The sequence below is a fragment of the Hemitrygon akajei genome, unplaced genomic scaffold (genome assembly GCF_048418815.1).
Source record: "Hemitrygon akajei unplaced genomic scaffold, sHemAka1.3 Scf000059, whole genome shotgun sequence".
Taxonomy (NCBI): Eukaryota; Metazoa; Chordata; class Chondrichthyes; order Myliobatiformes; family Dasyatidae; genus Hemitrygon; species Hemitrygon akajei.
This window is the reverse complement of record NW_027331945.1, coordinates 5,263,797-5,335,885: the sequence shown is the minus strand read 5'-3', so window position 1 is coordinate 5,335,885 and position 72,089 is coordinate 5,263,797. Positions and strand designations below refer to the sequence as shown.

General features: G+C 42.9%; 1 non-coding gene and 1 pseudogene across 1 annotated transcript; both read right to left on the bottom strand.

The window, feature by feature from the left end:
• Positions 1–36,573: 36,573 nt before the first annotated feature.
• LOC140721660 (kelch repeat and BTB domain-containing protein 4-like) lies at positions 36,574–39,926 on the bottom strand (annotated as a pseudogene).
• A 21,940-nt stretch (positions 39,927–61,866) lies between these two features.
• trnal-caa (transfer RNA leucine (anticodon CAA)) lies at positions 61,867–61,981 on the bottom strand. Its single transcript has 2 exons — positions 61,944–61,981; positions 61,867–61,901 (listed from the first exon to the last, which is right to left on the bottom strand). It is a non-coding gene; the product is annotated as a tRNA-Leu (tRNA).
• Positions 61,982–72,089: the final 10,108 nt, after the last annotated feature.

The window sequence follows — 72,089 nt, the reverse complement described above, 5'->3', positions numbered from 1 at the left end:
AAACCTCGCGTGAGTAAATGGAGTCTGGGTCTGTGTAGGATACCGATTTAGTATACAATGTACATTGATCACCTCTGTTTGAGTGTAACAGCTGTATTGGAAACTTGTATCTCGTGTTTGTGCTCAGTGTGGGACTGACTATCTCTTCTTTCTGAGAATGTGCAACCCATGGGCTATCAGCACCTCTCTGTTCTTTAACACACCTTGCCAGTTAGGGATCGGAAAGTATTGGTGAACTCCTTACAGATGAAGATCAAACATCAAAAGCGTGAACTCTGTGAACGTGGCTGCTCGGTGACAACACTCAGCCTTTGGCTTTAGAGCTCCACCACATGAGTGGAAAATGCCCAAGGTAACGCCCGCGAATTTTGATGCGCTTATCTTCAATGAGGCCAATATTTACATCAGAGTCAATGTTGCAGAATTCAAGTGTTCGTTCAAGTGACTGTAACGAAGGGAGCTAGTCAGGGGCATAATCGTATCTCTGGAGACCGGTCCTCTGTATAAATCGGAGCCGTTTGGAAAGGATCAGCTCAGAGTGTCAGCCGGAGCTGTAGAGTCAGGAGAAACAGCGGTCACACATTCTCACTGAAATGGTGTATCCAGTCATCTGGCGGATAGAGGACGTCTACTATCCTTTTATTTCAGCCTTTGGAATTCCCGGTAAACAGCACTGTCAGCTTTAATTCCAATATTGTGATTATTTCTGTCGCTGGTTTCCACTGTCACAGGTCCTGTCCTAATATTCCAATATTCAGGAATTGAATGTAAATACAAGGATTGTGCATTGTGGCATCTGGATCTAAAGACCGCTGCAGAAATGTCGCGATTCCCCCAACACCTGTGGAACGCAACGGGTCAGGCAGTGATCTCCCAGCTGCCTGTGTTCAACGATGTGATGATCGGGTCTTGAAGCAAGTGAACTGTATTTGGAAATATTGTTCCACATAGATAATAACAATTCATTCTCTACGTTTGTATGCGAGTGGTTGTCTGAGTTAGGTGTAACTAAACCATCGGCTGGTAGTAACACTTTTACAACTGTGCGCATTTGCATATTGCATCATGAACATCGCGGATCTTTAATAAATCTGTACGATATGACTGAATGTGAAACAATTGATGGACAACACAATGGAGTCATTGCTGAGAAATTAACGCCATCACGTGTTGTTTCATAGCTATCAGTACTGTGAGATGTTTTCCTTCTTGTCTACATCTGACACTGCTACAAACATGGGACTACGACACCGAGCTCAGGCTGGACGTAGAGTTCCACTCCCCGGCTTCCCTGTGATGGATTCTGTGGGGGGCGCCATGTCTGTCTGTGCGGTTGTGTCAGACTGCGCTGTATCTGATAGTATGTCGATGCTCTGTTATTAAGTTACTGAAGATGCAAATAGGAGAATAGGAAACACACACGGTGAACTCTAGAATCACGAAGCCCGAAGCAGCTTGTGTGGAAAGAGAAGCTAGTTAACACTCGTGTCAGGGACCTCACTGAAAACAGTTCTGAGGAAAGAATCGTCAACTGGTTTTCCACATTTTCCTTTTTGCCTGGAGGGGTGTTTCCAGCATTTTCTGTTTTTGTTTCTTCCTTCGGCTGTTCTGTCGTTGGCAAGAGGGTCATGGAAGTTGATTATTGTCTAATAGAAAAAAATCCCGCCATTAGAGTTATTCATTTCATCCACACGAGAAGCGAAAGGCGCCGGTATAAACTGTTCCATTCAGTATTTACTCTGAGGAGGTAGTTACCCAGTTTCAGATTTCCCCTGCCACTTCACATTTCGGTCATCAGTTATGAATCTGTATTCAGATCATATTGATCTAATTTTACTGCATAAACTCCTTCTCTGTCTCCGTCAGCTCTGGAAATTCGCTGCACCCTCCCACCGGTAAAGGCAACAATAACCTGAAAACATGAAAGGATCCGCTCAAACTGCTGCATTGCTCTTTGTTCAGTATATTCCCTACATGCTGTTCCCTGTCTCTCTTCCAGCGAACTTGGTGGCGATTCTGATCCTGTCCCGGGGAAGGTGCGGTCTCTCCAAATGTGTCACTCGCTACCTGGTGGGAATGGCAGCGGCCGATCTCCTGGTTGTTATCTCCGATCCGCTGCTGAGGTGGACTGCTCGGATTTATTTTCCCCGATCATTCCTGGACATCACTCCCGTCTGCAGACTCAATATGTGGTTGGTTTTTGCCAGCACTGCGACGTCTGTCTGGCTGACTGTCGCTTTCACCGTCGATCGATTTGTGGCTATTTGCTGTGAGAAGCTGAAAACAAAATATTGCACCGAGAGAACGGCGGCCGTGGTTATCGGGACAGTGAGTGTGCTGGCCTGTTTGGAGAATGTCCCCTGGTACTTTGTATACGAGCCTAGAGCAATAATTGACGGTGTTCCCTGGTTTTGTGGTCGTACATTGAGCTACAAACACTCTCCCTCATGGAAAGCATTTGAGATGTTTCACCGCATTTTAACGCCCTGTGCCCCATTCTTTCTGATTTTGCTGTTCAATATTCTGACTGTCAGGCGGATTCTAGCGGCCAGTCGATCCCGCAAGGGGCTCCGGGGACAAAAGAGTGGAGAGAATGACAAGGACCGGGAGATGGAGAACCGACGCAAATCCATAATTTTGCTCTTCGGCATAACCGGTAGTTTCATAATGTTGTGGGTAACACAGCTGGTATTTTATATCTATCGACGGGTTTCAATGAGATTTGTTTTTTCTGTCACAGATCCCAGTTACATAACAGAAAACACAGCGGGAATGTTGCAGGTTCTCAGTTCCTGCACCAACACGTGTATCTATGCCCTGACTCAGAACAAATTCCGAAAGGAACTCAAAAATGCAGTGAAGTACCCATTGGGTTGGATTTTGAAACTCATGAAATGTTAGAAATAAATTATGTAAAATATTACAATTCAGCTGTCTTCCTGCTCCCTGTTCCCTACACCTACTTGTGGGTAAATGTGAACAATGTGATAAGCAGAGTTACAAAACAAACACAAGAAAATCTGCAGGTGCTCGAAATACAAAACGACACACACAAAGTCAGATCTGGGCCAGAAACGTCGTCTGTCTTCTCTTTTCAATAGCTGCTGCGTGGGGTGATGAATTTCTCCGCCATTTTGAGGGAGTTGCCTTCGATTTACGAAACAACTGTTTACTGCTGTCCCCGATAGCATCACTGGGCTTAGCTTCCCAGAGAAATCCCCGTTGTTCCTCACCTTGCTTTCCGATTACATTGAAGCTTGAGCTGAATCTGTGTGTACCTGCCGATCTGTGGGAGAGATTGGGGAAGGGGGCAAAGGGAATATTGGACCAGGAGCTAGTATAGACTCAATCGGTTAAACGCTCCCCTTCCTACAATGATCCTGTGCCCAATAATGGTAACAATTTCCCTCCAAATCTCCAGCAGACCTATAATTCACCCAGGTCATTTTGCGTAATAACGGCACATTTCTTTAAAGGCACTCGTGCTGTTTTCTCAGCATAATGAGCTGCCAGAGGACAGTAACTCCCAGTGAGGGCACAGAACAATACAAAACTCTAGAACAACGCCAGGGTTTATTAAAGCACAACCCTGATGGCGCAGGGCTGGGCAATACCAGTATTGCACTATAACACTGACATAAAAACATCGTCAGCACTGTATAGTTAGGTCACAGGCCTTTATAATATCAAACACCATTCTGTAGGGACACATACGTATATTTACAACAGCTGTCTCCTGAATAAGGTCAGAGGTCATTGCAATAGGTGGCACCATGCTGTAAGTAAATTTGATTTTGCAACAGCTTGTCACGTACTGCAAGCCTACAGATCGTTAGAACAGATGGCAAGGTGCTGTAATGATACAGATCTTTACAATTGCAGGTCGCATGCTGTAAGGAAATAGAATTTCACAACAACCTGCATAGACCTGCAGTTGTGTACAAAAAGACATGCATAGCCACGGGAATACACTGGGAAGGCAAAGACTCTTATTACACATCGACACCTAACTGCCTTGTGCTGAGTGATCAAAGACCTGAGCAATCAATGAGATGAACACAAATTTAACTGTAATGTAATACCCTGGATCATATAGTTTTTTTTTTACTGTGAAGCTATTTTGTATTTATTTTTGTGCAGTTCTCTACAAGTTTGTTTGGGTTACTCTTGGAGATAAGAGATAGGAGAATTGTGTGCCATCCAATCAGGATGCGGAATGGATTCTCTGGTGAGGAACACTAAATTTGGGCTTGGGGCTTTCGTTAAGACGATGGAGAGAGAAGAGGTCGTAGTACTCGACATGGATCGGGGTTGTGATTCGACAAACCCCTGACAGAGATCAAAGTAGGTTCGGCGACGGGGTAACCGTGAGTAGCAACTTGTGCACAACCGACTATTTCATTTAAATGGACCGTTTTCTTTCTTTTTTTTTGCTCTTTCTCTTCTAACTTTAAAACGGTGTACTGTGTTTATCTCACGGCAATAACTTGTAACAGGTTAAAAAAACACGCCGCACAAGAGGGGGCTTGGGGGTGGGTTTGTGCCGGAATCTCACGGATTTGGCGGGACCAGAGATTGTCTTTCCTAGACTTACGCAGTCAACGGAAGCAGAGTGTTTCATTGTGGGCGTATCGTTCGGTGCCGATGTTGTTGCATGCTGTGTGAGCATTGATCCAGTTTATTTCCGCCTGTGCCAGACTGTAGTGCGGTAAAGTGATCACGATACGCGGTTATGGATGCTACAGGGGTTCAGCGGTGGTGCGAATCCACGGGGTTACTGGTGATGAATTAATGAATTGTTCATCCGACACTTTAAGTACTGTTAAAGCCCTAAGAACAGTTACCATTGTGGAGCACGGGTTTGATAAAATGGCAGGCAAAACCTTTACTTTAGACCAGGCTACCGCTAACTTAACGGCAGTGGAAATGCGTGGGTGATCGTGGGCTGTCCATACTTGCCCGGAGGAGGGGAGTGTAGGAGGGTGGACCGAATTGCAAACCGTGTGTCCCGCAGCAGGGGGCGGACACTTCAAAGCCAAGTTGCTGACGTTTCAGCGGAGAGAGTGAACGGAGTGGTCCGATACAATGTCTAACGAGTCCCAGTGGAGAGAGTGAACGGAGTGGTCCGATATAATGTCTAACGAGTCCCAGCGAAGACTGGGACTTCTGAGTCGGTATCAGCCCTTACACCACTGGCGAATAAATGGACCAGTGCCCAAGACAAGGGTCTTAGCTATCGATAGCTGAGCAAGTTGTCCGGAGTGAAGACCACTCTCCGAGGGGAAAGAGCGGCATGAAACTTGGGCGAAAAGACTTATCAGCTGTTAGACGAGTGGCAGCGCTGTGAAAACGTAAGAAGACTGCGGCTGGAAGACGGTTTGAGAGGGCGGGCTGTTGATATAGTGAGAGCAATAAAGTCAGAGAACCCCCTCGCTACCTCTGCGGCCAGCAAGCAAGCGCTGTAAAGTGTGCTTGCCGGGACGGGAAACAAACAGAACATGTTTCAGGAGAAGAGAGATAAGCCGTAGTCTTTTTACGTTTAGAAGAGAAAGAAGAAGAAGAAAAAGTGACTTACTTGGATCCCGGAGAAGGACATCATCGTTTGCGCTCCCCTCCCTCGTATGTTGAACTGATCAGAGAAGTGCCGGCTGGTGTTGGAACAGATCACACAGCTGTGTCCGTTTCAAGTCGCGGACCAGACCCTTCCCAGTCCACAAGGTACTGGACCTTACCACCCACCCGGCGAGATGCCTGGAGGCGCCTGCGTCTTATAGAAAAGGGAACCATCTGTCAGGCGGGGAGGAGGGCATGGTGAGGTGACTGGGGCCAGGAGTGAGGTATCAAACGGCTTGAGCTGGGAAACGAGGAAGACTGGGTGGATCTTCAGTTATGTTCGTAGACGCAACCTATAGGACACTTTGTTGACAGCCTTACCCACTACAAACGGTCCCAAATAGCTCGGTGACAATTTCCGGATCTCGACTTTCAGGAGACAGTATCTTGACGTATGTCTCTGTCTGTAACAGACATTTTGCACATTGACTCATGTCCCACAGCTGGTTAACGGACAAATTATCCCGACCATTTACCCATGACATGGATCACGTGTGAAATTCGTCACAACATCCACGCTGTTAGCCCGACCAAGCGCGGTTTCAGCTCACATCCGTGGGTGAAGCTTAATAGGACGATGGCGCCTAACGGCGAATACTTTGTTTGCATTTTCGGGAAAAAAAGCTGTATTTCCATCTTTGATACCTCATTTTGTTTCCTTTTGAAGGTTATATTGAAGACTCTGATCTGGGTTGACACACTGACTTCGATTCTTGGCTTCGGCTTCGGCTTCGGCGGTGGATAGGTGAACTTTTCCTTGCATTTATTTTGAAGAATAGAGAGCACGTCGGTATTTTGCTCTGGGTGTCGATTTGGGAATCCTGGGAATTTTTCAGTCTCCCAGATGGCCACATCTGCGCTAAGTAACCCGAGATGTTGCTCCTGAGAGACGGTGTCAGGGATTTAGAGCTGCGGCTCGATGACCGGTTTATTAGGGAGAGTGTACAGGAGATAGAGAGAAGCTACAAGGAGTTAGTCACCCCGACGCTGCAGGAGTTAGATAACTGGGTGACTGTCAGGGAAGGGATGGGAAGAGCTCAGATGGTGGAGAGCAATCCTGTGGCCGCTCCTTCAGTAATCGTTATCTCGTTTTGGATATTGTTGAGGGGGTCACCTGACAGAAGACGACCAAGGCGATCGGGTCTCTGGCACGGAGCCGGTTTCGGTGGTTCAGAAGCGAACAGGCAGGAGGATCTGTCAGCCTGATTGAGATACCTGCACGGAGTGTTGCGTCCCAGATGCCAGGGTATGGGATGTCTTGGAGTGGGTGCAGAATATTCTGATGGGAGAGGATGAACAGCCAGAAGTCTTCGTACACGTTGGTACCAATGTCAATGTAGAGAAAAGATAGAAGGAAAAGAGAGAAGTCAGGCCGTTAGGTAGGAAGCTGAAAAGCAGGACTTCGAGTGTAATAATCTCGGGAACTCTGCCCGTGAAATCCATGAATAGCATGATTAGGTGAATTAATGTGTGGCTGACAGACTGCTGTAGGGGACAGGGCTTCAGGTTCCTGGATCATTGGGGCCTCTTCTGGGGGAGGTACGGCATGTCCAAAAATGACGGGTTACAACAGAACCTAAAGGAATCCAATATCCTAGCGGGCACGTTTAATAGACCTGTTCGGGAGTGTTTAAACTAATTTGTTAGGGGTTATAGGAGCCAGAGTGGTAGGGCTGAGGAAGGAGAAATCCGAAATAAATCAAAGATAGCATGCAACGGAGATTATAGAAATAAAAGGCAGGAGATGAAGCTTAGTTACATTCAGTGGCATGAGTTACAGGGCAATATGCAGTTAAAACAGAAAGCATCAAATACTGGACTTAAAGTGTTCCATTTGAATGCACACAGCATAGGGAATAAAATTGACGATCTTAAAATTCCGCTGCAGATTTGCAGCTATGACACTGTGGTCATCTCTGAAACTTGACTAAAGGATGGTTGCCATTGGGAGCAGAACGTCCAATGATATACGGTGTGACTCAGAGATTATTAGGCAGAGGGGGTGGTGTGGCTCTGTGTATAAGAAATTATATTAGATGATTGGAAAGAGATGACATAGGATTGGAAGGTGTATAGTCTCTCCGGTTTGAGTTAAGAAATGGAAAGCGTGAAGGACCCTAACGACAGTAGTATACAAGCCTCCAAGCCGCAGCCGCGATGTGGATTACAAATTACAGCAGGAGATAGAAAAGGCATGTCAGAAAGGCAATGTCATGATAATCGTTGGGAATTTTAAGATGATGGTGGATGGGAAATCTAGGTCAGTAATAGACATCAAGAGAGAATTTCTAGAATGTCTATGGGGCAGCTTTAATGGCATTTCAGTCTGATATGGGAGCATAGACTCCAGCAACAGTTTAACGTGCAATATTATTTCTTGCAAGCAAATACATAACGAATCTCACATCAACGTAGAGAAAAACTGAAAAGAAATAGCTTAATCACTACAGACATGTTAAATCCGATGAAATATGAAGTTGCACAAGAGCCAGAAAGGAACCGACCTAAAGACCACAACAGTACTATTCAATAAAATACTGAAATTGCAACCCACCGAAGCACTGATGAAAGTACAACTATCCCAACAGCAACAATACATATGAAGAACCTTCCCGGAATGGAGATGAAGCTTAGACGAAAGACAAAATCGTCCTCATATTTAACACTACATTCACATATTTAACACCCAGCAAAAGATCTTACATATATAAAAATAGTACATTGTAATTTGCCGAAATTATTAAACACTCTCAATAATATAATACCAAAACGTACAGGAAAACATGACACATTTGCAGAACGACACAGAGTAACATAATTGTCAGCATTAACGGCGGTGCAGAGACGCTAATTTATAGGAAATCAAAACGAGAGAATGAATTAAGAACACCGAAATGGCAGAAGAGACTAAGAAACAAAATTCAAACTTTAAGAAATGAAGTAGTACGCCTAATAAACTGCACAACACAATCATGCGAGGTTAATATTAAGCAAATATAACGTCCATAGAAGATTAGCACAAGAAGAGCATTTTGGAAATTGTAATATATTAAAGCCGGAACTTGTTCCATACGTAACTAGACTAAACAGAACATGAAATGCACCAGACAAAGAACACAGAGTTATCAGTTCAAAAACAATGACAAAGATTTAGGGAAGGTATTGAAACTAAATTCAATGCCCCAAAACTTTAAGATTATTAGCATAGCAACTAACCAAACACAGAGATAATAAAAATTTCGTCTAATATTGGGTTAAACAGGGTAAGGCAAAATGAAGAAGTAAACTGGATTAGGAAGGGTCAGAACGCGCACACAGGATTGAAGAAATCTGCATACCCGGTTACAATAGAAATCTTGAAATAAGTTATAAAATATACATAGAAGTGGAAAAGTATTGGACTAATAATATCCACAAATATTGATATAAAATATTCTTGCTTTCATCTGTACTTATTAACGCATGTCAAAAATTTTCTTAAGTATTCTGAAAAAGTGTTTACATTTCAATAGAGGGTAAAATATATTTCTTACCGAAAGGAGAAGCACAGATGTTGCATCAAAACATGGTCATATAACTTGTTTACAAACGACTGAATATATAAAATTGTAAGATCAGATCATTCGCAAATAAAGAACAACTGATAATAGATTCCATAATTGCAAATTAAGCCCGGCATTAATGCAAAATAAATCCGTGTTTGTACATTTACTACCAAGAAGACTTTGACTCTGTCCCACACTTACGGTTAACAGAAGTTCGTTATATATATATATATATATATATAAAGTATTCCCAATATTTATAAAATTCCTTCAACTTCTGTTGAAGTATTGGTGTATATATAGTCTCTGTAAATACTAACAAAAATATATTTAGCTATCAGAATGAACCGAGACATTTCTTTTCCATGACGATTGCACGTCAGACAGATCTTGTGCCAGAGAAATGTTTTGCCTTTCCAATTTTGATGGAAATTAGCACCCCTGTGCTAAGGAGAATCGTGGAGGTGATGCAAATAGACAGAGAATGGAGACAAAGATTGTGCGTAATCGGTGTCTTCTGTCTCAATTGCCAAACCCGTGATCCCCTCCATCATGGCAGCATTTTGGAGAAATCGTTCATCATTGAGTTCTACCGGACCCATCCGGATCGGCTAAGGAAGTCGGGGACCGGCCAAGGAGGGTGCTGGTGGTGGAGCTTCTATCAGGTCTGCACACGAAGAGATATCCTTGTCTCCAACTATATGTTACTCGTTCCATACACATGATCTGTAGCCTACTTAAACCCTGTTTTCAAGCACCATTATTGTGCACTCATTGAACCATTCGGCCTCAAACAGTAGTTCCTGGCTTTCACTCGACTTGCATAACGTTTACCTTGTTGCAAATGGCGTTTAATTTCCCTTGTCTCTTGCTTGGTGGATGCTGGTGTTATTCTGCCTTATATTTTTCGATCTGTTATGAAAGTTATCGTTCCCCGCTGAATCTCCTCCGCTGCTCTGATTTTGGCTCAGGCCTCCTCCTTATTACTATTTAATTATTTACGGTTTTATATTGCTATATTTCTACACTATTCTTGGTTGTTGCGACTGTAACGAAACCAAATTTCCCTCGATATCAATAAAATATGTCTGTCTGTCTGTCTCTGCATTTCCTGACAGATTGAACGGCAAGCGTGCTAAGTACAGAAGACGCCTCTCTGGTGATATTACAGCCACACTTGAAATGACGTTAATTATATGCCATTAAATGACATTGAATGTTTACGCTTGATTTGAACAGTAATTGAGCAAAATGTCTGTGGATATATTTTCCTTTTATGAGATACTTTTGAATTACACAAAACGTATCAGAACATGTATAAAATCGTATCATGGAAGATAGGATCAGATTCAGCATAGAAGGAAGAACGCAATATCTCGATTTTTTTCTGTTACGAGCATTAAAGGAAATAGGAAATATGTAAAAATCAGATTTTTTGTTCGCCTGTTTTTGTCTAAAATTTGGTAACGAGAATTGGGGGCGGGAAGACAAAGAGGCATTAGCATAAATGTGCTTTGGCTTGTTTAGCTTTCATCAAGTGGTTTCCCTCCAGTATTCAATGGGTCAGATCACTGAATGGCCGATAGGTATTCTTTACAATCTACCTTTCCCTGATTTACTTCGTGCTTGATGAGTAGATTGCATATCATCCTGATAAATGTGCACTTTTACGGTGCTTTATTTCATTGTAAGTACATACCGCTGTTGAATCAGAAAGGAAAAAGTAATGGATTTTAAAATATTTTCTTAACAGCAAAACCCATACATGATCCCACACCAAGGTGGTTAAAAAAAAGTTCCGGAGTATAGCACCTGATGCTAATCCCTCGGACGCAAAGCAGTAGGGTGAGAGGACACAATTTATCCCGATGCAGCAGTTCCGTTCTCCGAACTGACCTTGCATATATTGACGAGCAAAATTACCTCATTTGTAAACGTTGTGATTTTGCATAATTTGCCCTCCATGAAAGACCACAGAAATCCAACTGCCACAAGTGAACGAAATCGGAAACGAAGCTCAACTCATGCACAGAAATGCAGAAGCTATTAATTTTCCAGTTCTTAAAGTAAATAGTCTTCGTAAACGGATGTAGAAACGGCGGCCCAAACGGTTCGTACCATCTCAGCTATTCTCATATGCTCCGTTTTTGTCATTATCCCGTTAAAGCATTCCTATCTATGGACTGTACAATTACATTTTGAATGTTCTGAAAGTGTGTTCCTCAAACACATCCTCGGGCATCTCGTCCCATACACTTTATTCACTTTATTGTTCAAAAGTGGTCTCTCCACTTTATATTAATTCACTCTCGTCACCTGAAATCAATATCTATTAGTAAATGATTCTCACTGATAAGTCTGCAGAGCGAACAGTATTCTTAGTCTGGGTAGAGAGGGGCCTGGAGTAACAATGTCGTCATCATCATGGTCAGAAATGCCATTGTCAGTGTGTGTGTAGGAATTGTTCCGGAAAAGCAGCAGTTAAGATATTCTTCCAGACACGAAACCGCATTAGAGTTCGGTTGTAGAATATGAAGCTCTACACACTATTGCACAGAAAGTGAATCAGTGAAAACACTTTTCAATGCCCAGATCGGGACCATTACCTCTAGCCACTGAATACAAGTGGCACATGTTTATACAACTCCCGGTTCTGTTTCCACTGATTCGCAGAGGAGTCCAGATTTATAATATAACAGATAGGTTACAATAATGAAGGTAAGAGTCCTTCAATATAAATGTACAATATTCCGTTTAGGATATCTCTCCCATCTATTTTCATCGCACGCCTTCTAGAGCTTGTGCACACTCATCCAGTTGTGTTTCAGGTTTCTGGTCTTCCTACAGAGACCTCTTTATTGTGCTCCTTGTAAGTATTGTCTCATTCGAAAATAGCAACAAAAGCCGAGGTTAAATGTCTTTATGTCCACTGATGTTTCGGTCACTCGTTGGTACATTGTCCGTACAACTCTCTCCTCTGAATGATATGTTGCATGGAGATTCTGTCCACATCACATAGTTATCTCTTGTTGTGCAGGGTACTATCAATGCTATTAATGATTACACATTTGAGGTATTGATTTTGCGGTTCGTAATTTGTGTGTTAATATTTTATTTGCTGCAATGGAGTGGGAATTGTTCTGATATCCAGTTACAGTGTGACCTTTGAATGCAGGGCATCATCACTGATAATGTTATTGTGCTGAAGAGCATTATTTTAAGAGGGATATTGATATGGTATTTTGCTCATACATCTTGTTTTTCGCTATGTCCATCATGAGGTTGGGCAAGCAATGAAGTTGCCAGTATATTGGAAGATGGTTCTGAATAAGCAGTGACATTCTTTGTGTGAGAGTTCGTGAACCGAATGAGATGAGATAATTACATCGCAGTATTGGTGGAACTGGACAGACAGTGACATTATCAATGGCGTGTCAGAATTAGCACTGATAACTCCATGTGGTCTCTGATGTTCCTATAGTCTGTGACAGTCCTGTCCGTTGCAGTAATTGATCGTTCGAAAGGAGGGAACATAACCTCAATTTTGTCCACACAGCCCAGAAAGAGAATCAAATTATCTCTCTCGTAAATGTAATCCTTCTCAATCTATCTGTATATCTATCTAAATATGCATAAAACTATCTATTTATAAGCGCACATTGGCGATAAACTGCAAGCCTCTTTCTCTGAAAGAGATATAGTGGTGATTTCTATGGCGTCTTCCTCGGCTGCAGCGGTAGCTGCGACGTCTTCTGCGCCTTGTTTTGACTTCGTTCTCCGTGAAGCGTTGCTGCAGCGCCTTCCTGGGTGTTGGATCTTGTAGCTGATCTCATCCCCCGAGTCCGGAAACTAGATTCACATGCTGTGGTAGGCAAATCCCTAACTCATCGAGGTCCAAATTTGGCGGCTACCCTCACCTGATTAGGCCGCCTGTCGAAACGCCGTAACGGGGTTGCCACTGTCGGATGCAAACAGTTACTTGGAGCCATCGGTAAGAGCTGGGTGTCAGGAGGGAACGAAAAGCGGACGTGCTGTCTCCGGGTAGAGATACGACAAGCCCAGGACTAGAGCTGCAAAAAATATACTCTTTACAACATTTTAAAATGAAGGGTCTTGGAGATTTTATTTAGGCACGAAACTTGAGCTGTTAGAGAAATATTAATAATTAGTCACTTTCATAGCATGTACAACATGCACTAAATAAGTATCAAGTTTGATCGTTGGCAGAGCACAATGGCTCTCTGTTAACGACAGGGAGTTTTTAAGCTGGTAAAATGAAGTAAATGTGAATGTGTTCTTGAAGGTGGAAGGCCCCTGTTTCACTGAGCCGTTAATAGTTCAATGCTGGTTGTCGTTTATCATGTTTAGCATAATAAATGTTTACGATATTTATATGACCAGTACAAAACCAAAATTTTCAGGATGACAATTACCGTAATTGTTTTCACCGGAGAAACAGCATCTGGAATTTTGTTGCAGAGTTGACAAAACAACACTTTCTAGCACGTAAGTATTACGTCGGACTGTGTCCTTAGATACTTCCCATTGAAGATCCAGATTAAAACATCCTCACGCGCTTGTAAATTGGTGCAGTTTCCTGCATTTTCATTTAATTCAACCAGCAATCATCATTATTTTACAGGGTTCATTGTTTGGTTTTGCACAATATTTGCCTACCTTCGACTGACTGAAGGATATTATCACCCTGAAACAGGTGAGTATTTCTCGATATCTGGGTCTCACATTCTGGAGAATTTACCCTTACCTTCCTCCAGCGTCATAGAAACATAGAAAACCTACAGCACAATGCCGGCCCTTCGTTCCACAATTCTGTGCCGACCGTCTCCTTACCTGAGAAATTACCTAGCGTTACCCATAGCCCTCTAATTTTCTAAGTTCCATGGACCTGTCTTGGCTTCTCTTAAATGATGCAATCGTATTCGCCTCCACCACCATCGCCGGCAGCCCAATCAATGTACTCACCGCCCTCTCCGTAAAAGATTTACCCCTGACATCTTCTCTCAACCTACCTGTAAGCACATTGTAACTGTGCGCGCTCGTACTAGCCATTTGAACCCTAGGAAAGAAGCCTCTGACTATCCAGAGGATCAAGGCTTCTCATCATTACCCACCTCTATCAAGTCACCTCTCATGATCCGTCGCTCAAGTAAAAAAGATCGAGTTCACTAAACCTATTCTCATAAGGCATGATCCCTAATCCGCACAAATCTTTGTAAGTCTCCTCCGCACAAGTTCTGTGATCTCCACATCCTTCGTATAGCTGGAGAGAGAAAACAAAAAATGTGATCTTTATGATGCTACCTAACGCACATCCAGCATTCTTTCTCCGTAACTTCCTCCCTCATCCATGGGAATCCGACGACAATTCAATTCCCTACACAACCCCCAGCCTCTTCTGCGGTGTCTGCAGGTATCACTTTCCCTTCTCACTAATCTCCTTCCTGGCATTTATCACTGCAAGTGTTACAAGTGCACTAGCTGCATCTACACGTCCTCCCTCATTCCACATTGGTGAGACCCAATACAGATTCCTGTACCGCATTGTGGATCACTATCGCTTCACATTCACCCTCTAAACATTAGACTCTTTTTGAATTAGCGAATGAACGTGTCAACATTCCCCGGTGTTCCTATCCAGACGGATCTGCGGCCGGTCTGTAAGAACAAATCCCAGGTGGATTGGCAAGATGAGTTTCAAACTGACTTGCAACAGGACATATAGCTTCACATTGGAAACTTACTCTCTGACTCTCCTCCTAAAGTTTCCTACTTTTTGTCCATAGGTGACACGGAGACAATAGTATGATGGAATACTCCACACTTCAATCGTCAGAAAGTCAATAGGAATATTGATGCCATCAGTAATGGACCCCGCTACTTCACATTTCATTCTGCAGTGTGTACCGCTTACAGTGCTCGTCCAGACAACTGGACCAATGACCACAGTTAATATAGAACATAGAATAGAACAGCACATTACAGGTCCTTCGGCCCACAATGTTGTGCCGACCCTCAAGCCCTGGCTCCAATATAACCCCCCACCTTAAATTCCTCCATATACCTGTCTAGTAGTCTCTTAAACGTCACTAGTGTATCTGCCTCCACCATTGACTCAGGCAGTGCATTCCACGCACCAACCACTCTCGGAGTAAAAACCCTTTCTCTAATATCCCTCTTGAACTTCCCTCCCATTACCTTAAAGCCATGTCCTCTTGTACTGAGCAGTGCTGCCCTGGGGAAGAGGTGCTGGCTGCCCACTCTGTCTATTCCTCTTAATATCTTGTACACCTCTATCATGTCTCCTCTCATCCTCCTTCTCTCCAAAGAGTAAACCCCTAGCTCCCTTAATTTGTGATCATAATCCATACGCTCTAAACCAGGCAGCACCCTGGTAAATCTCCTCTGCACCCTTTCCAATGCTTCCACATCCTTCCCGTACTGAGGCGACCAGAACTGGACACATTTGCTGGGGAACTCTCCATCTGTGTCCCCACGTGAGTCAGAAACCTGCTTTGCCGATAAATATATCTCCGTCCGTCACGGTTATTCTCTACCTCTTCCCATTCGCCACTGGAAAGGCTGCAATCCTATAAAAGAGAAGTTAATCATTGCCTTCGGAGACAGATAATAAATGATGTATTGGTAACAACACACATATCGCAGTAATCAACAGAACTAGTACGAGCGTTGATGTATTGACCAATAAACAGGATATATTGATTGATGGCGCAGTGGACAATGTAATGGCGGAGTAGGAATTGAAATGAATTGCTTTTGCAACAAATGACAACTGTTTTAGTGTTACTGATAAAATTTACAAGAAAAGGCGAAACACACGGTGAGACTAGTGCAGTCAGCCTCACAGATCGCATTCAAAGTGTGAGAGGGAAAAGCGCTTTATCAGGGCTGAGATATATTCAAAGAAGCCGAGGGCCACGATTCCGTACGTGTTCCACATTGGATACCGAGTGATGAGTCAGCCCACAGTGATGATGCCAGTTCTGCACATTGCGCATCGATACCAGCTCCACGATGGATACAGAAATGCGAGCCGTCCTCCAGTGATACCAGTTCCACGATAGAGGCGGACGTGAGACTCTCTCCAGTCAACTGAGGGCTGCACATTGGTACAAGGTCTGCGTATAGAAGTGTGAGTCTTTGTATTTCCAATATTGCGAGGGCCATTAATCGGAACGAGCTCCACAGTGGGCACAGAGTAGTTTGCACTAGAAAAGCAGAATGAAATAAGCTTGAAAGGTGAGTTTGGACATACCCTCTGTTCTGCACATACTTACATTGCTGACGAAAATGAGAAGACACTGAATAGGAAAATCTGACACAGATAGTCGTGAAGACACAGGTTACTACCACAGAGAAATAGGGACTTTCGTTCATCTAAGTCATCTCTCTGTGATCCTCCCCCCCCCCCCCGCCCTATATACTTGCACCTTCTGTCCCACTCTCGTCCACGTACCTACACAACCTTCACGGAAATGAAACAATTAATTCTGATCTACCGTTTACCTTGCAGTTCCTTTTACACTCGCTCGACCCTCTGAGTGAATAGGTTCTACCAAATACACTGCTTGCATATTTCAAATTTCTCCCCAAGCCGATGACCTCTAGTTGTAGATTCACTCTAAGGATAGAACATAGAATACAGAAATCTACAGCATATTACAGACCTTTCAGTCCACAATGTTGTGCCAAATATATAACCTTCTCTAGAAACTCTGTAGACTTTCCAGAGCGTATAGGTCTCTATATTTCTAAGCTCCATGTACCTGTCTAAAAGACTCTGAAAACATTCTACTTTATCCGTTGCCACCACAGGTGCCTGCACTGCATTCCATGCACACTGCGCTCTCTGTGTGAAAAACTTACCCCTCGTTTCCCCTCTGTGCCCATTTCCAAGCACTTTAAAACTATGTCCTCTTGTGTTAGCCACTTCGGCTCTGGGGAAAAAAATAACTCTGACTACCCACGCGATCAATGACTCTCTTCATCTTATACACCTCTTTCAGTTCACCTCTCAACATCCGTCACTACAAGGCGAAAGATCAAGTGCACTCAAGCTGTTCTCCTAAGGTACGACCTCTATTCTAGTCAACCACCTAGTAAATCGCCTCTGCGTTCCCTCTCTAGTATCCACGCACCCTCTCTATTGTGTGTATAGTATAGACCCTGGATAGGGGTAGTCTGCAGGCATTCATCTTGTTCTTTTCCCGAACTCTTCCTTTCAAATTATCGCTGGACATTTTGAAGCTTATTGATATTTCAAACTGTAAGTAGGTTGCCAGAACAGCCCACGATATTCTATCTACGGCCTCACCAACGTGTTGTAAATCTTCAACATGACGTCCCAACCAGTATACTCCGTGATCTGATTGTGAAGGGCACTGGGATCAGAGCTCAATACGAGCTGATCTGTCCGTGATGCCGACTTCCTGGAATTATCGATCTGTATCTCCAGGTCTCTTTTTCAATACTACACACTGAAGTCCGCATTTTCAATATGTGCGTTGAAATCTGTTGTATCTTTCCTCACAACGCAAACGATCTTACATTTGTCTGTATTAAATGTCATCTGCTATTTTCCAGCCCATTTCCTAGCCAGTCAACATCAAGCTACATGCTTGGGTAGAGATCCTGACTGGAACAACGCCTCCAAATTATGTGTCGTCGGTAATTCTTTTGATTCAGTTTTCGACATTGACATCTCAATAAGTAGCATACATGTTAATAAAAACAAAATGGTCCTAACACTAATTCGTGTACTACATTTGTCAGAGTCAAAGAATCAACCATCCATTCTCTGCTAATCGAGAAAAGAACGTTCATCAATCTGTGCACAAGCCGCGTCTAAATTCGCATGGGCGCATAACTTTTTTTATTATCAAAGGTCCCTGAGATATTACTCTCTATCTCTTTTATATGCTCAGAAGTACATACGTACAACGTGTTTTATTGTGATACATGTCATGTGGTGTTACTGTGACTTTCTTCATTCAAGTGACTCGAAATGACTAAAACAAGCGACAGTAAAAATAATCCTATCCTCCCCCTCAATAAATTCTACCCTATTTCACCTGCTGAGTTGAAAGCCCTCCCCTCAATATCAGCAGTGAACGTGTCCCGTTGAATGGGACAAAATAAATCTGTTTGAAGTTGATAGTCCATGTTGATTGCTCAGGATGATTGTCTACGTTAAAAAGAAAACTGATGAGAAAATGTCCCATTTTAGCAGCTGATGTCAGATTTCTTGGAAAGTACATTGGTACCTTTCATATTATCCTCTGTTTAAAGGTTAGTAACTTGCAACATCCCTTTGGGAATCAAATTCATAGCAATGTTTCGGAGTGACAAAAACATTTTAATGTAACTGTGTAGCTGATTGTCCCTCATGCGGCTGATGTCATAACCACACTAATTGCCTCAGTGGAATTACTCTGAATTGCATATAACTCTGTAAAACCTGCCACCAGTCCATATTAGCAGTGGGAAATTTCCGTTCAACTGAAATTGAATATGGGATATATGGATATACTCTGACGGAATATGGGATATCCAGCGATTTACTACATCGCAGGCATTTTCTATCCTACAATTGTAGCGATCGGTATCCCTGGTAAGATATTGGAGTTGATACTGGATATGTATTCTACCGACGACATCTTGCTTTTGTTCAATTGCACTGTTAGGACATTTACTGAGCACAAATGCTACCGTCGCCTGAAATGTGTTTCTGGAATTGAGGATTCAAGCATCTGATAATTTTGTTACTCAGCTTCCAAATCATTTCTATGTGAAGCTTTTTATTTCAATTGTCAATTGCGTTGGTGCCGATATTGCCAGAGTTCCATAGTGTCACCTTCCTCGGCGTTCTGAACCGACAGTGGTCGCTTTTCCAGATCAGAAGCTTTTTTAAACTGACCGGCCAATCGAAAATCGACACTCCGGTTTGTTCCTCCATAAAACGTTCAATTATAACTTATGCATTAAATCTCATGATTTTAAAACAAATGGTCCCTTCAGCTATTTCACAACAAACAATGTAAATGGTATTGTTTATGGAGTGACCGACCTTCACGGGTATGTGACGTGGAAATCAGATGCCCGGTTCTAATCTGTCAGAAAGTCACCAACCCATTGCTAATTCTGTCCATTGTTGTCCAGCCCGAGTGCACGGGCAAAATCCGCACAAATTGAATTTCTGCTTTTCACTTCGAAAAAAAAATTATACCCTGCGTAGCATTGGAAAAATTATGGGCATTCAGACATTTGCAGCTAACGATAATTCTGTGTTAAATTTCTTTCTCTCTAAATTTCTCGTAGTTAATTTAACGGCGATTGTGATCCTATCTCGGGGAAAATGCGGACTCTCCAAATGCATCACCCGTTATCTGGTTGGAATGGCAACAGCAGATCTGATGGCGGTTGTAGTTGTCGCTCTAGTGGAACAGACCAACAATATCTACATTTATTCTAGATTCCTGCTCATCACTCCTGTATGCGCAGTGACAGGTGTATTATTTGTTGTGACGTTGGACTGTTCTGTCTGGTTTACGGTCAGTTTTACTTTCGATCGTTTCATTGCAATATGTTGTCGAAAACTCGGGGATCGATATTGCACTGAGAAAACAGCAACGGTGGTTATGGTGACGGTGGTCATAGTGAGCTGCGGGAAAAGTGCCCCGTTTTACTTTGTTGTTGAACCTTACGTCATCATTGACAACATACCGTGGCGTTGCGCCCTCACAGAAGAATACGCTACTTTACCCGTGTGGAAAGGAATCGAATTACTAGATGGCATTTCAACACCCGTGCTACCAATCGGCTTAATTCTTATCTTCAATGGGTTAACAGTAAGACATATAATTGCGGCAAATAGGGTCCGCAGAGGGCTTCGGAAGAGCAGCGATAAACATAAAGATACTGAGGTGGAAAACCGCAGAAAATCTATGATTTTGTTGTTTGCAATTTCAGCTAATTTCATATTACTTTGGATGCCCTATACAGTTCGTTCCCTGAAATGGCAAGTGGAAAATTACTATTACCTGGACAGATACTTGAGTTCCCCGGTATATATACTACAACAATCTGCGTACATGTTGCAAACTCTCAGTGTGTGCACCAATACTTGTATCTATACACTGACACAGAGGAAATTCAGACAAGAGCTGAAGAATGGAATGAAGTATGTTTTAACGTTAAATGGCCATCTGTGTAGATAACGCCCACACCTATTGCAATTCAGCTCAGTTTTAGAATAACACAGTTGGAATAAATCATTAGGTTTGGCAAACATGTCATAAATTCAAACAATCTTGTGCCTGTTCATCCTGAAATGAATAAATTCCAAACTATCACAGAGACTTGAAAATCATCCTGGAAACGTTACCACAGCATAAAGCCAGGACCTACAGGATCCACGATTACGTCATCCACCAGGCCATCAAACTGATTAACTCACGCTGATTTAAGTGTTTTTCTATGTCATATTGACTGTTCTATTTATTATAAGTGATTATAAGTTACTAGGATTGTAGATTGCACATTTAGATGGAGACGTAACATAAAGATTTTTATTCCTCATGCATGTGAAGGATGTAAGAAATAAAGTCAATTCAATCACAAGGGGAGGATTGACTTCCGAACTTCCGATGTTTCAAAATGCTCATAATCGCTAAACAAGAATAAAGGGAAAGTCTTTTAAGCACAGGGAGAGCTTGACACCCTCACTATTACGGAAATGGAGGACACCGTGGTGTGATCGCATGTTAATAGACTGTGAGTTGAACTTAAAAGTAGGAACAAACTCTCGTTTCAGACTACTCTGTACAGAGCTCGCATCACCAAAACAGAAACAGTGAGACAGTGACAGATCAGGACAACTATTTTGCATAGGTGCAAATATTATCACAGCTGTTGTCATAGGCAACTTAAACTTAAGGTAGGAGTTAAGGTAGGTGAAAAAACAAGAGGATGACGAGAGAGAATGTTGGAGAGATAAGAGATAAAGTAGTAAGCATTGGTCTGAGTGCAAGAAGGCAGTGAACGTCCTTAATGATCCTTTGGTTCACCAGTGAGCGGGACGCTTATAAATGTGTATACAGCGAAAAAACAACAGGTGTGCTGATGCATGCAGACGCATAAAGAAGTGGAATTCCATGAAGAAGTGAAAAATAGACCGATAAAGCAGAAGAGTCGATGTGGAGTATATTAATTCTGTAAGGTATAAGACTGGTTTCCCGATGGTACAAACCTTCAGAAAGTTAGGTGACCTGGGATCTAGTGAAACCTGGCTGCTTAGATTTAGAACTGGCTAACCAACGGATCGCCGATGAGGTAGTGGATGGAGTGTAATCTGTCTGGAGGACAGTGGCTAATGATGTTCTCCAAGGAAGGTATAATTTTAGTACACTTTACAAATATGGCTAGGTTCTGCTGTTATAGTATCCTAACAGACATATTTTAATATGACCATCCTGCAGGACTTGGATCATTTACTGAGTTAGAGCTGATCTTGAAAGAAAAAATACTGAATCTGGACTGAAACTGCAAGCTATCTAAACTGAAATCACGTTTACTTATTACAGGGTAGGTGCTACGATTACATCAAAACATTTTTTCCCCAGTGGAACCCTGCAACTCAAGATCAGCATTTCAAAATATTCAGCAGCATTCTTTGTTGCTTTCCAAACGAACCAGTCTCCCAGAAAGCGAATTTAACAGGTATCCCCTTCCCATTAGAGGGGTTAGTTGTTCCTTGTATCTCATTTTCTCGCGCTCCACCCATTTTCCTCAGTACTCGTGCCCCAGTATGTATGGGTTCAGAAGGATCAAACATTTCCAATGCCTTTTTTAGATTCATCGGTTCAGTAAGACACCAGTATCTTCAACAATCTATTTGAGGCCTCTAGTCGCAAACAGTCCTGTTCTGCTGCTGTTACAGACACCCCATAAAGGTCCATAAACGAGATGCAAATGCAGTGAAATGTTCACCTCTGCTCTTGTAAATTTTGACTAACGTGTCGACCGGGTCCCTTCTGTTAACACCCATAACAGCTATTATTGTGTTTTCTTTTTTTGTACTTCACTTGTTCCACATCATGCCGTGCATATCTGGCAAGGACGAGTGTATATTTGGATGTAAACACACGTAACCCTCGGTTATGCTAACGGCTTAATCAAGGGGAAGACAGACTCCGCCACCAGCTCCCTGTGTTTCCCTATTGCAAATAAATACCACGAGATAATAAAGAGTACACAATAAAATGACAGAATTGTAATTCTTAATTTGACTGAAGCATGTAAATAAAAAAGCCCATTCACATGAAACAGTCTGTTGCGAACAAGGGAGCTCACGTATCGGTCCAATCGTTCCACATCGACATCCTCGGAGCGGAGTCGGCCCAGTCCGTCCGGTGGTCCGCCAGCTCTCTCCATTCGCCTCTTCTCTCTTCTTCTCTGTCCAACAAAAGACCGCGCAATCCTTGCTCCCAGACCCAGACGAAAGAACGGAATGCCTCTCATTGGATATCGCACATACAAAGCACTTGTTCGCCTTATTCATAACACAAACATTGCATCTACAAAGAAAGCATTACCTTAGGTGTGGAGCGTTACAGAGAGGCCGTTACATTAGCAGTGGAACCTTACAGAGTGTTACACTCCCCCACCCACCAAATTTAGACGTGTTCTCATGACATTGAGATAATTCGCCAACCCTTCCTGCAATACACAAAGTCCATTCCTGGTGTAAGGATGCAGTGACAAAGCCTTCCCAAAACAGTAGGTGTCACACTCTGCACCCCGGTGCTACGTAGGCCAGCCTATCCGGTGGTCTCTTTATTCTCAAGAAGTCTGGACCCCTCACCTAATTCTTCAGGTTCAGACACAACTAGGGATACTTCTGGTCTACTTGTCCAGGTCTCCACCGGTATTGTACGTGCCCACCAACGACTCAGAGCCCTCTGTCCAGTGGCCAGCACCCGCCTCAACCCTTGTTGGATCCCCCTGCAGCACAGGATATACACAGATAGGACCCCACCCCCAATTTCACCTGACTCAGCGGGAGAAGGGCTGGGAGTCTCTTCCTCAATCACTGGGGAGTTAGCAAAAGACAGCATATACCACGCAATAAGGGCCTCATACTCCAAATCAGTATCCATCTCAGGAGTGGAGGACTCCCTAACCTCTCCAGCGGTGGGTCCTGCAGTCCCTCAGCGTTTCTGCAGAGTCCAAGTGGAGATGTAGGCTCACGGTTGGGCTCTGGGTCTAACTGCACCTGTTGTCCAAGCGGCAGCAGTTGCTTTTCCAATGGAGAATACTGATAGGCCCATTCCCATCCTCTGGTTTCAGGTTTGGCTTTTGCCTCTCCACCACCTAGGGTTCAGCCGCTCAGCGGTCCGCCAACTTGTTTCCCAGGAATCTCCAAGTTCCTTTTGAGGGCCCGATCTCCCGCAGGAGCTGGGAAAACTTCACCTTTAATCGTACTTCCTCTTTTTTCCTTGATTACGTTGAGCAGCCGGGATCGCAGCTAATTCATATGCCCCTTTCAGCTCTCTGCTCATGTCAGATTGTATGCATTTTTCATACATTAAATTGTACCTTTAATCATTTGAATATTGTTGGGGAGAGGGACACCTGCAGGAAGCAACAGTGGCCATGCTTATGGCACTGAGTGTGGCCCTGTGGATGACAAGAGTGGGGAAATGAAGAGAGTGACATCAGTAGGCGATCCTATAGTCACAGAGCTAGATGGTATGTGGATGCGAAAGTGAAGCTTGGTGGTAGTTTGCTTCTAGGTGCTTGGCTCGTGTATAGATTGCTACAAAAGTCAAAGGAAGAAGAAGAGAGGAGGGCCTGAAAAACAGAATATAGAAAGTTGGGAAGGAATCTGTGATGCGGACCTCGAAGAGTAGTAATCTCGGGATTACTGTCTGTGCTGCGCGACAGCGGGGATAAGGACAGAATGAGGTGGCAGATAAATGCGTGCCTGAAGAATTGGGGAAAACGCAGGGATTTAGATTTTTGGATAATTCGGTCGTCTTCCGTGGCAGGTGGGACCTGTACAAAGGCGGGGGATTGCACTTGAATCCGGGGCCTCGGGCAATATTCTTGGGGGCGGCTATACGTTAGCTGTTTGGTGTGGTTTAAACTAATATGACAGGGGGAATACAACCAGAATAATAGAGCTGAAGACAAGCCAGAAGGTTTACAATTAGATGATGTGTCGGACCTGAATGTTAGGAAGTACAAGCCAATGCTTGGCTATAAATGCAGACAAAGCAGAGAGTTAAATTATACCACACAGGCACAATTCAAAAGACCGAATAATGCAGGACTGAACGTGCTGTATTTAAATGCGCGTAACATTCGGTATAACGTGAACGAATTAGAGATTAATTGGCATGACATTCTGGGCATCACTGAGTCATGACTGAAAGAAGGCCATACTTGGGAGATCAAAAGTTAACGTCAAAAGATAAACTTCAATCTTCAGCAAGTCAATAGGAAAGTTGATGCCATCAGCAAAGGAACCCCGCTTCATCACATTTCATTCTGCAGTGTGTACCATTCAGGCAACTGGATCAATGACCACAGCTGCAGAGGAACTCTCCATCTCAGAGTCCACGTGTGAGTCTGAAACCTGCTTTGCCGAGAAATATATCTCCGTTCGACACTGTTACTCTCTACCTCTTCCCATTCGCCACTGGAAAGGCTGCAATCCTGTAAAAGAGAAGTTAATCATTGCCATCGGAGGAGCAGTTGGAGACAGATAATAAACGATGCCTTGGAAACAACACAAATATCGCCGAAATCAACAAAACTAGTATAAGCGCTGATATATTGATCAGTGAACCGGATGTATTGATTAATGGCGCAGTGGACAATGAAATGGCAGAATAGGTCTTCAAATTAATTGCTTTCGCAACAAATGACAATTGTTTCCGAGTTACTGATAGAATTTACAAGAAAAGGCGAATCACACGGTGAGACTAGCGCAGTCGGCTTCACAAATCGTATTCAAAGTGTGACAGGGAAAAGCGTGTTATCAGCGCTGAGATATTCTCAAAGAAGCCGAGGGCCACGAGTTAGTACGAGTTCCACAATGCATACAGAGTGGTGAGTCAGCCCATAGTGATGTTACCAGTTCCGCACATCGCGCATCGATACCAACTCCACGATGGATACAGAAAGCCGAACCATCATCTAGTGATACCAGTTCCACGATAGAGACGGACGTGAGACTCTGGCCAGTCAACCGAGGGCTGCACATTGGTACAGGTTCCACACCGGATATAGAGCTGTGAGTCTTTGTATTTCCAATATCCCGAGGGTCCTTCATCGGAACGAGTTCCACAATAGGCACAGAGTAGTTTGTACTACAAAACAGACGGAACCTGAGCTTGAAAGGTGAGCTTGAACGCATCCTTTGTTCTGCACATACTTAGATTGGTGACGAAAATGAGAAGAAACTGAATGTGGAAATCGGACAGAGATTGTCGTGAAGTCACAGTTTACCACTAAAGAGAAAGATGCACTACCGGTCATCTAAGTCATTTCTCTGTGATCCTCCACCCCGCCCCATTTATCTGCACCTTCTGTCCCACCCTCATCCACGTACCTACACAATCTTCACTGAAATGATGCAATTGAATCCGATCTACCATTTACGCTGGCAGTTTCTTCCACACTCTCTGGACTCACTGAGAGAATAAGTTCTGCTACATATATTTCAACTTTCTCCCAAGCCGATGAGCTCTAGTTGTAGATTCACTCAAAGGACAGAACATAGAACATAGAAATCTACAGCATATTACAGACCCTTCGGTTCACAATGTTGTGCCAAATATGTAACCTTTTCTAGAAACACTTTAGACTTTCCCGAGCGCATAGCTCTCTGTTTTTCTATGCTCCATGTACCTGTCGAAAAGTTTCTTAAAATATCCTATTTTATCCGCTGCCATCGCCGCCGCCCGCATTGCATTCCATGCACACAGCGCTCTATGTGTGTAAAACTTACCCCTCGTTTCCTCTCTGTACCTATTTCCAAGCACTTTAAAACTATGCCCTCTTGTGTTAGCCATTTCGGCTCTGGGGGAAAGAAATCTATGACTATCCACGCGATCAATGACTCTCTTCCTCTTTCAGGTCACCTCTCCTATCCTGTCACTACAAGGAGAAAAGATCAAGTGCACTCAAGCTGCTTTCCTAAGGTACGACCTCTATTCCAGGCAACACCCTTGTAAATCGCCTCTGCACTCCCTCTCTAGTATCCACGCACCCTCTCTATAGTGTCTATAGTATAGACACTGGATGAGGAAAATCTGCGTGCATTCACCTTGTTCATTTCCCCAACTCTTCCTTTCAAATTATCTCTGGATATTTTGAAGCTTATTGATTTTTCAAAACTGTAAGTAGTTGGCCAGAACAGCCCGTGATATTCTATCTACGGCCTCATCAATATTGATTGCTCAGGATGATTGTCTACTTTAGAAACGACACTGATCAGAAAATGTCGCATTTTAGCAGCTGATGTCAGATGTCTTGGAAGTACATTGGTAACGTTCATATAATCTTTTGTTGAAAAGTTAATACCTTGTAACATCCCTTGGGAATACAAATTCATAGCAATGTTACAGAGTGACAAAAACATTTTAATGTAACTGTTTGTGTAGCTGCTTGTCCCTCACGCGACAGATGTCATAACAACACTAACTGCTTGAGTGGAATTACCCTGAATTGCATATCACTTCGTACAACCTGCCATCAATCCATATAAGCATTTGGATCGTTCCCTGCTACTGAACACTGCTCCTGACGGAATACGGGATATCCAGCGATTTACTACATCGCGGGCGTTTTCTATCCTGCAATCGTAGCGATCGGTATCCCTGGGAAGATACTGGAGTTGGTCACTCTATGTATGGTGCCGTCGTCATCTTGCTTTTGTTCAAATGCACTGATTGGACTTTTACTGAGCACAGATGCTACCTCCGTCAAAAATGTGCTTCTAGAATGGAGGATTCAAGCATCTGATAGTTTTGTTATTCAGTTTCCATATTGTTTCTACGTGATGTTTTCTTTATTTCTTTTGTCAATTACGTGAGTGCCGATATTGCCATAGTTCCATAGTTTCACCTTGCTCGGCTTTCTGAACCGACAGTAGTTGATTTTCCAGATCAGCAACTTTTTCAACTGACCGGCCAGTCGAAAATCGTCACTCAGGTCTGTTCTTCCATAAAATGTTAAATTATAAAATATGCATTAAATATCATGATCTCACCACAAATAAAGCCTTCAGCTATTTCACCTCAAACAATGGAAATTGAGCGATCAATATTCACGGGTACGTGACGTAGAAATCAGTTGCCGGGCTTTAATCTGTTGGAAGGTCAGCAACCCACTGCTAATTATGTCAATTATTGTCCAGCCGGTATGCACAGATTCCACAACATTGAATTTTTGCTTTTCATTTCGGGAACAAAAATTCATACCCTGTGTAATATTGGAAAAATGATGGGCATTCAGACATTTGCAGCTAACGATAATTCTGTGTTGATTCTTTTTTTCTCTCTAAATTTCTTGCAGTTAATTTAACGGCCATTGTGATCCTATCTCGAGGAAAGTGCGGACTCTCCAAATGCATCACCCGTTACCTAGTTGGTATGGCAACAGCAGATCTGATGGCGGTTATAGTTGTCGCTGTAGTGGAACAGACCAACAACATCTACATTCATTCCAAATTCCTGCTCATCACCCCTGTATGCGCTCTGACACTTGTTTTTATGGTTGTGACGAGAGACAGTTCTGTTTGGTTTACGGTCAGTTTTACCTTCGATCGTTTCATTGCAATATGTTGTCGAAAGCTGCGGGAACGATACTGCACTGAGAGAACAGCAACGGTGGTTATGGTGACCGTGGTTATAGTGGGCTGCGGGAAAAGTGCCCCGTTTTACTTTGTTGTTGAACCTTACGTCATCATCGACAACGTGCCGTGCCGTTGCGCCCTCATACATGAATACGCTACTTCACCCGTCTGGAAAGGAATGGAATTACTAGATAGCATTTTTGCACCGTTACTACCAATCGGCTTAATTCTTATCTTCAATGGGTTAACAGTAAGACATATAATTGCGGCAAATAGAGTCCGCAGAGGGCTTAGGAAGAGCAGCGATAAACAGAAAGATACCGAGGTGGAATAGCGCAGAAAATCGATTATTTTATTGTTAGCAATTTCAGCTAATTTCATATTACTGAGGAGCTACAGCTCGGTCCCTGAAATGGCAAACGGAAAATCACTATTACCTCGACATATATTTGAATTCCCCGGTATATATAAGACAGCAATATGGGTTGATGCTGGAAACTCGCAGTGTGTGCACCAATACTTGTATCTATACACTGACACAGAGGAAGTTCAGACCAGAGCTGAAGGATGGACTGAAGTCTGTGTTTACGTTAAAAGCTCATCTGTGTAGATAACATCCACTCCAATTGCAATTCAGGGGAGATTTAGAATAAAACAGTTGGAATAAATAATTAGGTTTGACAAATATGTCATAAATTCAAACAATCTTGTGCCTGGTCATCCTGAAAGGAATAAATTCCAAACTATCACAAATACTTGACAATCATCCTGGAAACGGTACCACAGCTTAGAAGCCAGGACAAACAGGCTCCGGAATAGCACCATCCACCAAGCCATCAAACTGATTAACTCACGCTCATTTGAGTTTTTTTCTATATTATATTGACTGTTCTATTCATGATAAATTATTATAAATTACTAGGATTGCTCATTGCACATTTAGACGGAGACGTAACCTAAAGATTTTTATTCCTCATGTATGAGAAGGATGTAAGAATTAAAGTCAAGTCAGTCTCAAGGGGAGGAATAATTTCCGGACTTCTCGGCGTTCAGATGTTTCAAAATGTTCATAGTCGGGTAAAAGGGAGTAAACAGAAAGTCTTTGAAACACAGGGAGAGCTTAACAGCATCACAGCTGCGGTAAAGAGGGACACCGTGGTGTGATTGCATTTTGATAGACTGTCAGCGGAACCCAAATGTAGGAGGGGAACAAAAACTCGTTTCAGAGTACTCTGTACAGATCTCGCATCACCAAAACTGAAACAACACACAGAGACAGTGACAGATCGGGAGATAGATTTTGGACAGGTGCTTATATTAACACAGCCGTTGTCACAGGCAACTTAATCTTCACTGACATTCATTGGCAATTCCTCGGTTTAAAAGGTTTAGATGTGAGAGAATTTCTCTGTTGTGTACATAAAGGAGACATGGCACAAGTAGCGGGCAGGCGGACTCGTGAACATTCCATCTTGTGTTAATAAAATAAAGTGAAATGGGTCAGGTAACTGATCTCTCCACGTGTCAGCATTTCCGAACGATAGAGCACAGCTATTCGACATAACTTACACTGGTATAGCAGCAGACAATACGGAATGTACTTATTTGGTACTGTTGGGTCGGAACGTGGGAGCCGAATTGAGGAAGCGATTTGTTCCTTCAAATGCACAAGAGAAATATGGAGATTGTTCATGGAGCACTTGATTGGGGTTCAGCATTCGATTGTTTCCTTGAGGCGGGGAATGGATGGCCCCGTAAAGTAACCCTGGTTGACCGGATATATGGAACACCTCTTCAAGAAGAAGACAGAAATATACTTCAGGCTTTGGAAGGAAGAATCAGGCAGGGATATGGAAAGTCACAATGTAGCCAGGAGGGATTTTCTAGTGGACCTAGAAGAATTAAAGTGAGAAGGCATGGGAGAACCGCTAAAATAGGTGAAATACAGGAGGATGACGGAAGAGAGTGTTGGACAGATCAGAGATAAAAGCGGAAGTGTGTGTCTGGTGTGCAAGGAGGCAGTTAAGGTACTTACTGATACATTGCTTCGGTATTCACCAGTGAGTGAGACCTTAATGAATGTGGATACAATGGAAAAAAAAGAGAAACAGGTGTGCTGAGCCATGCAGACGCTTCGAATTACGATCTGCAAACCGGGAAAACATGAAAATTATCTATTTCCCGGTGCTGGAAGGGATGTAATCCGGGTAATTATAGAAAACCAGTGAAGATATTGCTGCGCTTTTGGATATAACATTTGTGTCATCACTGGCTACAGAAGTAGTACGGGAGGATTGGAGAATGGCAAATGTTATTTCTTTATTCAAGAAATGTAATAGGGATAGTCTTGAGAATTACTGTCCAATGAGTCTTCGGTCAGTAGTGGAAAGGCATTGGAGAGGTTTCTTAGAGACTGGAATTGAGGAAAAACGTATTCTGAGTAGGGATAGTCAGCATGGGTTTGTGACCCTTATGAACCAGAATAAATTCCATGAAAAAGTGAAAAATAGGTAGATACTGCAGAAGAGTCGATTTGGGGTATATTAATTGTGTAAGCTATTAGACTGGGTTCCCGATGGTAAACACTTTCAGAAAATCAGGTGGCCTGAATCTAGTGAAACCTGGCTGCACAGATTCAGAGCTGGCTATCCAAAGGAAGACCGATGAGGTAGTAGAGTAGTGCACTCTGCCTGGATGACAGTGGCTAGTGATTTTCCGCAAGGAAGGTCTAATCTTTAGTACACTTTACACCTATATCTAGACTCTGCACTTATAGTGTTCTGAGAAACATACTTCAATTTGACCGTCCTGCAGGACTTTGATAATTTATTGAGTTAGGGCTGATTTTGAAAGCAAAATACTGAATTCGTACTGAAACTGCACGTTATCTAAACTGAAATCACGTTTACTTATTACAGGGTAGGTGCTACGATTACATCAAAACAAGTTTCCCCTCAGTGGAACCCTGCAACTCAAGATCAGCATTTCAAAATATTCAGCAGCATCCTTTGTTGCTTTCCAAATGAACCAGCCTCCCAGAAAGCAAATTTCAAGTTCCCAATTCAGGTGCACACGAATTTGTCTTATGTCAAGTTAATCTTTGAACAGCGGGTTTATCGTACCCGGAATAGATACACTGATATTTCGATCCATTTAAACTTTATTTCTAATTGACAGTGTGGAATTTGTGTCTCCCTCTGAAATCAATACCACAGCAAACAAACACAAGAACGCAATCGAAATACGCAGGTAAGGCAAAACAAAAAAGTAAGTTCCAACGTTTTTTCTTTCAAAACTGTCGCTGGTAACTGGCTTATATACAATAAACAGTTATTTTTTATAGTGAGAATCCTTATCAAATATAATAAAGAACAACGGGAAACCAGATGTGGATGATTACGGCCCTCATACACTAACACTTTATACAATTTTGGAAACAGAAATATTCTTTGATATTAACCTGTTCCTGCAAAGTTATCGCAGAACTTCTAAGTGTTGAAAAGTTAATAAATAATCTATAATTAGAATCATACAACATTTAAGAATTCCTTTCGAGTCTAACACAAATGGACGCTGGAAGTTATGTATCGTCCGCAAATTATTATTCATCATATCTGCAAGATATCGTCAATGCGTCACCAAATCTCCAAGGACTCCAACGTTTTTCCGACTCCAATCACTGACCAAAGATAAGACTGAGAGTTAATGAACGATTATCAGGTTCAATATTCATAATCACCACTGTTAAAGTAACAGATTTGAACACTGCACTGGCGCCTGTGCCATACGCCCCAGTCCCCAATCCGGAACTATGGTCTTGACTGCTTTAATGATGGAGTGAGGGTATATTCCTTTAGTGTTTTTCCTCCCTTATAATCAGAGGGATGAGATTACGATGATGGCGATGATCTCTTTACTTCCTTTTCTGAGTTGTTTTGAAGGTTGTGGCCTGAAGTTGCACGATATAGAAACATATAAAACTATGAAGTGGATGGATAAGATAGAGGCAGCAAAGTTATTTCCACTTGTAGAAAAGGCGTGTCAGAAAGGCAATGTCATGATAATCGTTGGGGATTTTAACACGACAGTGGATTGGGAAATCTAGGTATGTAATGGACCTCAAGATAGAATTTGTGGAAAGTCGATGAGACAGCTTTAATAGCATTTGAGACTGATCTGACAGCATAGACTCCATCAACAGTTTTACGTCCAATATTCCTTCAAACAAACAAATACACAACGAATATCACATCAACGAAGAGTATTTTTTAAAGTAGCTTAATCACTATAGACATGTTAAGCCAGATGAAATATGGAGAGGGAGTTGGAGTAGTGACAAGAGTACTGGGTTCTTTGCCTGTATGCTGGCAGGAGATGTTTGCAAATAGACTGACTTTCATCATCATAACCATACGGATCTGAGTCGCTACGTCCAACTCGAACCTCCTGTTTCAAATGCAGCCACAGCTTATTATTTCTCTGTGAATGGGGATGTTAAACCAGCAACTTTCCTATCGGCTGCAGACATCTCATTTCATCTCCATTGTTCCATAGAAACATAGAAAACACAATACAGGCCCTTCGGCCCACAAAATGTTGACGAACATGTCCCTACCTTAGTAATTACTAGGCTTGCATATAGCCATCTATCTTCGTAAGCTCCATGTACTTATCTAACAGCCTCTTAAAAGACCCTATCGTATCCTCCTCCACCACCGTTGCCGGCTGCCCATTCCCCGCTCTAACCACTCTCTGATTTAAAAAAAAAAACTTACCCTGATATCTTCTCCGCACCTACTCCCCGACACCTTATACCTCAGTCCTCCTGTGGCAACCATTTCCACCTTGGGGAAAAAAGCCTCTGACTATCCACATGATCAGTGTCTTTCATCATCTTATACAATTATATCAGGTCACCTCATCCTTCGTTTCTCCAAGGAGAAAAGGCCGCGTTCACACAGCCTATTCACATATAGCACGCTCCCCAATCCAGGCAACATCCTTGCAAATCTGCTCTGCACCCTTTCTATGGCTTCCACATCTTTCCCGTAGTGAGGTGACCAAAACTGAGCACAGTACTCGAAGTGGGATCTGACCAGGTTCCTATAGAGCTGCAACATTACCTCCCAGCTCCCAAACTCAATTCCACGATTGATGAAGGCCAATACACCGTACACCATCTTAACCAAAGCTTCCACCTACGGAGCTGTTTGAGCGTCCTATGGACTCGGACCCCAAGATTCCTCTGATCCTGCACACTGCCAAGAGTCTTACCATTAAAACTATATTCTGTCATCATATTTGACCTACAAAAATGAACCACTTCACACTTAACTGTGTTGAACTCCATCTGCCACTTCTCAGCCCAGTTGTTCGCATTATCAATGTCTCGCTGTAACCTCTGATAGCCTTCCTCACTATCCACAACTATCTTTGTGCCATCAGCAAACTTACTAACCCATTCCTGCAATGCCTCATGCAGGTTTTTTCAAAAAATCACGAGGTTGAAACACAAACAGATAGGGGATGTCCTCCAAGGGATTCAGGATCTGTCTTTCTGTTACAAGGATTATCACAGTTCCTGCTGTTGGTCAGTAAATGATTAATGACTTTTTAGTAATCAGCGTCTTCTGTCTCAATTGCCAAAGCCTGTGATCTTCTCCATCGTAACAGCATCTTTGATCAATCCTTCATCAATGACCATTCCGGATCGGCTAAAGCTGTCGGGGACCAGCCATGGAGGGTGTTGGTGGTGGGGTTTCTATCCGGTCTGCTCACGCTGTGATACCCTTGTCTGCACCCAGTTGATAGGATTCATCTGCCATTCGTTGCATACACACGATCTGCAGCCTACTTAACCCCAGTTCTCAAACACCATCCTTGTTCGCTCATCGAACCAGTCGGCCTCAACCAGTAGTTTTTGGCTTTCACCTGACCTGCATAACGTTTACCTTGTTAATTGTCCTTGCCCCTTACGTTGAGGCTTCTGGTGTTACTCTGTTTTATTACTTTGCGATCTGTTATGGAAGTTATCGTTCCCCGCTGAATCCGCTCCACTGCTCTGATTTTGGCTCAGGCCTCCTCTGCATTTCCTGACCGATTGAACGGCAAGGATGTTAAATAGAGAAGACATCTCTCCGGTGATATAACAGCCACTCTTCAAATGAAGTTCATTATATTCCATGAAATGTTAACCCTTGATTTGGATAATAGTGGAGCAAAATCTGTAAGGATAAATGCTCCTGTCATTAGATATTTTTGAACGACACACAAGACATCTCAAGACATGTATGAAAGTGTAACATGGCAGATGTGATTACAGTTAACGCAGAAGAAAATTGTAATGAAAGGAAGAACGCAATATGTCGGGCTTTTTTTCTACAAACCCCATTTCCAGAAAAGTTGGGATATTTTCCAAAATGCAATAAAACAAAAATCTGTGGTATGTTAATTCACGTGAAACTTTATTTAACTGACAAAAGTACAAGGAAAAGATTTTCAATAGTTTTGCAGACCAACTTAATTTATTTTGGAAATAGATACAAATTTAGAATTTGATGGCTGCAACACACTCAACAAAAGTTAAGACAGAAGCATGTTTACCATTGTGTTACATCACCTTTCCTTTTAATAACACTTTTTAATCGTTTTGGAACTTAGGATACTAATTGTAGTAGATTTGCAATTGGAAATTATGTCCATTCTTGCTTGATACAAGACTTCAGCTGCTCAACAGTCCGTGGTCTCCGTTGTCTGATTCTCCTCTTCATGATGCGCCATACATTTTCAATAGTGGATAGATCTGGACTGGCAGCAGGCCAGTCAAGCACACGCACTGTGTGTCTACAAAGCCACGCTGTTGTTGCCCGTGCAGAATGTGGGCTGGCATTGTTCTGCTGAAATAAGGATGGACGTCCCGGGAAGAGACTTCGCCTTGATGGCAATATATGTCTCTCTAAAATCTTAATATACATCTCAGAGTCAATGGTACCTTCACATACATGCATCTCACCCATGCCGTGGGCACTGATGCACCCCCATACCATCACAGACGCTGGCTTTTGCCCCTTTCGTTCATAACAATCAGGATGGTCGTTTTCATCTTAGGCACGGAGAATTCGACGCCCGTTTTTTTTCCGAAAACTAGCTGAAATGTGGACTCATCTGATCACAGCACACGGTTCCATAGTCTTTCGGTCCATCTGAGATGAGCTCGGCCCAGAGAACTCGCCGGCGTTTCTGCATAGAGTCGATGTATGGCTTCCTCCTTGCGTAATACAGTTTCAAGTTGCATTTCTGGATGTTAACCATGTTAAGTGACAATGGTTTTCCAAAGTACTCCCGAGCCCAGGTGGCTATAATTGCCATAGTACCGTGACGGTTACTTAGACAGTGCCGCCTGAGGGCTCGAAGATCACGCGCATTCAACAGTGGTTTCCGACCTTGACCTTTACGCACTGAGGTGTCTCTGAATTCTCTGAATCTTTTCAAAATATTATACACTCTGGATGTTGAAAGACCTAAATTCTCTGCAATCTTGCATTGGGGAATGTTCCTTTTGAACTGACGAACAATTCTCTCACGAATTTTGGCACAAAGGGGTGAGCCACGACCCATCCTTGCTTGCAAAGACAGAGCCTTTGATGGACGCTACTTTTATACCCAGTCATGATACCTCACTTGCTACCAATTAGCCTGCTTAATGTGGAGTCTTCCAAACCGGTGTTACTTGAATATTCTGTGCACTTTTCAATCTTATTTTAACTCTGTCCCAACTTTTGTTGAGTGTGTTGCTGCCATCAAATTCTACATTTGTGTATATTTACAAAATACAATTAAGTTGGTCAGTAAAACTCTCTGGAATGGGGTTTGTAACAGTGATTGTGATCCTATCTCTCCAAATGCATCACCCGTTACCTGGTTGGAATGGCAACAGTGGATCTGATGGTGGTTATCGATCATGCTTTACTGGAACAGACCAACAATATCTATATTTATATTTTTTTCTGTGACGAGGGATTGTTCTGTTTGGTTTACAGTCAGTTTTACCTTCGTTCCCTTCATCGCAATATATCTTCGAAAGCTCGCGGAACGATTCTGCACTAGGAGAACAACTACAGCGGTTTTGGTGGCCGTGGTCAGTGTGAGCTGCTAGAGATGTGCCCCGTTTTACTTTGCTATTGAATCTTACGTCATTATTGACAACATACCGTGGCGTTGCGCCCTCACACATGAATACGCTACTTTACCCGTGTGGAAAGGAATCGAATTGCTGGATAGCATTTTATCACCGTTGCTAACAATCGGCTTTATTATTGTCTTCAATAGGTTAAAATAATCTCGGTCTGGGATAGAACATGAACATAAGTTGACATTGTTTGGGTCAATTAATGTCTTAGAAAACAAACATAGTACTGAAATTTTGTTGTCTTCTGCAGAATTTTAAAACAAAATAACTTTGTGCACTCAACAACTTAAATCCTAACCACTGCAGTTTACTGTACTTGGTCAGAATCACGCCAAAACAAATTGCCAATTTGTCAGTAATATCTCAATTCCATTTTTCACCGATACTGCAGATGTGGCTTGGCTGGGTTTTAATGTTTTGGCATCACCCTTTTTACACTTATCTCTGAAAGCATAAATACACCCGTTGAAGCTAGCAATCTTCCACAGGGAGGGCACAGGACTCCAAACCTCTGGGAAGCGCAGTCTGGTGAAGCTGTCAAACTGTGGATTGTAACATACCAGAGAATCTCCCTCACCTACTATAAAAATCAGGTCCTTGTGAATAGCAGCATGTGTCCGGCCTACAAAGCGGAGGAGATATGACTTTAACTGGCATATCCTGGAACGCGTGTCAAAAACACTGCATGAGACGAGATGGTTTGGTAAAGAAGTCCATGTCTTTCTATTCCCCACCCAGCAGATAGATAGTTCCATTAAGGTTAAAACCAGCAGCACAAGACACTGCAGTCTCCAGCTGCTTAATTTCAACCCACACATTATCACAGTCCACATAATAATACCATCACTGGAAGGTGTATTATGAAGGGTTTCCCCACCCAATGAATAACTGGCATCTTCGCTTGGGACGGATACAAGAGTGTGCTGAAGACGATCTCTTGGCAGCGATGTGCATTGTTCCCAGTCCAGTGTCTCCATGTTGCACTGCCACATCCGTCGTGGGATGGGGCCACCTACAACATACGAGTTCATTTCCATGCTTGCATGCTGCAGTAATCTGCTGGCGCAGTCGATTTTGCCCACTGACACTGATAGCATCATCATCACAGTGCAAAGACGCTGCCAGTGAGTGTGTCCGAGTGTCTTCTTTTCCAATCAGACAGTAAAGACCATTGTCCCGGATTGGAAGTGGGTATGACAAGGGTCCTAATGCAGTGTTCAAATATGCTACTTTAACGTTGGAAATGGTGATTATTAAAATTCATACTTTGCAACAAAACTTTCATTTAATCTGAATTCTATCCTTGTTCAGAGATTGGTGAGAGAACATTTAAATCGTTGGAGATTTGGTGACGTGGTGACGTCATGTTCTAGATATGTTGAACGTTACCTTGCGGACGATACTGTCACATGTTCATAGTTCCGATTCTTGCAAGTATCACGTGATTTTAGTTTCGTTTACTGAGTGTGACTTACCTACAGTCCTGTATTGCTGGAAGCTCTTAGGTACGGTTCCTCGGACGTCACGTGACTTACTGGGAATCCATTATTTTGTTTCTCTGGGCATCACATGATGACATGTCCCCAACGGTATACAAAGAGCAACGCCGACTGTTGCGTGCGGGGAGTCTAATTGGAAGGAGTCGCAGTCGCACGGACAGGAGTCATTCCAGTCAACGGAAAAAGAGAGTGAGAATGCAGATTACAACGAACCCAAAGGAACTGGGTCAGTTGACGGCAAGCTGTGCATTTCGAATTGTGACTGACATTGCGTGAAATTCATACTTAATTATGTCATGTCCTGCGATGGTTCAAAGTGTGAGTACAGTCAGATTATAACATACTGCACAAGTACTGGACATTTGTGTGTTCAGCTGAAAGAAAGAGAGGTAATGCGTGTGTGAATGAACGGAAGGTTGTCGTGTGTTTGTTGGTGTGTATTGATAGGATGTTTTACTTAATGCTCAGATTTACAGCAGGATGTAATAGCATGAAATGTCTATTTCTTTGTGTGAAATAAATTTGCAGAAATTGATATGAATTTCAGAGATTATGTCTCTTTCCGAAATTGCATAAAGTGCTGCTTGGAGCATTTGTTGCAAGGTACACCTTGCTTGTTTTATTCTTTAGAGTAATTGATAGGGATTTTCAGTCTGAGACATGACTGTATCCTGCGAATACGCCAGTGACCTGCGACGGATTTGAAGGAAGAAGTGTGCAAGCTTGGACATTTTGTTCGACCTAGTTGCGTAATTATATCGCGTTTCATTCATTCATTCATTCATTCATTCATTCATCCATTTATTTATCTATCTATCTATCTATCTATCTATTTATTATTTATTTATGCACATAATGATTTCAGAGGGAGACATGGATTCCACGTGGGATAAGGCTAATGGGATCGAAATATGTGTGCATCACTTCCCGTACGAGAACCCCACTCTAGAAATGTTAATTGACATTTAGAGAAATTCGTGTGAATTTTTGAATTTATTTATCTAGTTTATTTTGCGAGACCCAAAAGGTGCTGCTGAAGATTGGAAATGCTGATTTTGTGATGCAGGGTTTGATTGGAAAAGAGGGTTCTGATGTCGTTGTACTATCTCCCCTGTAATATGAAAACTGGAGTTCATATCAGATAATTTGCAGTTCAAATCTGAATTCAGAATGTTGCTTATATCCTCAGTCCAAATTCAGTAAATTATCTAAGTGCCGCAGGATGGCCAAATTAAAGTCTGCCTCTTAGAAAACTGTAACAGCAGAATCGAGGTATACATATAACGTCTATTAAAGTTTATAATTTCCTTGCGGAACTTCACTGGGCACTGCCTTCCGTGCAGAAAACACAACATCTCATCTGCCTTCGGTTGCAAAGCCAGTTTTGAATCCACGCAGCTAGGACTCCTCAGATCCCATGGCATCTGACTGGGAGCCCGGTCAACCACCTGACAAAATTAATATACCTCACATCAACTGTTCACCTGCCATTTTTTTCCACGTTTTTCAAGTATTCAATCTGCTCCGAAGGGACGACCTGCTGCAACAATACCATGCCCTGTATCCCCAAACCGAATAAGTTTTCCCAGAAACTCATGAATTCTCTGTCTAAGAATCTTCTTCAATGACCTGCACACTGTTGACCGAAGACCTAACTGGCCTGTAATTCCTAGTACTACCCCTATTACATTTCCTTAACAAACAAATGACATTTGCCGTCGCCCAAATCTCTGGTACTACTTATGTAGCCAGTGAGGACGCAAATATTTTGACCAAAAGGACAGCAATAAATTCGCACACTGTCTCTAATTACCTGAAGTACATCCCTTCTGGGAAAGAGGAATAATCTATTTTAAAAATTTGAAGTTTCTAGCGCATAATTCTTAGCGTCAGCAGGTCCCAGCATATCTGTTTTTGTTAACGATGTATCCACTTTCATTAAGATCGCACTGAAAGGTGAATAGCGAAGCAAAGTATCATTAAAGACCCGCACTGCTCCTTTGCACTCCAGGGACATGCTTCTTCTTTTATTCCCGAAATGACGGCACCCCCTCTATTGTCATCTCCCTGTTCTCAATAAACTTACTGTGACTCTCCAAGGCCTTCCCATGTCCCCCTTTAACTCTTCTAAGTCCACTGTTAAATTCCTTCCTGGCGACGTTGTGACTTTCCATCGTCATGCCCGATATTTTCCTCCTGAAGCTTAAGGTTAATTCTTTCTTCTTCTTGACGAGGTGTTCTATATCTCTTGTAAACTAGAGTTACTTCACGCTGTCACCCTTTCCCCGCATCAAGGGAACAAGTCTCTACTGTAAACAATTCAAACGTTCCAATAACAATCTACATATTTCTTTTGCCCGTTTCCAGGAGTACATCATTTCCCAATTTACTTCCAAAAGTTCTTGTCCAGTAGCATCATGAATCGCAATATCCCCACACCCCCTCCCGTGATTAAATACATTCCATAAATTCTGCTCCTATCCAGGTGTAATGTTGCGGTAAATGCCGAGGAGTTATGCTCTATCGGTCTGAAATGCTGACCCTCGGATTGACCTGTCACCTGCTGAGTTTCATTGTCTATTACTAGATGCAGACTGGCCTATTTGCCAGTCCCTTTGTTGTTCCTGGACTCCTTCCTGGACACAACAGAGAGATTCTGTCATAACTATACATTTTAACCTGAGGAAATGCCAATGAGTATGAGAGAATATTAACTTGCTTATGAAAATAACCGTGTTGATACGGCAACAGCACAAAATTTCTTCCCCGTTTTTTGGTGAGGTTGAGGCCTGTATAGAAAACTCCCATGAGTGATGTTCCCTTCCTACTTCTGAGACCTGTTCGCAGTCTACTTATAAACAATTTTTCACAATGTCTTCCCTCTCAAAAGCTGTGATACCAATGACATCTCTTTACTCTATTTTACTCAACACTGTGCATTTTGAAACGTCTGAACCCGGAGCAATCCAAAAGCCAGACCTGTCCTTGTGACTGTAAAGTCTCTGTGATAATTTCGCTTGTACTTCAACTAATGTAACAATCACCCCAGCTCATCGGACGTTTGCCTAGTTTCCTACTAGAAATGCATGAAGTATGATATCTCCTATACACATTGCAGTTTCGGGATCACCATGATTGTTTGAATTTATTATATGTTTGCCAAAGCTGTTCTTTGAAAAACAACTGCTTTGAGAAAAAGAAAATCCGCAGAATTGCAATTGGAGTAGTCGTTATCTACACAGATGGCCATTTAATGTAAGCACATACTTCATTCCATTCTTCAGCTCTTGTCTGAATTTCCTCTGTGTCAGTGTATAGATACAAGTATTGGTGCACACACTGAGCATTTGAAACATGAACCCAAATTGTTGTAGTATAAATACCGGGGAACTCAAATATCTGTCCTGATAAAAATAGTTCTGAGCTTGCCATTTCAGGGAACGAACTACATAGGGCATCCAAAATAATATGAAATTAGCGGATATTGCAAACAACAGAATCATCGATTTCCTGCGGTTTTCTACCTCGGTATCTTTCTGATTAGCACTGCTGTTCCGAAGCCCTCTGCGGACTCTATTTGCCGCAATGATATGTCTTACCGTTAACCCATTGAACACTAGAATTAAGCCGATTGGTAGCAACGGTGTTAAAATGCTGTCCAACAATTCGATCCCTTTCCACACGGGTAAAGTAGCGTATGCATGTGTGAGGACGCAACGCCACGGTATGTTGTCAATGATGACGTAAGGTTCAACAGCGAAGTAAAACGGGACATTTCTCCCGCAGCTCACTATAAGCACGGTCACGATAACCACCGTTGCTGTACTCTCCTTGCAGTATCGATCCCGCAGATTTCGACAACATATTGCGATGAAACGATCGAACGTAAAGCTGACCGTAAACCAAACAGAACAGTCCCTCGTTACACCCCTAAATACACGCGTCAGAGCGCATACAGGAGTGATGAGCAGGGATCTGGAATACATGAAGATATAGTTGGTCTGTTCCACTAAAACGACAACTATCACCATCATCAGATCCGCTGTTGCCATTCCAACCAGGTAACGGGTGATGCATTTGGAGAGTCCGCATTTTCTCCGAGATAGGATCACAATCGCCGTTAAATTAACTAGAATGAATTGTTAAGAAGAAAAAAAAAATACCGTTAGCTGCTTTTGTTTGAATGCCATATTCTTCCAATCCTAGGCAGCATACAGGTTGCTTGGAAGCGCGAAACAGAAGTTTCGTCAGTGTGGGCTGCCTCGCTGTACTTGTACAGGGGGCAATAACGAACTGGAGTGGCAGTGGGGTGGCAATGTTCCGTCAGCTGAGAGCGGGACATCTGATTTCGCCGATTCACTTACTGGTGCCTACACGATCGACATTATTCTCATAAAGAGGCGAAACAGCTGAAGGGAATATTGTTACTGGTAACAAAGAAGAATGAGGAAGACATAAAGTACAATTCGCATTTACGTAGGAACAGACCTACGTGTGGGAAATAAACCGGCCAGACATTTGAATAAGCTCCGCGTTGTTGTTCGAAGGTGCCTGTATTGATAGAAACTCGGGCATACAAAACAAATGTCACAACAGCTTTAGAAACCCGAGCAAGGTGAAATTATGACACAATGGCAATATTGTCACCAAAGTAACTGGCAAAAAATCACGTCAGTTAAAATACGGAAAATGAAAATAAAACTAACAGATGCTTGAATACTCAATTCTTCCGGCACGTTTTAGACTAGGGTGGATTTTCTGCTGAGTAAAATTCCGAACAGTGCAGTGGAACAAACGCAAGACGACAGCACCAGGCGCATCGTGATAAGCTCCAGTATCTTACCAGGAACACCAATCGCTACAAGGGTAGGATAGAAAATGCTGGTGATGTAGTAAATAGCTGGATATTCCATACTCCGTCAGAAGCAGCGCTGTGTTGTACCGAACGGCCCAACTGCTCGTATGGACTTGTCACCGGTTTTACAGCTATATGCAAGTGAGAGCAATTCCTCTGTGTCCATTACTGTGGTTACCCAATCAGTCACGTTAGTGACAGCCAGCTACACAAACACTATATTAAACTGTTTTTGCTCAGTCTGTCACCGTACCGTGAATTTGACTCCTCAGGGATATTTCAATCTCTATACTCTAAAAGTCACTGTAATGTGAATCTTGTCAGTTTAGTTTCCCTGACATCTGGTTAAAGCTACTTTGTTAAAGGCAAATATTCGGGTTTTTTTTCGACTTTTCTTTCGTCTTTTCCCGTCATTTCTGGTGGTTGAAGTGAAGCAAGTCACAGTAATATCGGCATGTAATCACAATAAAATACATTTGATTTATATTCCTCTAAACATTTCCTAAAGATGTTCCCATGACTTGTTATCAAAAAGGGACCGTGTCTTTACGAAATTAGCGAGGGTTGTGGACAGTTTGAAGAACAATGCTTTTCCGCACTCACATGCCGTTCGGCCGAAGACCCTGACCACTCCCAGTGAACAACTTGACCACCTGATATCTTTGACATTCAGTGCAATCTATTTCACTATAAAGGCATTAATCAAATTGCCATAATTCCAGAATTATTTCTCAACCCATTCTCTGTTTAAACAAAAGTAGCAATTTTGTTCCTAGGCTATTCTATTATTTACTACAAAGTTCTTTTAATTTTTCCCTGATTTACTTTGAGTTAATTTGCCTGATCGTCGATAGTCGGAATATATTGATAATCAGCGAAATATGACGCCGTCGATGTCGGTACGTTATTTTCGTAGTGAATGTGTCTGCAGTAAAGCCACAGTGCTCATTATGTCCGGGGAGTCACTGCTCAGTCTCAGTATATTGTTTTCAGCATGTGAAAATCGCTCGTTGACTTCCACGTTTCATCCAGTCTCAGCAGACTAAGACAACATGGATCCAACGCTGGTCTTACGTAAGAATCCAGAGAGGGGATGGTTGGTTCTTTGACTGTGCCTAGTATGGGGCATGGATTGGTGTTTGCTCCGTTGTTATTGATCATCTATATTAATGATTTAGATGTCAATGTAAAAAACTGGATCAGAAATATATATATATATCTGATCCAGTTTTTTACATTGACATCTAAATCATTAATATAGATGATATATATACACACACACACACACACACACACACACACACACACACACACACACACACACACACACACACACACACACACACACACACACAGATATATATGTGAATAAATAGATATATAGATAGATAGAATGAGAAAGATATTATCACGAGACAGATAATTTGATTCCCTTTCTGGCCTGTCAGGAGACCACCGGGGTTATTTTCTTCCTTACAAATGAACAATTACTGCAATGAACAGGACTTTAACAGATCTACAGGGACAACACAGACAACACAGGCGTTATCAGTGCTTATTCTTATATATCACGGACATGGATAATGTCTCTGGCTGTCCAGTTCCACCAATACTGCAAAGCAATTATCACCAGCCCATTCCGTCCCACGAATCTCTCACACAGGGAATACGACTGCTTATTCAGAACCGTCTCTAATTATTCTGGTAATTTCATTGCTTGCCCAGCCTCATCATAGAAACAGCGAACACAATATATAAGGCCATAAGACCGTAAAACCATAAAACATTCCTATTAATAAAAGAGCTCCTCAGGATAAACACACCTTTTGTGCTGATTCCCAATTATCACTGACCACACTGTCATTGGGTATCAGACATATTGCTCATGTCCCTATTTAATAATGTCCACTACCTTGCAGCAAATAGAAAATGCTGACAATGCCACGAATTACAAACCGTAGAATCAATTCTTCAAAAGTGCAATCATTACTGATACTTATAGCACTGAGCACAACAGGAGAGATCGTGGACAGAATTTCCAAGCAACCTATCGTTAAGGACTTGATTTTACTGATATACATTCCAGAGGAGAGAGAAGTACGGACGATGTAACAACGAGTGACCGAAACAGCAGTGGAACACAAACGCATTGAACCTCGGCTTTTGCTGTTATTTTTGTACTGATATATGGAATGACCCGACGATTAAGGCGAAAAATTCAGTCTTTTTTTTCTATCGTCACATTGCTGTGTTTATATTTGAATGCACAGATATGTTTGTGTTTTTATGTTATTTTCGTACGTCTAAATGAAATTCAAACATCTTAATTTAAAATTCTTTTACACTCTTATTTAGCCACTCACACGGAAATGAATCCAGCTTTTGCTGAGAGGGCTCGCAGCAAGTGAACGTCAATGACAAGAATAGGCGCAGCTTGTATTCAGTCGGTTCAGGTAATGAAAACCACCGGGGAACTTAAGAATAGATAGATAGATAGATAGATAGATAGATAGATAGATAGATAGATAGATAGATAGAGAGATAGATAGATAGATAGATAGATAGATAGATAGATAGATAGATAGATAGATAGATAGATAGATAGATAGATTGATAGATAGATAGATAGATAGATACTTTATTCATCCCCATGGGGAAATTCAACTTTTTTTCCAATGTCCCATACACTTGTTGTAGCAAAACTAATTACATACAATATGATATGCATCTAAATCACAATCTCAAAAAGCATTAATAATAGCTTTTAAAAAGTTCTTAAGTCCTGGCGGTTGAATTGTAAAGCCTAATGGCATTGGGGAGTATTGACCTCTTCATCCTGTCTGAGGAGCATTGCATCGATAGTAATCTGTCGCTGAAACTGCTTCTCTGTCTCTGGATGGTGCTATGTAGAGGATGTTCAGAGTTTTCCATAATTGACCGTAGCCTACTCAGCGCCCTTCGCTCAGCTACCGATGTTAAACTCTCCAGTACTTTGCCCACGACAGAGCCCGCCTTCCTTACCAGCTTATTAAGACGTGAGGCGTCCCTCCTCTTAATGCTTCCTCCCCAACACGCCACCACAAAGAAGAGGGCGCTCTCCACAACTGACCTATAGAACATCTTCAGCATCTCATTCAGAGTGAATGCCGAGCGTTCATCACTCACACCTTTACACAATCGATATGATGTTTTATGTCTCATTCCAACAATAGAATAGCAAATGCAATTGACTTATTTACGTTTTACTGACTTAAATATTGAAGAAAAATGTGCTGAATGCTGCAAATAAACGTGCATGGTTTTTTTTTGCGATCGGGCTGTGCAATAACGACAAGGGACAATTATTGCACATCACTAATCAGATGTGTTACTGTCAAGATGAGATGCAGTTATCCCATTATAGTTCGACGCTTGAGGAATTATGAAATACGCTCAATTATATGTTTGTGTACGAAAAGAGTTTAAAATATATTTTCTTTTTAAAAAATATTTTTATTAGTTTCTACATAGAAAAAAAGAGTACAAGGAAGTGTATATAAAAGGAAAAAAAGTGCACATTGTTGTACTCTGTATTCTTCTATATAGATACTAATAAAATATTTAAAAATATATATTTTGAAATAATTTGTAAATGTTGCTCTCTCTGAGCTACTGGAGAGCGAATACCTGGACATAGATTTGACGACAGCAGGCATGAAGAATACACAATGACCGCAATGCTGAAACTTCAATATGATTACAGGCCTGGTGTATAATTCAAAGAGACAGTTTCATTCAATACGAAGAATAGTTTGCGGTACTTAGAGACGGTAGCATAATACCACATTGATGCAAGATGTATATCGAAGTACTCAAAGATTTGTCTGCGAAGTAATATATCACCGCATGCCATTTCATAAAGTATTATATAGGGCATCCATAGTGAAATGAAATTACCAGACAGAGCGTACAGCATATTAAAAGACTTTCTCGGGTTTTCCACTTCATGGTTTTTTGTTTATTTTCAGTATTATTCCAGGGTCCCTTGCGGACTCAATTTGCCGCTATAATATGTCTCGCTGTAAAACTGTTAAAAAGAAAGATTAAACAAATTTGTAATAACGGTGTGGTGATGCTTTTAACATCTTCAGTGTAGACTTTCCACACTGATGAAGTGAAGTATTCAGATATGTGAACGCAACGCCAAGGTTCGTTATTAATTAATTTATACACCTCACAACTACCACAATCGCAACTATTACTACAGTCACTACCCTAACTGTACAGTATCGCTTGCGAAGTTTCCGCCAGAAAATCGCAATGTAACAATCAAATGTGAAAACAACTGTGAGCCGAACCGAGCAGTCCAGGCTTGGCAGTTTAAACAGGAAGTTCAGAGCGCAAACCGGCGTAAAGTGCAAGAAGCTGGCGTACAAGTAGAGATTACTGATGTCCTGCACAGTAACTGCAAGGACAACCACAATGAGATCGGCCGCAGCCATTCCCATAAGGTAGCGAGAGATACATTTGGAGAGCCCACATTTTCCACGAGACAAGATCACAATCGCCGTCAAATTCCCTGAAATATAAAGCGAAACTAGAGGTTAGCTGTAGAGAAGTTCAGTCGAATCATTTCCCCCGATTGACGAATGCGAAAGATGCTGACTGCACTGAGCACATGCCCGTAGCAGTATAGTCACCTGCTTTACCGGTGTACTTGCGCTTAATACGTCGGGATGTAAACAACAGACTTGACTAATGCTGCCTAATCTGGAGATGTCATGCACGGGGAATGATACGGTTAGTGGGTCAGCCTCCCGAATCATCACATACGTCCGATAGGAAATAAAGAAAAATGACTCAAAAAGTTCAAATGGTCTTACGAAAGATGTGGAAACAGATGGTTAATGTTTCAAGTCGATAAAGTCTTCAGCAAAATTAGAATTTTTGTAGTCTATGTGCAGCCTACCATGCAAGAGCAATAAACTGTTTTGTCTGGCAGATTCAATAGAACCGTGAATTGGTCCTCAGAACCGGTTCCTTTGTTCTCAAAGAGTTAAAATGCTGTGAAAACACAATTAAGAAGAAAAAAACAGAGAGTTTTGGGTCACAGAGCTGCCAACTCATCTGATTTTGAGTCGCTGCTGATAGGGAAAGAAAAGAAGAACTGGTCAAATATTACAGGTGACCGGACTGCAGTAGAACCTGATGGTGCCGAAGAGGCGGGAATCCAAGATAACTGGAATTGCAGATTTTATTTTTTTTTCCTGAAGGCTGTAGTGTTCCTGGTGCGGAGGACATTCCGTGGTTGTAACTGGTACGGAGGGGCTTCTGTTGAGACTCGTTCAAACGAGGCCTGGCAGAGAGACAGATATTTTCAAAAATGAAATGGAACAGAATATAACACTATAAAGGGTTTTACGACGCTGCACCGAGTTGGCTCAATCTCTATCTGATCGTAATGAACATTTATCTGTCTGTGACACTGTCTCAGTTATCCCTTCTTCACTGGCACTGTCTGACAAAGGCACAGTCTGCAGCTCAGCATTTGTAATCGTTGCATTCGTCTGACGGTATTCTCGCTCTCTAACTGTGCTAAATGCTGAACATAGTACGGTAACATGAAAGTTGCCCTCTTTGTCGAAAAAACGTTGAGCAAAATCTTCAGATAAGCTCATTTACTGTCGCCCTGTTGGTTCGTAATGCAAATATACAATTTGATTTACCTTTGCCTTCCTCCTGTTTTTGATGTTTGATATATTCGCCTGCATTTGTAATATTCAATATGTATCTGCATTGATTTTGTAGTAGTTACTCCTCTGGTACCCCTGCAATACCTGACCGACTCTTTTTCCGTTATATGTCAAAGATGTGGATGATGGCATTGATGGCTTTGTTGCAACGTTTGCAAGTTCACGTAACTTCCATAGCTCTAACGAGAAGTTCACCGCACTGTAACCTGCCTCCCCCCTCCCCCAATATGGGTGTTTAGTCAAGCCATGGATCACTTGTTTAAGACCCAACATCTCCGCCTCTCTAACCTGCGGCATATCCAATCAGATTAACATTAATCCATTATTAATATTCAAAGTCCACTTTTATTTTACCTCCCTCTTTACCTTTAATGAAACATCACGAACTTCCTACTCTCTAACCTGTCTCTATAATGACTAAAATATCAGGTTGTGTGCATTGATCCATTGCCCAAGTTAATCATCCTTAATCTTCATAACAAATAGCCCAACAGTCCCATCAAATATATTAGTTTGTACATTGCATATCCTGCTGCTAATGTCATCTACCTGTACGGTGAAAGCGTTTCAGTAAGGCGTCAAACCAGCAGTAATACTGTGGAGCAGAACATAAGGTTTAAGTGGGAGCGGTGTAGCTTAAAAAGTGTGAGTGTACTGTTAGGAGTTATCGATATTGCTGAAAATGCACTTGAAATAACCGCTTGGAGGACGAAATCTGGATTATTACTTTGGTTTATATCTTAAAACAACGACTTTCCAAACTGGGAAGGGAGATCTCCTGCGAAATTTACGATCCGCGCTCAAGTAGAACATATTTAATCTCGCAATGACTTTGGGGAACTCCTGTGACAGTCGTGTTGGTGTTAGAAGCGGGAAAGGCATGGGAATGGTGACCATTAAACTGAAGGTTTTAGAAAACTGAAAATGAGACAGACAACGCTGGTCAGGACAACAAACAGACAAATGGATGCAATATTTCGGCTGAAATACATTCTCTGAAGCAGTTTTGCAAATGTATATCCAAGCTCTGTGGCTACCTCAGAGTAAATCTGAAGATTCAACCTCTCCGCTAGTATATCATAATCTATGGCACATGTCAGTGATAATTACAAGGAAACATTTTTTTTAAATTTTACAAAAACAACATCGGACGTACCAAGTGTGACAAAGTGAAATCGATACAGGAATGAGCAGTTGTGAAGATATTCGAACGGTGTCCTCTGAGGAATATCTGAGACAAATACCAGATCTTTGACTGTAAGCAATTCTCAGAAGAAACCGGGATATTTGAAATCATTGCTCCTTCCTCCCAAGTGTAACCTTGAGTGGATGAAGCCCACAATTGATCCACTGTTCGATCCGGCCTTTCCTCCTCCTCTACCTTCACGGTGATGACAAACTGACACATGGCCTTCACCCCAGGGGCAGGAACGCTCTCCCATTCATCGGTACTGTCCAGTCTCCTATGCACCCGTCAGGGGAAAGCTGAGTGAGTAATCAGTCAGCTTATCCACCATCGTCCATTTCAATGCCAGGAATTCTAACATGTGCGTGGGGTAGTTTCTTTCGGAGGGGGGCAAACACCGGCTGACAAAAGCCACTGGCCTCAACCCGGTGCCCTAATCCTGATACAGGACGCCCCCGAAAACGTCTCGGCTGGCATCTGTGTGCAGTACATACGGCAATCGGGTGTCCGCAAAAGCTAGCACCGGTGCCTGGGTCAGGAGCTCCTTCAGCGACTGAAAAGCTTCCTCACATTTTACATCCCACCTCTTTCCAAATGGCTCCGAAGGATAAAGATATTCTCCACCCTTCTGCTCCTTACTCCCCATCCCTTTCTCCCCCAAGGGAGGGTATCCACACAGAAGATGATTCAATGGGTGATTCACTTTGGCGTATCGCTTTACTAATCTCCGATAACAACCACAGAACCCAAGGAACGAGTGCAGAGCGCTAACAGTCTAGGGCCTTGGCCAAGTTGTCACTGCTTCAATCTTAGCCGGGTTTACAGCTAGTCCATCAGTGAGATTATGCGTCCGATATAGCTAACATACTTGTGGCAGAACTGGCACTTGTCCAGGGGGAGTTTTAACCCATCAGCTTTCAGGCGGCCGTGCACCTTCAGTAGCCTCGCTTCATGTTCTTCCAAGGTGGATCCAAATACTATGTGAGCATCCAAAAATTACCAACACCTCAAGCAAGTTCATGTCCCCCACCGTCTTCTAGCTGAACCGTTGGAAGGTTGCAGGAGCTCCCGAGATGCCCTGGGGCATCTTTTCGAACTGTAAGAATCCCAGGGGACATACAAATGTCGTCTTCATTTTGTCGGCCGTACTCATCGGGAACTGGTAATAACTACTGCTCAAATCCAGCACATTAAATAACTTCGCACCACTCAGTCAGGCCAGCGCGTCTTCGATCCTCGGGACCGTATCCTGGTCAGAGACGGTGCACCTGTTTCGAGTCCGATAGTCTACACGTATGCATTCATTTCCGTTCTTCTTCCGGGTCACTACTATTGGAGACGCATAGTGGCTTCAGGACTTAGTGATGCTCCCAGCTTCTTTCAACTTACACAAACCTGCCGCACGTCCTTATTCCACTTCCACCGCCTTCTCCGTTATCTGCAGGTATTGCTCTATACATCAATCCCTTGCCCACCATCCCTTACCGTAGCTGGTCTAGAATGCCGCAGCCTGGCTCCTGACAGGTGCCAGGACCATATTACTCCTATCCTGGCTTCCCTCCACTGGCTGCCAGTATGGTTCAGAATTGATTTTAAGATTGTCCTGTTTGTTTATAAATCCCTAAATGGACCACACCCCCCACCCAATATAGCAGATCTTCTAACACTTTATTCTATTTCCAGGTTCCTCAGATCGGCTGACTTGGGGCTCCGGGTTGTCCCGCGATCCAAACTTAAGCTCAGGGTGACCTCGCCTTTGTTGCAGCCCCCAGACTGTGGAACAGCATTCCCCTCAGATCTGCCCGCTCCATCGACTCTTTTAAATCCAGGCGCAAAACTTACTTTTATTTACCAGCGTTTGCATCCTTCTGATGTGGTTGATTTTTGGCTTGTGCCTAGGCCCTTGTGTTGTTTCTTCTGTCTCCATAAGCTGTTTGCCTTGTTGGTTTTGTCTGTGTTTCTTGTATTTGTCATTTTAGCTATTTGCTCTCATCTGTATAGCAATTTGGTCAACGTGGGTTATTTTTAAATGTGATATAAAAGCATTACAAGTGCCACATCAGCATGTACACCTCCTCCCTCACCATCCACCATTCACTGAAATCTCTCCTTCCAGGTCATACCGGTCTCCTACCGGTATGGCAGCCCCACATTGGTGAGACCCAATGTAGATCAAGTGCTGCATTGTGGAACACGATCGCTTGCAGTTACCCTCTACAAACCACGGCCTTTGCATTAGCGAATGGACCTGTAAACAATTCTGGGTATTCCTTTCAAAATGGAAATCCGGCCGTTCTATAAGAATGGAATCCAGTGATTCCGAGACTGGTTGGTAAATTGAGTTTCAGACTGCCTTGCAACAGGAGGCACAGATCCATGGTGGAGACGTGTTCTGTGACTCGCCTCTTAAAATATTCTACTTTCTGTCCACACAGGACACGCAAAAATAGTAATGATGGAATAACAGCACCACAATGGATACAGAGAGGTGAGTCATCCCAGAGTGATCAGAGGCCGCTCATCGATACCAGCACCACAATGGATACAGAGAGGTGAATCATCCCAGAGTGATCAGAGGGCCGCACAAACCAGTTCCACGATGGATACAGAGTGGTGAGACTTTATTTCCAATAAGCCGAGAGCCGCTCATCGGTACCAGTACCCAATAGGCACAGAGTGATGTACTGCAGGATCAGAAGGAAGTGTGGTTGAAATGTGAATTTGAACACATCCACAGTTCCCCACATACTTAGATTGGTGACGAACTGGAAAATCTGAACCCACTGAATCGAGAAATGGAACACAGATAGTCATGAAGTCAGAGATTATTACTATAGAAAAGTTGACTCTTCCGTTCATCTGGATCATCCCTCTGTGTCCCTTCACCTCTTCCCATTTATCTGCACCCTTGGTCCGTCTCTCATGCACTTACCTAGACAACCGTCCCTCTAATGATACAATTGAATCCGCACATACCACTGACGCTGGCAGATCCTTCCACACTCCTCGACCCTCTTAGCGAGTCAGCTTTAACACACACCCCTCTTGCATATGTCAACTTTCACGGAACACCTATGAAGTAGTTTTAGATTTATTCAGAGGATGTGGAAGATCTGCGAGCTATCATCCTGTCCGTAACTCTCACAAGTGTATTACTTCTGTAAGATCTCCATTCATTGTCCTGTCGTCAAGGGAATAAATTCCAATTCAACTGTTCCTTCTAACTCTTGTCCTCAGTTAACATTATAAAACTGCATGAAGGTGGCCGGAGCAGACCACGATGTTCTATCTACGGCCTGACCAGTCTGTTGTACAGCTTCAACCTAACGTCCCAAGTCCTGTAGTCAGTGAACTGATTGTGAAGGTCAATGTGATTAGAGCTCAATACTTGCCGATCTGACCGTGACGATGCTTTCCTGGAATTATCGCTCTGTATTCCCAGGTCTCCTTCTACACATTAAATTCTACCTATTCAATGTGCTTCTTAACCTGTTGTATCTAACCTCACAAGGCAGACGAACTCATACATGTCTCTATTAAATTCCATCTGCCATTTTCCAACCCATTTTCCAGCCAGTCAACACCAAGCTGCAAACTTGGATAAAGTTCCTGTCTGTAGCAATAACCCCAACCTAGGATTCGTCCGATTTTGTTTCTCTGATTCATTTTCTAAACCGTCATCCAAGTCATTAAAATGACAACGGACATAACACCAATCCCTGCAGTACACTTGTAACAATTGAAGAATCAACCATCCCCTCTCTGCTAATCCAGAAACGAACGTTCATCAATCCTAACGTTCATCACGTTCATAATCCAATTATCTGGATAGATAGAGTCTGATTAGGAACAGTCAACATGGATTTGTGCGTGGAAGGTCATGCTTGAAAAATCTTATTGAATTTTTTTGAAGAGGTTACTTGGAAAGTTGACGAGGGTAAATCAGTGTACGTTGTCTATATGGACTTCAGTAAGGCCTTTGACAAAGTTCCACACGGAAGGTTAGTTAAGAATGTTCAATCGTTAGGTATTAATACTGAAGTAGTGAAATGGATTCAATAGTGGCTGGATGGGAGATGCCAGAGAGTAGTGGTTCATAACTGTTTGTCGGGTTGGAGGCCGATGACTAGTGGTGTGCCTCAGGAATCTGTACTGGGTCCAATGCTGTTTGTCATATACATTAATGATCTGGATGATGGGGTGGTAAATTGGATTAGTAAGTATACAGATGATACTAACATAGGTGGCGTTGTGGATAATGAAGTAGATTTTCAAAGCTTGCAGAGAGATTTAGGGCAGTTAGAATAGTGGGCAAAACAACACTGATCAGAAAATATCCAATTTCAGCAGCTGAAGCCAGAAATTAAATTGGCAATGTTTATATTATCTTGTGTTTAAAAAGTTAACGACTTGTAACATCCCTTGGGGATACGAATTCATGGCACGATAACAGAGTGAGTATAGCAATTTATCGTAAGTGTTTCTTCAGCTGGTTGTCCCTAATGCGACTGATGTCATAACCACACTTATTGCCTCAGTGGAATCACTCTGAATTGCATAAAACTCTGTGAAACCGATCACCGGTCTATACGAATCATTGGAACTTTCCGTACACCGGAACGCTGCTTCTGACGGAATATGGGACATCCAACGATTTACTACATCGCGGGTGTTTTCTATCCTTCACTTGCAGCGATCGGTGTCCCTGGTAAGCTACCGGAGCTGGTCACTATCTGTACAGCGCCGTCGTCTTGCTTTTGATCCGCGGCACTCTTCAGACTTGAGTTACTCAGCATAGATGCTACCATCGACTGAAATGTATTTCCAGAATTGAAGATACAGCTTCTGATATTTTGTTTTTAATTCAGATTCCATATTTTCTCGAAGCGATGTTTTTTTTTCTTCTCTTTTGTCAAGTACGTTGTTGCGATGGTTTCATAGTTGGACTTTGCTCTGCTTTCTGAAACGACAGTGATCGCTTTTCCAGATCGGCAGCTTTTTCGAATGACCGGCCAGTTGAATATCGACACACAGTTCTGGTCTGTTCTTCCATAAGTAACAAAATTATAATTTATGCTTTAAATCTCCTGAATTTTACCTCAAATAATCCCTACAGCTGCCACTAACGATAATGCTATTTTGTTTCTAATTTCTTGTAGTTAATTTAACGGCAATTGTCATCCTATCTCGGGGAAAATGCGGGCTCTCCAAATGCATCACCCGTTACCTGGTTGGAATGGCAACAGCGGATCTGATGGTGGTTATACTTGTTGCTTTAGTGCAACAGACCAACAATATCTACATGTATTCCAGATCTCTACTCATCACTCCTGTATGTGCTCTGACAGATATTTGTAGGGGTATAACGATGGACTGTTCTGTTTGGTTTACGGTCAGTTTCACCTTTGATCGGTTCATCGCAATATGTTGCAGAAAACTGCGGGAAAGATACTGCACTGAAAGAATAGCAACAGCGGTTATCGTGACTGTGGTTATTGTGAGTTGCGGGAGAAGTGTCACGTTTTATTTTGCCGTTGAGCCTTATGTCATCATCGACAACATGCCGTGGCATTGCGCCTTCACAAATGAATACGCTTCTTTACCTGTGTGGAAAGGATACGAATTACTGGATAGCATTTTAACACCATTGTAACCGATCGGCTTAATTCTAGTGTTCAATGGGTTAACAGTAAAACATATCATTGCGGCAAATAGAGTCCGCAGAGGGCTTCGGAACAGCAGTGATAATCAGAAAGATACCGAGGTGGAAACCCGCAGAAAATCGATGATTTTATTGCTTGCAATATCAGGAAATTTCATCTTATTTTGGATACCCTATTTAGCTCATTCCCTGAAATGGCAAGCGGAAAACGTTTTTTATGAGAACAAATATTTCAGTTCCCCGGTATATATTCTGCAACAATTTGGGTTCACGTTGCAAATTCTGAGTATGTGCACCAATACTTGTATATATACACTGACACAGAGGAAATTCAGAAATGAATTGAAGGATGGAATGAAGTATGTGTTTACATTAAATGGCCGTCCGTGTAGATAACGCCCACTCCAATTGCAATTAAGCGGAGTTTCGAATAAAGCAGATTTAAAATGAGTACATTTGGCAAATATATCTTACATTCAAACATTCATGTCCCTGGTCATCCTGAAATGAATAAATTCTAAGCTAACGCCGAGACTTGACAATCATCCGGGAAACGGTACCGCAGCCAGGACCAACAGGCTCCGGGACAGCTTCAGCCACCGTGCCATCAAACTGATGAACTCACGCTGATCTGAGTGTTTTTCTATGTTACAGTGACTGTTCTATTTATTACAATTTATTATAAATTTCTAGAATTGCACATTGTACATTTAGACGGAGACGCACCAAAAGATATTTATTCCTCATGTATGTGCTGCCAAGCTGTATCGACCTTTGCTCTTCCGTGAACGATATCGGTGTCGTGGAGAGGGAAGACTTGCAGCATGGGCAACTGCCGGTCTTCCAGACAACTTTGCCCTGCAGAGGACACTCCATTCGAATTTCCGGGCACAGATCCATGGTCTTGCGAGACTAACGGATCCCAGCATGAGGAAGAAGTAAAGTCAATTCAATCTCACGGGGAGGAATGACTTCCCAGCATCTCGGAGTTGAGGTGTATCAGAATGCTCATAGTTGTCTATAAAGAGAGTGAAGAGAAAACCTTTTAAATACAGGGAGAGTGTGATAGTATCACAGCTGCGGAAAGGTTAGAGACTACCATGGGATTGCATGTTAATAAGTGATCAGCCGTTAATCAAACAGCAATGCAAATAGGTAAAACAATGGAGAGACCCAGTTAAGGAACGGACTGATGTTTTAGAGAGGGTACGTTACTATCAGTGTATCAAGGGACATACTAAAGTAACAAAATAACTATTCTTTAAGGGTTAGTGGGAACAAGCTTTAATGTATGTCTACGGATTGAAGATATTTATTCTGGAGCCATAATTGACACAGGTTCTAGAGTTACTTTGGTTTATAGATCCATTGTGAAGAACAGAAGGATGACCAGAATGAAGGTGGGGCCGGTAAAGGATAAAGAAGGCTACACGTGCCTCGTGGCGTACGAGTTTGGGGAGGTCCTAAATGAATACTTTCCTTCAGTATTCACAACTGAAAAAGTCCTTGATCAGGGTGAGGTCCAAATAGAATAGCCCTGTGTGCTGGATGGGGCTGGACAATGTGGAGATTAAGGAAGAAGAAGTGTTGGATTTTTAAAAATATTTTTAATGAAATTTTTAAGAGAATTACATAGAATGGATAGAATAATAGAGTAATGAAAATTAATATTAACCCTCCCTCCCTTCCCTTAACCCTTCCCCCCATAACATCCCTATCTAAAAAAAAGAAAGAAAAAAGAAAAAAAAAAAAGAAGGAAGAAAGATTCCCTGGATATCGGAGGATCCCCACATGCTCCATGGAGTTCAAAATATCTTTAGTATATATCTTTATAAATATCAAGTGTTGGATCTTTTTAGAAACAATCAAGATTGATAAGTCTCCAGCGTCGCACGTGATATACCCCAGGTTGCTGTGGGAAGTGAAAGAAGAGATCCTTGGAGCAGCTGCTATGATCTTGAATCCTCTTTGGCTGCAGGGGAGGTGCCGGGAGATTGGAGAATGGCAAACATAGTTCCCTTGTTTAAAAAAAGGTAACAGGGAGAATTCTGGGAACTATAGACCGGTGAGTCTTACGTCGGTGGTCTGCAAATTATTGGAAAGGATTCCAAAGAATAGGATCTCCGAGCATTTGGAGAAGTACAGTCTACTCAAGGATAGTCAACATGGCTTTGTGAAGGGAAGGTCGTGCCTCACGAGTCTAATGGAGTTTTTTGAAGAGGTAAAATAAGAAATTGATGAGGGTAGGGCGGTAGATGTGGTCTACATGGGTTTTAGCAAGGCATTTGACAAGGGCCCCATGACCGACTCATCCAGAAAGTCATGAGGCATGGGATCAGTGGAACCTTGGCTGTTTGGATAACAATTGGCTTACAGGAAGAAAGCAGAGGATAGTGGTGGAAGGAAAGTATTCTGCCTGTAGTTCGGTGAATAGTGGAGTGCCGCAAGGATCTGTCCTGGGAGCTCTGCTCCTTGTGATTTTTATAAATGACCTGGATGAAAAGGCGGAAGGATTGTTGAGTAAATTTGCGGATGACACGAAAATTGGAGGAATTGTGGATGGAGCTGTAGGTTGTCGAAAGTTACAAAAGGATATTGACAGGATGCAGAGTTGGGCAGAAAAAGTGGAAGGTGGAGTTCAATCCGGATAAGTGTGTGGTGATGTATTTTGGAAGGACAAACCAGACCGCTGAGTACAGGGTTAATGGCCGGTTACTTAAGAGTGTGGATGAACAGAGGGACATTGGGGTTTAAATCCAGACATCCCTCAATGTCGCTGTACAGATTGAAACGAGTTAGGAAGACCTATTAGATGGTGGGCTTAGTTAATAGGGGAATTAAGTTCAAGAGTAGAGAGGTCATGTTGCAAAACTGCAAATCTTTGGTGAGACCACACTTACAGTACTGTGCTCCGTTCTGGTCACATCATTATAAGAAGGATTTGGAAGCTATGGAGAGGTTGCAGAGGAGGTTTACAAGGAAATTGCCTGGATTGGAAAACATGTCTTATGAGGCATGGTTAGCAGAGCTGTGACTTTTTTTTTCTTTCGAGCGTAGAAGAATGAGAGTGGACTTGACAGAGGTCTACAAAATCATGAGAGCCATACAGAGGGTGGATAGCCAGTACCTGTTTCCCAGGGCACGAATTACAAACACCAGAGGGCATACGTACAAAGTATAGGGAGAGAAGATTAGGGGAGACATCAAGGGTATTTTTTTTACACGGAGGGTTGTGAGTGCCTGGAATGACTTGCCAGGGATGGTGGTAGAGTCTGTCATTAGGGGTATTTAAGAGCCTCTTGGACGGGCGCATGGATGAAAGGAATATATGGGGCGGCACAAAATCGTGGGGTGAATGGCCTGTACTGTTATGTGCTTTCTAGTGTCTAGTGTCATCTAGTGTCATTTACAATTGGCGGCCGACTCACTTGCCATTGGCGCCAGTTAGTACCCTTGATATCCCGGGGCTTAGTACTGATGACTACCCATACGATGGTTACTTTTCGTTGAAGCTGGAGTTTATGGAAGCAGATGTTGGAGTTACTGAGACTATTGACACACCATCGCTGGTATGCCCGGATTGGATTGAAATGGATGTAACTTTTACTCTTGTGAGAAGGCTCCTTGGAGCATGCGAAGAGAGAAATAGAAATAACTTTTTGAGCTCCTTGTCCATTCAGCATGTGTTCAGAGCTGCATTTGAGAAGGTATAAGTTCCTACTAAATAGGATGATGAGCGGAAATGAAGAACTGTGAGGTGCATCCCTTCTAAACCTGCCATAGTACGTTCTGGGAGCAACTAGAGCGACAGGAAACGCTAGATTTGTTGAAATATTCGAGGAATGGAAACGGATTAACTGATAAAATGTTGGAACGTGAAGAGGCCTTTTGTACCGGCAGGTCTGATTTTGATTTCCACAAGAGTACTTGTCACACGATTAGAACAATCGAGGAAACCCCTTTCCGAGAGAGATCTCGCCTAATGGTTTCATTGGGGTTCGTGACGTTCATTAGCAGCTGCTGAAAAAGAAGGAAGCTAAGTCTAGTCATGGTGCAGGAGCGCATAGGCCGGCCGGAGACAGGAGTGATAGACACGGGGTGACACCGTCCTGCAGTCAGCCGGGAGACACATGTAATATGTCAAATGCCTTAATAAATCCATGTAGATCACATTCACTGCACTACCCTCAACTACATGCTGGTCACCTCCTTAAAAAATCTATCAGGCTTGTTAGGCACGATCTGCCCTTTACAGAGCAATGCTGACTGTCCCTGACCAGACGATGATTCTTTAAATGTTCATAGATCCTATCTCTAAGAATCTTTTCCAACAGCTTTCCCACCACAGATGTAAGGCTCACTGTTCTATAATTACTTAGACTATCCCTACTACCTTTTTGGAACAAGGGGACAATATTCGCCTCCCTCCAGTCCTCGGGTATCATTCCCGTGGACAACGAGAACATAAAGATCCTAGCCAGAGGTTCAGCAATCTCTTCCCTTGCGTCGTGGAGCAGCCTGGGGAATATTCCGTTAGGACCCGGGGACGTATACGTCCTAATGAATTTTAACAACTCCAACACCTCCTCTCACTTAATATTAACATGTTCCAGAACATCAAAATCACTCAGATTGTCCTGACAGTTATCGAGTTCCCTCTCAGTGGTGAATACCGAAGACATGTATTCATTGAGGACTTCGTTCAACTCCACAGCCTCCAGGCATATCTTCCCATTTTTATCTCTAATCGATCCTACCTTCACTCCTGTCATCCTTTTGTTCTTCACAAATTTGAAGAATGCCTGGGGTTTTTTCTTTACCTTACTCGCCAAGGCCTTCTCATGCCCCCTTCTTGCTCTCCTCAACCCCTTCTTAAGCTCCTTTCTTGCTACCCTATATTCATCAATAGACCCATCTAATCCTTGCTCCCTAAACATCATGTATGCTGCCTTCTTCCACCTGACTATATTTTCCACTTCACTTGTCACCCATGGTTCCCTCACACTGCCATTCTTTATCTTCCTCACCGGGACAAATTTATCCCTAACATCATGCAAGATATCCTTAAACATCGACCACCTGTCCATAGTACATTTCCCTAGAAAAACATCATTCCAATTCACACCCGCAAGTTCTAGCCTTCTAGCCTCATAATTTGCCCTTCCCCAATTAAAAAGTTTCCTGTCCTCTCTGATTCTCTCCTTTTCCATGATAATGCTGAAGGTCAGGGAGCGGTGATTACTGTCCCACAGATGCTCACCCACTGACAGAACTGTGACCTGACCCGGTTGATAACCTAATACTAGATCTAGTATGGCATTCCCCCTAGTCGGCCTGTCAACATACTGTGACAGGAATCCATCCTGCACACACTTCACAAACTCCGCCCCATCTAGACCCTTGGAAATATTCAAGTGCCAATCAATATTAAGGAAGTTAAAGTCACCATGATAACAACCCTGTTATTTTGCACCTTTCCAAAATCTGCCTCCCAATTTGCTCCTCGGCATCTCTGCAGCTACCAGGGGGCCTATTAAATACCCCCAGTGGAGTAACTGCTTCCTTCCAGTTCCTGACTTCCTCCCATACTGACTCAAAAGAGGATTTTGCTACCAGTAATGCCCGACCAGTAATGCCACCCCTCCTCCTCTTTTTACCCCCTCTCTATCCTTTTTAAATCACTGAATTTCCAGGAATATTGAGAATCCATTCCTGCCCTTGTGCCAACCTCGTCTCCGTAATGGCCGTTACATCATAATTCCATGTATGTATCCATCGTTTTAAAGAGGAGATCGTTTTAAAGAAGATGTGACAACACCCTTTCCTTTAATGTCGGCAAGACCAATTAACTGATTGCTGACTTCAGCAGAGGGAAATCTGAGGTCCATGAGCCAGTTCTGTTTCGAGGATCAGAGGCGGGTCGCGTCTGTAGCTTTACATTGTTGCTATTACTATTTCCTCTATTTTCTTAGGAGACTGCGGAGATTCAGCATGGCATCAAAAAATTATTGGACTTTTACAGATCTGTCGTAGAAATACATTATCTGTCTGCATCAAGACTTGGTACAGAAATAGCAATCTTTTTGAAGGAAAATCTTTAAAAAATTTACTGAATTCGGCCCATTCCATCACGGGAAAACTCTCACAAACATTAAGCACGTCCACATAAAACGCTGTCATAGGAAAACAGCATCCACCGTCAGAGGTCGTCACCATCCTGCCATGCTCTTTTTGCGCTGCTGCCATCGGGTAGACGGTCAAGAGCCTCAGGACTCTCACCACCACGTTCAAGAACAGTTACTACCCATCAACAAACAGACTATTGATCAAAAGGGGATAATGTACACTCACGTGGCCATCCATTGAATATTCTGACAACCAATCATTGCACTTTAGAAACTAATCTATATTGATTAGTTGAGTACGCCAGGAGGATCGCAGCAGACCAGGCAGCATCTCTGGAAAAGCGTAAAGAGTCGGCGTTTCGGGCCGAGATCCTTCATCCTGAAATTGTTTCTGAATAAATAACATACCCAAAATTTGGTGTACGATGATCTGTTGCAATGTGATGAACAGTCTCAAAAACATAATTTTATCGTCCAATAGTTTTTCTAATCCACCTCAACAATCCAGGTTTTGTTTACAGAAATAACGTCGCCTCGATTGAATGCTTAAAGACAAATTTTGTCAGGAGTGGAATTCGAACCCACGACCCCAGATGGAGACCAGAACCGTCCCGTTTGTCGGAAGGACTTTCAATTCCTTGAGTCTGGCGCCTTAGACCACTCGGCTATCCTGACAACTTTGGAGTTGTGTTTGAGAAGGGAATGAATGCCTGGTTTGTTAGCAAAGTTATATGCACGCAAACACGAATACCGTCCGGCCAATCGGAAATGAAGCGAGAGTGTTACAGTTTGCTCAGGTTAGGCAAATTCTGTGGAAAGTAAAGCTGTAAAATATTACAATTCGAAGACTCGTGAGACGCGTCTCGGCAGGAATTTGGGAAGGACTTTTGTTCAGATGGATGAGAGCGCTTGGAAGACTCATTGTTTAAACATTTAGGGAAGCGGAGAAATAAACCTTTATAGACTGGACTGAATCTGAAAACATTGGGTGGGAGGGTCAATTATACCGGGCAACCCTGCTTTACAGATGGATGTTAGTAAATAGACTATGAGGCCCAATAATCTGATGATTGTGGAAGAAAGCGAAGATGTGACAAGGTTCACAAGAACATAAGACATTTTTCAGAGAGATCTGCTTCATCATTCCATCATGGATGAGTTATTACAGTCAGAATGTTGTTCAAGGTTGGGGGACTTCCGGGTTGAGCATGGAGTGAGTAGGTACGTGTAAGTGTGGCTCCCGATTTTTATTCAAAAACTACCTGTTTGTCTTTGTCGCATGCTCGAGATAACTGAGCATTGTGAACAACCCGGGATGTTGCTGGACACGGACATGGCAAACAAAATGCACCTTCGAGGTAAAACAGGAAAAAGATAGCGAAGCCCCGAGCAAGGAATCTGATGTTACACGCTATTGGACCTGCGCTACCCGATGACCTGGAGAGGGTTCCCTTAGTTATCTTTAACCTATATATATTTAAAGTAGAATAAGTGTTGGTATAAATTCCAAGGAGGAAAGCCGCCCTAGATTAGTTACAGTTTTGGTTGTATGGGGAAAGCTTTGGAAGTTTTTTGTTTTTTAATGCCTGCGACCATCCTCAGTTGGGGAGGTAGATCTAGGTTTCGGGGGTTAATTGTTTTTTCGTGTTTGTGTAAAGGGGTGGGGGAGTTTTTTGGGGGGATTACCATGGCAGCTGGTTCGTTTGTGTGTTACGGATTGGCCAGACTTTATTTTCATTGTGCGTTATTGTGTGCAGTTGTGCCCTCGCATTGTTTTGGATTGTGGGCCCTATGTGTGTTTTGATATAGTTAACATGAGTGCTGCAGATGGAGGCCACGCTGTGAGGTTTATTTCTTGGAATGTAAAGGGACTCAAAGATGATCAAACAGGTTTTATTAAAAATCGCCATTCTTTTTTTTAAATATCCGTCGACTGGCTGATGTGGTTTATTCACCCACTGATTCTCCGAGTCCGGAGGTCGTTATCTCCTTGGATGCGGATAAGTTGTTTAATAGAGTGGAGAGGGTATACTTGTTTAATATTTTGGAGAAATTTGGATTCGGCAGAATATTTGTCGCCTGGGTTAAGCTATTATATCACTCGCCTTTAGCGTGTGTACGGACGAATTATTTTCCATCTGACTATTTCCCATTAATACGTGGCACTCGCCAAGGCTGCTCATTGTCCCCTCTTCCTTTTGCAATTGCAATTGAGCCTCTTTCTATTACACTCAAATCAACTACATTATGTCAAGGTGGTAGGAGAGTGGACATGGAACACCGTGTATCCCTGTATGCTGATGACCTCTTACTTTATGTTAGCGACCCAGTAGGTAGCAGTTCTGCTATTGTGTCATTATTAGGTCAACTTGGAGCCTTCTCTGGCCATAACCTGAACCTTCAAAAAAGAAAATGATTTTCTATTAATAACTTGGCTCTACAGATCCGACAGGAATATTTGCCTTTTCCTTTATCTCAAGATGGTTTTGTATATCTAGGAATACACATTACTCGCTCTTTTACATTTCTATTTGAAGCTAACTACGGGCCTCAGGTTAGCCAAATGAAGGCTGATTTTGAGACATGGCGCAGTTTACCACTTACTATATCTGGGAGAATTCAATCAGTAAAAATGTCTATACTTGCCAGATTTCTTTACTTGTTCCAGAGCTTGCCAGTTCTCTTATCTAAGTTATTTTTCAAATCAGTCGACCAAGCTTTAACCTCCTTTATTTGGGAAAATAAGGTCCCAAAGGTTAATAAGCACGTTCTCCAAAGAAGTTGAGGCGTAGATGGCATGGGCCTAACTAGCTTTATCCATTATTACTGGGCATCGAACATTCAAAAGTTGTCGCGGTGTGCTGCACACAGCGCTGAAATAACGACACGCAGTCGGTGAGTTGCAGATGCAAAATAGATTTATTCAAACTTCGCGGCCTCGCTTTAAAGCCTTTCTGTTCCCGCCCTCCCCTGGCGGGAATGCTGTACGGGGCGCATATACTCAGTCCCGTCCCACGCGCGGACTTTTCCCCTTGCTGGTGAAGAAAGCGTGGCGCCCTTTTTGGGACCGGCCTCAATGCCGGCGCGCGCCACTTTGTAAGCCAGTTCGAGCGCGCTGGGAACTGGGTCGCCACATAACCCCCCCAAAACCGGTGATACACCCCCCCCCCCAATGTCCTCAGTCTGTATCGTTCCCTGTGTGGGAGGTCTGCCACTGCGCCGCGGTGCCTGAAACTCGACCAGCTGCGCCAAGTCCAACTGGGTCGGTTTTAGTCAGTCCACTGTGAAAACCTCCTCTTTCCCAACAGTGTCCAGCACGAATGTGGACCCATTGCTTCTGATCACCGTAACGGCCCATCGTAGGGCTGCCGTGAACTGCGGTGCCATCACCGATGGGAAATCCGCCAGGACTGGTGAAGTCGTTGTCGGACAGCGTGATGGAGTCTAGGTGTGGGGCCGGCAACTGGGCTTTACCCAGGGAGAACGTTTGAAAGTCTCTTCCCTTGCATGTCGACCAGTAGGCTGTGAGCTCTCAAAAAATCTGCCCCCAGGAGCGGTTGGGCTACGGCGGCCAGTGTGAAGTTCCACGTGAACCGGCTGGAGCCCAACTGTAGCCACACGGTACGGGTGCCGTAGGTCCTTATTTTCTTCCGTTCGCGGCCCTCAGGGTGGCACCCGGTGCTCTGTTGCGGGTATCGGAACTCGTCGGAAGTAAGATGCTGATCTCGGCTCCAGTGTCGACCAAAAAGCGGCATCTCGACTTCTTGTCCCAGACATACGGGAGGCTTTCCCGATGGCCAGCCGCCGTAGCCATCAGCGTAGTAGTGACGTGTTGAATCCGCCGTCATCTGCCGAATGTGGAATTGGGCTTCTGCTTGCTGGAACCATAGGTGAGCTCGCAGCGTCCAGAAACTTGTCAGTTTTAACGAAACTGCATGAACAGATGCGGCGTCGTTCATCTCCAGTCCAAATATCGTTTGGGCCTTCCGGGTCACCAATTGTAGCGGTGTGTTGCACGCAGCGCTGAAATAACGACACGTAGTCGATGAGTTGCAGTTGCAAAAGAGATTTATTCAAATTTCGCGGCCTCGCTTTAATGCCTTCCTATTCCCGCCCTCGCCCTCCCCGGGCGGGAATGCTGTAGGGGGCGCATATTCTCAGTCCCGTCCCGCGCGCGGACTTTTCCCCTTGATGGTGAAGAAGGCCTGGCGCCCTAGTTGGGGCCGCCCTCAATGCCGGCGCGCGCCACTTTGTGAGCCGGTTCGAGTGCGCTGGGAAGTGGGTCGCCACATTATAAACAATAATAAGTAATACAGCGTTTTCAATATTTAATGGACACAAACTATTGCTGAATGTTGTAATGAATAATCATTAAAAATATATTTTTGTCAGTTTTTTCTTCAGCGCATTGTAACTGATGCGCAGGAGGACGCGGTCAAACAAATTCAGGTTGTGGAGTTGTCCTGTGGGTATCGAAACCCGTCAAATCAATCACAACACACAAGGACAGGGAATACATTGAGAAACCATGGAAAATGATGGAGTATTACTTGCGCAACAACCATTCAGAGCCGCCGTCGAACCCTAACACACAGAGTATGGAACAGTACAGCATACTGCAGGGTCTTCGGCCCAGAATACTCTGCTGAACTCTTAATCTACTCCAAGATCAACCCAACAATGCCCTCCGTTTGCCTTTGATTCAAGCGCCTATGTAAGAGTCCCTGTAATGTTCCTAATGTATCAGACTCAGAGAGCACTCCTGGCCCACGCCATTCTGCTGCCTTCTCCCCGAAACCTCTGATGCCACGACTGTTCAACAGGCTATCCAGTTCCCCTTTATGTCCTCCGCTTCTGCCTGTGGCAATGAATACCATAGATTCACCACCGTCTGGCTAAACACGCTCCTCCTCTACTCCGCTCTAAACGGACGTCCCTATTTCGGCAGTCCCTTATAATGGGGGACCAGAGCTGAACTCAATTTGCAGTGTTCTCTAAAACGAATTTAGAGTTCTTTCCGTTATATTTTCGGACTCAGTCCTCCAAATAATGAAGGAAAACACATTATACCCCCTCGGAACAAAACTATTCACGCGCGGTATCTGTAAATTATGCTCGTTATCACCAAGGTGGTATGCTTCTCCTCACTGCTGATAATCCGGCCAATAGCCCATAGTCTTCCTTCAATGTCGGACACCAAAGGCTGTCACTTCGCACTTTTCCGGAGTGAACTTCAACTTCCACTTCTCAGCTCAGCTCCACTTCTTATTAATGTCCTTGTTTAAGCTGAGCCACCCATGTTCTCTACAACAAACATGATCAACCTTACAGTCACCTCTAGACGTATGCATCTAAATAAGGAATCGACAAATCTTCCCCTTTATCGTGCATCGTTTACATGAGCAGAACTGTCTCTGCCGTACAGGCACAAAACTGACCACACTGGTGTTATCAGTGCTTACTCCGACCTGCCAGCGTCCACATAAATAAGGTTACGGCTTGTCTAGTTCACTCAATACTGCAATGTTACAATCACAGTTCTTTCGGTCCAACGATTGAACACATAATAAGACTATCACTGCTTATTCAGAACTATCTATCAGAATATTGGTAATATCATTGTCTCATTGTCTGTCCAGCCTCACGATGGACACCGCGAATACAAGATGCGACCATAAGGCAATTAAAAAAAAACGTAACAATATCCCGCTTCACAAGGTACTTCTCAGTACAATCGGACTGTTAGTGATAATGCCTATTAGTCACTGACCACACTGTCAGGAGAACATCGGAATAAATTGGTCATGTCTCTATTTGTCAATGACCGCTTCCTTGCAACAAAGGATAATGCACAACTTACAAGCTGCAAAATCAATACCTTAAGTGTGCAATCACTACTTATATTTATAGTACTCTGCATAGCGGGGAATGACTGATGTGTCGTGGTCAGAATTTGCGTACATCCTATCGTTATGGGCTTGAACGTTCCGGCTATACAGCTCAGAGCGGAGAGATGTGCGGCCAATGTAACAAAGAGTGATCAAAATAGCAGTGGAACTTAAAGGTATTAAACCACGGCATTTGTTCTTATTTTCGTACTGAAATCTGTAGTGACCTGGCGGTTAAGGAGAAATGTTCATTCCATTATTCTTATCACCACATTGGGCACATTATATATATCGAAGCACCGACACATTTTCATTTGCGTTTATCTAAATGAAATTCGATACAGTTTTTTTGCAGGTCCTATTACAGTCTTTTATTTAGCCAGTCCGCACGAAAATAAATCTGGACATTGTTCATTAGACATGGTGCAGTGCGTTCGCAGATAAAGAATCTCAATGACGAAAATAGGTGCAGCTTGTTCAGTAGGTTCACATAATGGAAACCACCGGGAGACATAAAATTGCCGAGCCTTCTTGACTTACACCTTTACACAACAGATATTATATTCTCTGATGTCTCACAGCCGGAATAAAATAGTAAATATAGTTGTTCAAATACACTGTGTACACGTAAACATATGTTTACCATATTAAACTATTGAAGAAAATTATGCTGAATGCTGCGAATAAGCGTACGTGTATATTTGCTGTTTCAATCGGGCTGTGTAACAGCAACAAGGGAGAATTATTGCACACTATTAATCAGGTTAATTACTGTCAAGATGAGATGCAGCTAACCCGTTATATTTCGGCACTTGTAGAATTACGGAATACACGCAGTTATATATTTGAGTACAATGAAAAACGAGGTTACTTTATAAAAAAGATTTTGAAATAATTTGTAAATATTTCTAGAAATACATAAAACATTGCAAGGACCGGAGTAAAGAGGTCTTTGCAGATGGGCAGTAATATAAAACACAGCCGGATGAATGTGCACAGATATCCACTAAGCACACTCACGGACATCTGTCTGAGTCACTGGGGAGACAATACCTGGATTTGGATTGGACGATAGCGGTCATGAATCAGACACATTGACTGTAATGCTGAAACGTCAGAACGATTACAGGCCTGGTTTATAGTTCATAGAGACCCATCCGTTCAATAAGCAGGATGGTCCGCGCTTTACAAACATGTCACTGACCATGCTGATGTTATCACTGCATCTCCTGAACCATCACTGAGCTGAAATGATAATATCACTGCTGGTCAAGCTGATGGCATAATTCCTAATCCTATTGTCTGACGCTAACCCTACTGATAATGTTGTTGCTTCTGCAGCCTCAGCTGATCAAAGTGATTCACTGACAGTATTCTCAGACAGACATAACTTTAATGTCTCCTCTATCTACAAAATTCAGCTGGAGATTTATCCAAGTCCTTGTGCTATCACCTCAGTCAACTGATAGGCCAAAGTTTGATGAAAAGGATCAACTAAGTGCGTCCTGTATTCTGTACATTACTCTTTTTAGTTGTGATCGACGTGGGCAGCGTTAACAATACTGCCTTAAACAATAGAGCAAATGAAACAGATAGAAAACTAATCCAGATGCTATGAACATGCAGCCGCAGCGCTGCCTTAAAAGCAGGATCAATGCATATCCCATGCACCGGCTTTGATACTGATGTATCGTGATCCCAATGTCAGTAGATTCCAATTTGTCAGAATGAGTCTGGTCTCGTGTTTTGAATACAAGTCATTATATTACAGATTGGAAATGATATTAAATGAGCATCAATGGATATATAGTTTCAGGAAAGATCGGACGATGAAGTTAGGTGATTAAACTATGCAATAATGTAATCTCGACTGTGACAAATTGTTCAATTCAACTACAGGTTCATCGCAGGTTAATGTTTCGAATACTTAAAAGCAATAGATCCGCAGATGCTATATACCAGGAGCAACACACACACACAATACTGGAGGAACGCAGCAGGCCAGGCAACATCTATGGAAGTGAATAAAGAGTCGACGTTTCAGTCCAATGCACCGTATTAGGACTGGAAAGGAAGGGGGTAGATGACAGAATAAAAATGTGGGGGAAGGCGAAGGCCGTGGTAGGTGATTCTATGTAGAGGAGGTATCCTTCTTGCCATCCCTTTTCCTTTTCCATCTGTCACCTCCCAGCTTCCGGACACATATTTTCATTTGTAAGTTTAAGTGATGTCTTCTCACAGACAGTTCTCTGACTTACCGTTTCAAATTTAAATCTATACACTTCTGCAGATCAATGGAAACAAAAGCAGAAATTGCATAAATATGTGCCAAGTGTATGTTTTGGCGAGAGGTAACGGTGCCAAATTATGAATGCAGAAATATTGTTACTGAATCTCTGACTGTTCAATGGAGTTTAGAACTTTATACTGCACAACTGAACTTGTCGGCTGTTCCGTATTATATTTAAAATATTTTTGATTATATGCCGTCTCTTTGTAAACAGGCATTTAAAAAATTAACACAACTTTTTTCACGAATACATTGCGATGTATGCGTCTGCTTTGTTGTTTCTACCCGGTTGTGTAGAAAAGCAAGAAAAGCTTATTGCACAGCTCCCAGTATTCTTTGTTAAAGAAAGGGAATTTAATTGGCAGGGACAATGATTTATATCTGTTCCTGGAGGTGGAAACCCACCTTTCTCTGAGCCAATAGTATTTAATGGAGTTTGTAGTTGATGATATTTAGCTTAATAAACGCTTACGATGTTTGATGGACCAGCAGGAGATCATTACTTTCACGCCGAGAGTGACAGTAGTTGTATTTAACGCAGACACAACATCCGCAATTTTTGCAGAGTTGGGTGAACAATACTTTCTCGCAGATAAGTTTACCGTCTGGCCCAAATCCCTCGGAATCCCACTGAAGGACCAGACTTCTCGTATTCTCATTTGCCTCAGATAGTAATCACTATTAATTTGCAGGTTCCAGTGTTTTTGATGTCACCCCAATATTTGGCCTGACCTTGGCTTGGCTGAACAATATTAGCACTCAGAACTTGTTGAGAATTTATTGATATCCATGTCGCACCTTTTAGAGAATTTGCCCTCGTACTATCCCCCCGCGTCACAACTGGGAAAAGGTTCTTCTTATCGTCACCTACCATACCATGAGCATCTCGTCCTCCGTAACTCCCTTTGTCTCCAACAGGATCTTACGACGAGTCACATCCCTTATCCCACCTCCACCGCCTTCTCCGCTATCTACAGTTATCGCTTTATACATCAAACCCTTACCCACTATCCCTTCCTACTGACCGCTATCCTGGCACCTATCCCTGCAATCATTACAAGTGCACACCAGCATCTACACCTCCTCCCTCACCATCCACCATTCCCAGTAATCTGTCCTTCCAGATCATATAGGGTTCTGCTGGTATGGCAGCCCCACATTGGTGAGACCCAATGTAGATGGGGTGCGGCAGTGTGGAACGCCAATGTTTGCAGTCACCCTTTGCAATCCACGGCCTTTGCATTAGTGAATGGACGTGTAAACAATTCTCAGTATTCCTATCCAAATGGATATGCGGCCGGTCTATAAGCATGGAATCCAGTGATTCACAGGCTGGTTGGTAAATTAAGTTTCAGACTGCCTTGCAACAGGAGGCACAGATTCACGGTGGAGACTCGCTCTGTGACTCGCCTCTTAAAATATCCAGCTTTCTCTCCACGCAGTCTACGTAGCAAGAGTAATAATGGAACATTGCCCGCTGAACGGGGAAATGGGTCTTCAGCAATTCGAAGGATTATTAATACCATCCAGAAAACTCCACCTTATCATATTTCATTCGGCACTGTGTACCGGGTGCAGTGATCGGCCAGGCAGCATCTCCTGTGTCTGGAGCCATGACTACTGATACAGGGAAACCTCACCAGCTCAGAGATCCCGTGCGAGACAGATACCTGTTTTGCCAAGAAATATATCTCCATACGGCACTGTTCTTCAGTCTACCTCTTTCCATTCGCTGCTTTAAAGGCTGCAGTCGTACAGAAGAGAAGTGATTCGGTTCCATTGAGGAGCAGTTGAAGACTGATAATAAATGATGCCTTGGTAACAACGCTTATATCGAAGAAGTAAACAAAACCAATGCTGGGGTGGATGTATTGATTAATGGCGCCATTGGCAAAAAAAAAAATAGCCGAGTAGGAATTGAGTGAACAGCTGTCGCAAAACAGAGCAGCTGTTCACCTGTTAGGGATGAAAATAATTCACAAGAAAAGGTGAGTAAAAATGTGAGTCTGGTGCAGTCAGCCTCACAAATAGTATTCAAAGTGTAAGAGCGGAAAGCGTGTTTCAGCGCTGAGATAATCTGAACTGAGCCGAGAGCCTCGCATCAGTACGAGTGCCACAATGGATGCAGGGTGGCGGTCGGCCGCACAGCAATGCCAGTTCCACAGTAGATACATAGAGGTGAGTCATCTCAGAGTGATCAGAGGGCCGCACATGGATGCGAGTTCCACCATGGATACAGAGTGGTGAGACGTTTTTTTTCCAATAAGCCGAGAGCCGCTCATCGGTACGAGTTACTCAATAGGCAGAGAGTGATGTACTGACAGAGCAGAAGGAAATGTGGTTGAAAGTTGAGTTTGAACACATCCACAGTTCTGTACATACTTAGATCGATGACAAGGTGGAAAATGAGAAGACATGAATGGGGAAATGGGACAGAGATCATCATGGAGTCAGAGATTATTACTACAGAGAAGTAGGGTCTTCCGTCCATCTGGATCATCCTTCAGTGATCCTTCGCCTCATCACATTTATTTGCACCCTCGGTCCGCGTCTCAAACGCTTACCTTGACAACCTTCCTTGAACTGATACAATCGAACCCGCATC